General features: G+C 40.1%; 2 protein-coding genes across 2 annotated transcripts; both read right to left on the bottom strand.

Annotated features, from left to right (window-relative positions):
- Positions 1 to 14,130: 14,130 nt before the first annotated feature.
- LOC107806186 (metacaspase-1-like) lies at positions 14,131 to 23,454 on the bottom strand. The gene is made up of 7 exons (XM_016630301.2): positions 23,360 to 23,454; positions 18,819 to 18,870; positions 17,672 to 18,122; positions 15,643 to 15,973; positions 14,930 to 15,050; positions 14,615 to 14,821; positions 14,131 to 14,518 (listed from the first exon to the last, which is right to left on the bottom strand). The coding sequence occupies exons 1-7, from the start codon at positions 23,452 to 23,454 to the stop codon at positions 14,459 to 14,461; spliced, it is 1,317 nt and encodes a 438-aa protein (XP_016485787.2). The 3' UTR covers positions 14,131 to 14,458.
- Positions 23,455 to 46,844: 23,390 nt separating this feature from the next.
- On the bottom strand, positions 46,845 to 50,579 carry LOC107784495 (pectinesterase 1-like). Its single transcript, XM_016605639.2, has 5 exons — positions 50,299 to 50,579; positions 49,487 to 49,765; positions 48,880 to 49,086; positions 48,086 to 48,327; positions 46,845 to 47,241 (listed from the first exon to the last, which is right to left on the bottom strand). The coding sequence occupies exons 1-5, from the start codon at positions 50,512 to 50,514 to the stop codon at positions 47,082 to 47,084; spliced, it is 1,104 nt and encodes a 367-aa protein (XP_016461125.1). The 5' UTR covers positions 50,515 to 50,579; the 3' UTR covers positions 46,845 to 47,081.
- Positions 50,580 to 72,089: the final 21,510 nt, after the last annotated feature.

Consider the following 72,089-nt stretch of genomic DNA (forward strand, 5'->3'; position numbering starts at 1 on the left):
CATTTGGTATCAGTGATGCACCCGATAGCAGATACGATGGCGACAACATCGATATTAAAGTTGTATTCTGATAACCTCAGTGCTTTTTTAGGCTCGATGGACATGTCAAAGCCATTTTTGGTCATGAGCCCCTGGTTTCTTGGACATTGATCACTTCTACTTTCATTTCTTACGGGGTTCCGCCCCGACCCACTGTTCCTTCGATCTCCATTATAGGTCTGATATCGATCCCCGTTTGATCCCAATTCACGATCGATGTCCCTCTTGGTTCTATCGAGAGTTCTGACGGGATATATAGATTTTGAAGGTTCCCCGAGTTGTTCATCTTCTGTCACGACCCGAAATTCCCACCTTCGGACCGTGATGGCACCTAACATTTCACTTGCTAGGCAAGCCAATGTTAAAATAATATTAGCCATTTTTAAATAATTTTTAAATTTATTAATAACAAAGAAATAAATGTGGAAGTAAAGTATGAAATGTAGTGAATAATCCATAAAACAACGGTGTCTAAATACCATCCCAGAATTGGTGTCTCAAGTGCACGAGCTTCTAGAATAATACAAATAAGGGTCTGAATAAAATAAAGTTCTCTGGAAATAAACACACAGCTAAAGTAAAGTAGACGAGGACTTTAGATCTGCGGACGTCGTGCAGTTATACCTTAAGTCTCCTCTGGTGGCTGAAATTTGAGCAAGTCTATGGTACGCCGCTAGGACCAACTCCGAAATCTCCACAAGAAGTGCACAGTGTAGTATCAGTACAACCGACCCCATGTACTGGTAAATGCTGAGCCTAACCTCGACGAAGTAGTGACGAGGCTAAGGCGGGTCACTTATATTAACCTGTATGCAATATTAGTGACAACAACAAATAATAGAAATAAATCAGGTAACTCATTTATAATAATTGAAGCCAACTCAGCAGTCATAATCAATTATCATTTCCATCAATTTCTGTTGGAGCGTGCAACCCGCTCTCATAATTGTTTCATATTCAATTCTATTGCGGTGTGCAACCCGCTCCTCCAATATATTCTTTTTAATCAAGTCTGTTGCGGCGTGCAACTCGATCCCCCAATATATATATATATCGAGTTTTAAATAAATCTGTGGCGGCGTGCACCCCGATCCTCCAATATGGACTTTTAATAAGTCTGTTGCGGCGTGCAACCCGATCCTCCAATATGGACTTTTATTAAGTCTGTTGCGACGTGCAACCCGATCCTCCAATATGTTCTTTTAATAAGTCTCTTGCGCCATGCAACCCGATCCTCCAATATATGCATTTCAATCAATTTTGTTGCGGCGTGTAACCCGCTCCTCCAATATATTCATTTACCAATTCTTATAGAAGAAATTTCCCCAATAAATGCAATAATTAATATAAAATTATAAGACAACAAGCATACAATAATTATGTTTTAATTATGAAACAAACAATGACAAATAACAAATTATTATGGAAATCAGGGAGAAAATAGGCTGTTTAATATTTAATATACTAAATGTCAAATAACAATTAAGACACATAATTGAAATATCATGCAACAATTAATGCAGGAATTCAAGGATTAATATTTGACGAAGAATAGGAGAGAAATAATTATTATAGTAATTAATTCATGATTTAAAACAATCTATGATTTTTCAAGTAATTATGCAAACAATGAATTTGACGACGTATAGACACTCGTCACCTCGCCTATACGTCGTTCACATGTATTTCACATAACAAATAGTTTAAGGCTTATACTCTCTCAAGTCAAGGTTAACCACGACACTTACCTCGATTTGCAAATTCCAATCAATTAATTCCATATGAATTTACTAATTTTTCGGATAAAAATCCGAAATTTATTTAAATATTCGACAGTGGGACCCACGTCTCAAATCTCAGAAAAAATTATGAAATTCGAACACCCATTCCGATACGAGTCAAACCATAGAAAAATTATCCAATTCCAATATCAAATGGACCTTCAAATCTTAAATTTTCGTTTTTGGAAGGTTTTATAAAAATCTGATTTTCTTCCCTAAATTCACAGATTCATGATGTAAATGAGTATGGAATCATGAAATATAATCAATACGAGATAAGGAACATTTACCCGAATATTTTTTCGTGAAAATCGCCTTACCCGAGCTCAAAAATGGAAAAGCGTTGAAAATGGGACGAATCCCATTTTCCAGAACTTAAGTTCTGTTTCTGGAACTTTTACCCTTCGCGAACGCGGTCAGTGCCCCGCGTTCGCGAAGCACAAATTCCTGCTGACCAATTTTACTCTTCGCGAATGCGAGGGCTACTTCACAAACGCGAAGCTTACCTGACTTGGCCTTCGCGAATTCGAATGCAAGTTTCCTGGCCAGCCCCTTTCCCTTCGCGAACGCGAGGCTTCGATCACGAACGCGAAGCTTCGCACCTCAACCCTTCGCGAACACGTTCACTCTGTCGCGAACGCGAAGCCCAAAATGTGCTAGCCCCAATTTTCTCTTCGCGTTCGCGAGAGTACCTTCGTGAACGCGATGAAGAACACACCAGAAGCCTGAAGTCTGCAGAAAACTAGATTTCCTAAGTTCGAAATCATCCCGTAGCCTATCCGAAACTCACCCGAGCCCTCGGGGCTCCAAACCAAACATGCACCCAAGTCCTAAAACATCGTACGAACTTGCTCGCGTGATTAAATCGCCAAAATAATACCTAGAACTCCGAATCGAATACCAACTTAAAGGAAATTTTCAAGAAAACTTTAAAATTATATTTTCACAACCGTACGTCCGAATCACGTCAAATCAACTCCGTTTCTCACCAAATTCAGCGAAAAAATCATAAATATTATAGTGGACCTATACCAGGCTCCGGAACCAAAATATGGACCCGGTGTCAATAAGTCTAACATCAGTAATTTCTTAAAAATCATTAAGCTTTCAAGCTTTTAATGTTTCATAAAAATTCCATATCTTGGGTTAGGGACCTCAGAATTCGATTCCGGGCATACGCCTAAGTCCCAAATCACGATACGGACCTACCGGAACTGTTAAAATACTGATCCGAGTCTGTTTGCTCAAAATGTTGACCAAAATCTACTCAGTTAAGTTTTAAATCTCTATTTCACATTTTAATCCATTTTTCACATAAAAACTTTCCGAAAAATTGTGCGAACTGCGCATGCAAGTGGAGGAATGATAATTAGTGTTTTTGGAGGTCTTAGAACACATAATTACTTGTTAGATTTAAAGATGACATTTTAGGTCATCACATTCTCCACCTCTAAAACAAACGTTCGTCCTCGAACGGAGTTAGAAAAAAATACCTGAGCTGGAGAAAAAGGAGCGGATATTTACTCCGCATGTCCAACTCGGACTCCCAGGTAGATGCCTCTACCGGCTGACCTCTTCACTGCACTCAAACTGAAAGATAACTCTTAGACCTCAACTGTCGGACCTGTCGGGCTAGAATAGCCACCGACTCCTCCTCATAAGTCAAATATTTGTCCAATTAGACTAAGCTAAAATTTAACACATGGGACAAATCACCATGATATTTCCGGAGCATAGACACATGGAACACCGTATGAACCGATGATAAATTAGGTGGTAATGCAAACCTGTAGGCTACTTCACCCACCCTTTCAAGAATTTCAAAGGGTCCAATATATCTAGGGCTCAACTTGCCCTTCTTTCCAAACCTCATTACACATTCTATAGGTGAAACCCGGAGTAATATTCTTTCTCCAACCATGAATGCAATATCAAGAACTTTACGGCCGGCATAACGCTTTTGCCCTGACTGAGCTGCACGAAGTCGATCCTGAATAACTTTGACCTTATCCAAAGCATCCTGTACAAAATCTGTACCCAACAACCGAGCCTCTCCCAGTTCAAACTAGCCAACGAGCGAACGACATCGCCTTCCGTATAATGCCTCATATGGAGCCATCTGATTGCTCGACTGGTAGCTATTATTATAAGCAAATTCCGCAAGTGGAAAGAATTGATACCAAGAACCTCCAAAGTCTATAACACAAATGCGAAGCATATCTTCCAATATCTGAATAGTGCGCTCTGACTGTCTGTCTGTCTGTGGATGAAATGCTGTACTCAACTCAACCCGCGTGCCTAATTCACACTGTACAGCCCTCCAGAAGTGTGAGGTAAATTGCGTACCTTGATCTGAAATAATAGACACGGGCACACCGTGTAGGCGGACAATCTCACGAATATAAATTTTCGCTAACCTCTCTGAAGAATAGGTAATTGCCACTGGAATAAAATGTGCTAACTTAGTCATCCTGTCTACAATGACCCAAACTGCGTCAAATTTTCTCTGAGTCCGTGGGAGTCCAACAACAAAATCCCTAGTGATACGCTCCCATTTCCACTCAGGAATTTCTAACTTCTGAAGCAAACCACCAGGTCTCTGATGGTCGTACTTAAATTGCTGACAATTCAGACACCGAGCTACATATGAAACTATATCCTTTTTATTCTCCTCCACCAATAATGTTGCCGCAAATCTTGATACATTTTGGCGGTACCTGGATGAATAGAATACCTGGAACTGTGTGCCTCTTCAAGAATTAATTCACGAAGCCCGTCAATATTAGGCACACAAAATCAACCCTGCATTTGTAGAACTCCATCTTCCTCCACATCAACCTGTTTAGCATCACTGTGCCACACTGTGTCCTTAAGGACAAGTAAATGAGGATCATCATATTGCCTCTCTCTGATACACTCATATAAAGAAGACCGAGCGACTGTGCAAGCCAGAACCCGACTGGGTTCTGAAACATCTAACCTCACGAACTGATTAGCCAAAGTCTGAACATCTAAAGCTAACGGACTCTCACCAACCGGAATATACGCAAGACTGCCCATACTCACAACCTTTCTACTCAAAGCATCGGCCACCACATTGGCCTTTCCGGGGTGATACAAAATAGTGATATCATAGTCTTTCAACAACTCCAACCATATTCTCTGCCTCAAATTAAGATCCTTTTGTTTGAACAGATACTGAAGGCTACGATGATCAGTAAATACCTCACACGAGACACCGTAGAGGTAATGCCTCCAAATCTTCAGCGCATGAACAATGGCTGCCAATTCTAAGTCATGAACATGATAATTCTTCTCGTGAACTTTCAACTGCCGCAACGCATATGCAATCACCTTTCCATCTTGCGTTAATACTGCACCAAGCCCAATATTAGATGCATCACAATACACAGTATACGATCCTGAACCTGTGGGTTGTACCAACACTGGCGCCGTAGTCAAAGCGGTCTTGAGCTTCTAAAAACTCAACTCACACTCGTCTGACCATCTGAATGGGACACCTTTCTAGATTAGTCTGGTCAATGAACTTGCTATAGATGAAAACCCTTCTACGAACCGATGATAATAACGTGCCAAACCCAGAAAACTCCAAATCTCTGTAACTGAAGTAGGTCTAGGCCAATTCTGAACAACCTCAATCTTCTTAGGATACACCTTTATGCCTTCTGCCGACAACTGAGTCTAACCAAAACTCACATTTTGAAAATTTGGCATATAACTGATTATTCTTCAAAGTATGAATCACACTCCGAAGATATTGCTCATGCTCCTCTCGACTGATGGAGTAAATCAAGATATCATCAATGAATACAACCACAAAAGAATCCAAATAGGGCTTGAACACCCGATTCATCAAATCCATAAATGCTACTGGGGCATTTGTCAACCCAAATGACATCACTAGGAATTCGTAATGCCTATATCGAGTCCGAAAAGCTGTTTTAGGGACATCAGATGCCCTAATCTTCAACTGATGGTAACCAGACCTCAAATTGATCTTTTAAAATACCTTGTCACCCTCGAGTTGATCAAATAAGTCATCAATTCTTTGCAACAAATATTTGTTTTTGATAGTTGCATTATTCAACTGCCGATTAGCTATACACATTCGCATTGAACCATATTTCTTCTTTACAAATAATACTGGTGCACCCCAGGGCGAGACACTGGGTCTAATGAATTCCTGATCAAGCAAGTCCTGTAACTGCTCTTTTAATTATTTCAACCCTGGCGGGGCTATACGGTATAGTGAAATAGAAATGAGCTGAGTGCCCGGAGCCAAATCAATACAGAAGTCAATATCTTTGTCGGGTGGCATCCCCGGCAAATTTGCAGGAAATACTTCTGGAAATTCATGAGCAACTGGTACTGAGTCCATAGAAGGAACATCCGCACTAGGATCGCGAATATAAGCCAAATAGGCTAGACACACTTTCTCTACCATACGCCGAGCTTTCATATAATAAATAAATCTACTGGCAGAGTGACCAGGAGTTCCTTTCCATTCTAAGTGAGGTAACCCCAGCATAGCTAGGGTCACTGTCTTGGCATGCCAATCCAATATATCATGATAAGGGGACAACCAATCCATACCCAAGATGACATCAAAATCTGCCATATCAAGAAGTAAAAGATCCACACTAGTCTCAAGATTACCAATAGTAACCACACAACAACGATAGACATGATCTAATATAACAGAATCTCTCACCGGCGTATATACACTCACAGAAGTACTCAAAGAATCACAAGGCTCAACCAAATATGAAGAAAAATAGGAGGACACAAAGGAATAAGGATCTCTTGGATTAAATAGAACTGAAGCATCTCTTTGGAAAACTGAAATAATACCTGTGATCACAACACCAGATGACTCGGACTCAAGCCTAGCTGGAAAAACATAAAATTGGGGCTGAGCCCCACCACTCTGAACTGCGTCTCTAGGATGGCCTCTAACTGGCTGGCCTCCACCTTTAACAGTCTGACCTCTACCTCTAATGTCCTGACCTCCACCTCTAACCGCCTGACTCCTACCTCTAGCTGGCTGAGCAGGAGATGAAGCAACCGGTGCCAGTTTGATGGCACATGAATCCTGTCGAGATTTGTTACTCGCCAATGTAGGGCATTACCTCCTGATGTGACCAATGTTCCCACACTCATAACACCCATCCTGATGCCGTGGCTGCTGAAGCTGAAGCTAACCCAAATGGGATGGATAACCGCTGTAGTAACTCTGGAGTGCGGTGCACTGATAGGAGCTGGATGTGCACTGAATGTTGGCTGCCCATAGTAAGGCATAATAGGACCGTGACTCCCTGAAGCACCGTGAGATACATGAAGTGCTGAATGAAACGGTCTGGGAGGATGATCCCTACTAAAATTACCCCTGCCTCCAGAGGAGGCACCACTGAAACCACCGAACTAACGAGGCCTCTTATCAGACCTCTGCCCTCTCTCCTGTGTAAGAACCATCTCGATCCTCCTCACGACATTAGCAGCCACCTGAAAAGCAATCTCACTTCCGGTCTCCTTGGCCATCTGAAGCTTGATAGGGTGAGTGAGTCCCTCAATAAACCTCCTCCTCTCTCTCTCCCCCTCTGTAGGTAGTAAAAGGAGAGCATGACGGGCCAAATCCATAAAATGGAACTCATACTGAGTAATAATCTTACTGCCTTGCTGTAGACGCTCAAATTACTTGCGAAATTCCTCTCTTTGTGTGATAGGGAGGAACTTTTCCAGAAATAGTTGAGAGAACTGCTCCCAGGTAAGTGCAGGTGATCCAACTGGTCTGGTCAATTTATAATCTCTCCACCACCTCTTGGCGGAACCCGTCATCTGAAATATAGCAAAATCAACCCCATTGGTCTCAACTATACCCATGTTCCGCAGCACCTCGTGGCAGCGTTCAAGATAATCCTGTGGGTCCTCAGAAGGTGTGCCATTGAAGTGAACTGGAAAGAGCTTAGTAAACTTATCCAGTCTCAATAAAGCCTCGAAAGACATGGTAGGCCTATCACCGTTCTATGCCACAACAACTGGCTGAACTACCCCAACTGGCGGGGGCTGCTAGAGCCTGATTCTGGGGAGCTATCTGCTCAAGAGCGGAAGTAGTGGGAGTTTGTGCTCCTCCCCCAGCCTGTGAAACGGATGGTGCCATTGGAAATATACCATTCTGGGCCACACCATCCATAAGACTCACCAAACGGACTAGAGCGTCCTGAAGCACTGGAGTAGCTATGAATCCTTCCTGGACCTGAACTGGTCTAACTGGTACATCCTGAACTGGAACCTCCTCCCGAAGGTCCACCTGAGGTCCTACAACAGGTGCAACTGCTCGAGCTATGGATTGAACTCTACCTCGACCTCTGCCTCGACCTCTACCCTTGGCCATAGTTACCACCGGGGGTTCTGGTCCTTGTCCATCGGTAGATGTATTACGTGTTCTCACCATCTGCGAGAGAATAAAAGTAGAATGGTTCAATCATCGATGATAGAATAAATTCGTACGATAAAATAAGAAAGAAGTGATGTTGTTCCTAAACTTCAAAGCCTCTGAGAGATAAGTACAGACGTTTCTGTATCGATCCTTCAGACTCTACTAAGCTTGCTCGTGACTCATGAAACCTATGTAACCTAGTGCTCTGATACCAACTGTTACGACCCGAAATTCCCACCTACGGACCGTGATGGCGTCTAACATTTCATTTGCTAGGCAAGCCAACGTTAAAATAATATTAGCCATTTTAAAATAATTTTTAAATTTATTAATAACAAAGAAATAAATGTGGAAGTAAAGTTTGAAATGTAGTGAATAATCCATAAAATAACGGTGTCTAAATACCATCCCAGAATAGGTGTCACAAGTGCACGAGCTTCTAGAATAATACAAATAAGGGTCTGAATAAAATAAATCTGTCTGGAAATAAACACACAACTAAAGTAAAGTAGACGAGGACTTCAGAACTGCGGACGCCGTGCAGTTATACCTCAAGTCTCCTCTGAGTAGCTGAAATCTGAGCAAGTCTATGGTACGCCGCTGGGACCAACTCCGAAATCTGCACAAGAAGTGCAGAGTGTAGTATCAGTACAACCATCCCATGTACTGGTAAGTGCTGAGCCTAACCTCGATGAAGTAGTGATGAGGCTAAGGCGGTTCACTTACATTAACCTGTATGCAATAATAGTAACAACAACAAATAATAGAAATAATCAGGTAACTCATTTATAATAATTGAAGTCAACTCAACAGTCATAACCAATTATCATTTCCATCAATTTCCGTTGCAGCGTGCAACCCGCTCTCACAATATTTGCATATTCAATTCTATTGCGGCGCGCAACCCGCTCCTCCAATATATTTATTTTAATCAAGTCTGTTGCGCCGTGCAACCCGATCCCACAATATATATATATATATATATATATATATATATATCGACTTTTAAATAAGTTTGTTGCGGCGTGCACCCCAATCCTCCAATATGGACTTTTAATAAGTCTATTGCGGCATGCAACCCGATCCTCCAATATGGGCTTTTAATAAGTCTATTGCGGCGTGCAACGCGATCCTCCAATATGAACTTTTAATAAGTCTGTTGCGGCGTGCAACCCGATCCGCCAATATGAACTTTTATTAAATCTGTTGCGACGTGCAACCCGATCCTTCAATATGTTCTTTTAATAAGTCTGTTGCGGCGTGTAACCCGATCCTCCAATATATCCATTTCAATCAATTCTGTTGCGGCATGCAACCCGCTCCTCCAATATATTCATTTACCAATTCTTATAGAAGAAATTTCCTTAATAAATGCAACAATTAATATAAAATTATAAGACAACAAGCATACAATAATTATGAAACAAACAATGACAAATAGCAAATTATTATGAAAATCAGGGAGAAAATAGGATGTTTAATATTTAATATACTAAATGTCAAATAACAATTAAGACACATAATTCAAATAGCATGTAACAATTAATGCAGAAATTCAAGGATTAGTATTTGACAAAGAATATGAGAGAAATAATTATTATAGTAATTAATTCATGATTTAAAATGATCTATGATTTTTCAAGTAATTATGCAAACAATTAATTTGACGACGTATAGACACTCGTCACCTCTCCTATACGTCGTTCACATGCATTTCACATAACAAATAGTTTAAGGGTTCTATTCCCTCAAGTCAAGGTTAACCACGACACTTACCTCGCTTTGCAAATTCCAATCAATTACTCGACTACAACTTTTACTTTTAAATTTGTCTCCAAAATCTTCAAATCTATTCACAAACAATTCGATATACTCAATACGAATCATAGGAATTAATTTCATATGAATTTACTAATGTTTCGAATAAAAATCCGAAATTTATTTAAATATTCGACAGTGAGACCCATGTCTCAAATCTCAGAAATACTTACGAAATCCGAACACCCATTCCGATACGAGTCCAACCATACAAAAATTATCCAATTCCGATATCAAACGGACCTTCAAATCTTAAATTTTCATTTTTGGAAGATTTTATAAACATCTGATTTTTCTTCCCTAAATTCACGGATTCATGATGTAAATGAGTATGGAATCATGAAATATAATCAATACAAGATATAGAACACTTACCCCAATGTTTTCACATAAAAATCGCCAATAAATCGCCTTACCCGAGCTCAAAAATGGAAAAGGGTTGAAAATGGGACGAATCCCATTTTTCAGAACTTAAGTTCTGTTTCTGGAACTTTTACCCTTCCCGAACGCAGTCAATGCCTAGCGTTCGCGAAGCACAAATTCCTGCTGACTAATTTTACTCTTCGCGAATGCAAGGGCTACTTCGCGAATGCGAAGCTTGCCTGGCTTGGCCTTCGCGAACGCGAGATGCCCTTCGTGAATGCGAAGGTAATTTTCCTGGCCAGCCCCTTTTCCTTCGCTAACGCAAGGCTTCGTTCGCAAAGCTTCACACCTCAACCCTTCGCGAACGCATTCACTATGTCGCGAACGCGAAGCCTAAAATGTGCCAGCCCCAATTTGCTCTTCGCGTTCACGAGAGAGCCTTCGCGAACACGATGAAGAACACACCAAAAGCCTGAAGTCTACAGAAAACCAGATTTCCTAAGTCCGAAATCAACCCGTAGTCTATCCGAAACTCACCCGAGCCCTCGTGGCTCCAAACCAAAGATGCACCCAAGTCCTAAAACATCATACGAACTTGCTCGCGCTATCAAATTGCAAAATAACACCTAGAACTACGAATCAAATACCAACTCAAAGGAAATTTACAAGAAAACTTTAAAATTATATTTTCACAACTGGACGTCCGAATCACGTCAAATCAACTCCGTTTCATACCAAATTCAGCATGCAAGTCATAAATATTATATCGGACATATACAGGGCTCCGAAACCAAAATACGGACCTAGTGTCAATAAGTCCAACATCAGTAATTTCTTAAAATTCATTAAGTTTTCAAGCTTTTATTTTTTCATAAAAATTGCATATCTCAAGTTAGGAACCTCGGAATTCGATTCCGGGCATACGCCCAAGTCCCAAATCATGATATGGACGTAGCAGAACTGTCAAAACAATGATACGAGTCCGTTTGCTTAAAATGTTGACCAAAGTCAACTCAGTTGAGTTTTAAAGTTCTATTTCACATTTTAATTTTCCAAAATATTATGCGGACTACGCACGCAAGTCGAGGAATAATAATTAGTGCTTTTAGAGGTCTTAGAATATAGAATTATTTATTAGATTTAAAGATGACATTTTGGATCATCACATCTTCGACTCTGATTTTTGATTGATACCGATTATGTACATCGGTCCAGGTAACGACATGGTATTCTATCAGGCTTTGCTTTAACTGTTGCGAAGCCACCAAGATTCGAATGTTGAGTCCTTGGGTGAAATCCTGAACAACCCAATCATCAGCGACTATCGGCAGATCCATTCGTTCCATTTAAAAACCGGACACTAACTCCCTGAGCATCTCGTTCTCCTTTTGTTTGGCTTTGAAAAGGTCTGATTTCCAGGTTACGACCTTGATGGAACTGTCACGTGCTTTTAGAAAGAGTCTGCAAGCATATAAAATGAGTCAATAAAATTAGCAGGTAAGTTGTGATACCATATTATGGCTCTCTTCGACAGGGTCTCCCCAAACTTTTCAGCAAAATAGACTCGGTTTCGTCGTCTTCCAAGTAGTTCCCTTTGATGGCACATGTATAAGAGGTTACATATTCGTTTGGATCGGTATTTCGGGCATACAAAATTTCTTGGGGATTGGTTTTGGGGCCGAGCTTGGAGGAAAAGATTTTTGCACAAACTTCTTGGAATCCAGTCCCTTCAATATCGGTGGTGCTCCTGGGATTTGATCTACCCTAAAATTATAGGTTTCAACCTTTTTATCGTTCGCTTGATCTTCTTTTCCCCTGACTCTATCCGCTTTGTCAACTCTTTGAGCATTTTTATAATTTCGGGGTTAATCCCCGACTCTTGTTCATTTGAACTTACCACGACCGGTTCTATTCTACGAGTGACTTCTTGGGGGGGGGGGGGGGGGGGGAAGGGGATCAGGTTCAACCCTACTCGGTGCTTGGGTTTGGCTCTGCAACTGCACTATCACTACCTGTTGAGAGCTTGCAGCATTTCGAAGACCATGCACAGGCTAATCCCGTCTTCTTTAGTGTTTTGTGTGTTTCAAGCTGCAGATCGGGCTCCACCACAGACTTGTTTTCAAGGTCGTTACGCAAGTTCGCTTCGATGGCCACATGTGAAGTTACATCAATTGGATCCATAGTCTGAATTCCAACGATATTAGCGTGTGGCCCCGCATTAGCGGGCACGTTATTGTTATTCTCGCCTTGATGACCGGTTTCGTTGTCGATATGTAGTGGTGCTAATGGAGAGTTTGTCATGTTTTGGCCTGAAATCAAAGATACTTCAAAGAAAAAGTGTAAAGTAGTGTGTGTTATGAAGATTTGTATCAAATAACCACTGTTATCCTTATCCCCATGGTGGACGTCAAATTATTTACCCAAAAAATCGGATAACAATTGAATTTATACGCGGTTATAAGGATACATGATCTAGTTTGATACAAAGTGAGAAATCAAGTTTAATATGAAATAATAAATAAATAAAAAATACAAACCATGCAGATTGAATAACTTAATTCTCGTAGGATTAACTTCCTTCGAATTTAGGAGAGATATTATTGGGGCCGTAATATTATTGAAGCTAAAACAATATGAACAAAGCTGAAAAAGATAGTATGTTGTTCTTTGAAGTATGTTACAATGTCCCTAATGAATTACTCCATTTCCTTTACATATACGGGGAGATGAAACCTTTAAGACATTATTTTATAAGAAATTATGTAGACCGTTGCCTCCCTTTTTGACTTAATCCCGTAATCTCCGCCATAATGATTGGTCAATGGTGAGAATCACAGATACTTGTCGTGTGAGTTGGCAAAGCTTTTCTTCGAGGTCGTTAGAAGCGGGGTCGGTCATGCCCCCGATAAACTCGATGGCAAATCTGATGGTCTTGTTTGAACTTCGACCCTCGATATCGAGCTCAGTTACATCTGTAACTTCGATCTCTTACGTAGGTGTCGAGACTTGACCTATTGTTCCAGATGTCTCGATCAAGCATAGAGCTCGGTTCTACCCGTACACACTGTTACATAGATAAGCATAAATAAAATCTTTCTAACTAATTTGACTGCTGTAGATATGCCATCATCTTCAGCCTTTTGTATAAACTGATCTGAGACATATATTATCTTGTTTAAGCGTATGTTCAAAGGCAGAGCCATGATTTGAAGTTTGTGAATTCTGAAACTGCCACCGAACTCATAGCTCGTTTGGTTACTGGGTTCACAATAAAATATTTATACATATTTAATTGATTTTTAAAATAAAACAGGGTCTTAGCAAAGTTACCGGGTTCGTCCAAAACCATAAACAATACGCTACCTCCGCCCCTGTGTATGTCAACCTATTTTGAGTCACTACTTTGAATAAATGTTGCGTTAAGCTTCTTGCATATCTTGTTTGCTGTCATATCAGCTGGATGCTAAACTGCAGTAATGAGAAATAGGTTTTCCGGTTTATAGTTAAAGTAGGTTTTGCAATACTGCAGTGGATACTTCTGTTTGATTCAAGAGTCCATTAAATTGAGAAGAGTCAATACAGTAGCTTTAGATGCCTTCATACAATTATTTTCTTGTATTACTAACTTTCCACTTACAAGAAACAAAGGTTATTCTCCAGGAGGTTATACCAAGAAAATTTATATACCTGATTATGTGGGAAACTGGACAAAGAAAACAACAAAGGTAATAAGATCAAGGAAATTTAGCAATACAGATGTTAAACCTGAAAATGCAAAGAGATACTTTTTATTTATACGCCATTCAGTATCTGTGCACCCAAACTATGTGAAAACGAGAATTAACAACAACAACATATCCGGTATAATCCCACATAGTGGGATCTAGGGAGGACAGTATATACACAGACTTTATCCCTACTTTGTGAAAATAGAGAGGTTGTTTCAATAGACACTCAGTTGAGGAATGAAAAACTAAAACCAGAGTTGCTTAAGATATTACTATAACGAAAACGGCTTGGTGTACACATCAAATGGCTCATTCGCAGTTAACTGGGGCTCCTGCAACCAAAAGGTAAAAGTATAAATTTTCTAGCAATCGATTAATTTTAATCTTCATCCTCTTTACACTTGAAAGAACAAATTCAATTTCTTTACCTGTCTTTCCCCACTGCCAAGGCTTCCTCCATTTATTAGCATTGTGAGAAGAGTTGTAACAATTTTTCCTCCTAAATCACTATCAGATCTGCGGATTGAAGTTCTCATTGCATTTAGAATACTTCCATATGTTGTTCCTTGTCCGCGTTCAATTGCTTGTATGAAAGAAAAAGTCATTGCACCAGTTGAAGTAACCTTGGACAAATTCTGTTTATCAATTATAAGTCATTTAATTAGCTTTGCTTAGGTTGATTAACTCTATTTATTTGAAAGAAAGATCAAAACATTAGATGAAAAAAAAAAGAAGAATTTTACTTCTGTTTCTTTAGAGTTTTGATGATCATCGCAACCACTGAAGGATATAACCTCTCCTCCATTTGTTCCTTTCCATGCTCCTGATAGAGGACGATGATCTTCCCATACATATCGTCCAGTTCTGCATCCATAAAATTCTCTTATATCAACTAACCGAAGGTAGAGTTAAATATGTTAGGATCGAAATAATCATGTGTCATGTGGAAGGTAGCAAATCATACCTTGAACGACATTAAATCAGACAACAAAAGAGAAATATACCAAAAGAGATAAATATTTAATGTGGTTCGGTCAATTGACCTACGTCCACAGGCGGACATGAACAATCCATATAAAAGAGAGTACAAAATATCGAGAGAATAGCCTCACAAAGATGCAAACACAAGTGACAGTATAACACTTGTCTCACAAATTCTCTCCCTAAACAAGAGTCTCAAAACCTTTTGGGACTACATTATGGATGTTGCTGAATGAAAAAAGGAAGGATCCTCAATTTATAGAAGTCCAAACCTTTTCCTCCAAGAAAAAAGACTAGCCAAATTTGAGAGATTTATAATTTCCTTCTAGGAAAAGAAAAACCCTATTATAGTAAACATGTTGCCCTTTTAGGTTCTTCCTAAGATATGAAAATCAAATATGATAAGAAAATCAGCACAAATAACTAACAAAATACTACAAGACATTTGAGCATTAAGTTTCGTAGTTTTACAAACCTGCCCGTCCTACAAAGGAACGGCAAATCAAGCATAGTGCCACTGTGACAAGCATCTATTATGGCATGAAGCTTCGCACCAGGAGGAAGAGGTTTGACGAGTATTGCATTTAGTTCATCATCAACAATCTCTCCTTGTTTTTCATAATCCAATGGGCAAAGTGTTTCGTCGTAACCATCAATTTCATCTCCAGTGTCATTCTCTTGCTGTGAACCATGACCAGAAAAATGAAATACCAGAGAATCCCCTGCTTTAACTCCTTGCATAAGCCAGGACATTGCCTTTATTATATTATGTTTAGTTGGCATCCTCTTTTTATCTCTTTCTTCTTCTGTAAATATACTTCCAAGAAATGGAGATTTGAAGTTAGGACTGGTCATTTAGATACCAAAAATAACAAAGCTTAGAGAATAAAAACTTATATTCCAAAATATACTTTCTTATTGAAACTTAAAAGCATCTAAATTTCAATAACTTAGAAACACAACAGCGTGCCATCGCAATTAAGTGATAGAAGTTTATGTGAAAACACATATCACGCGTATAAGATTTGGCATAAATTGTTGGAAATAATCCTATATGTGGACTTAACATTAACTTTATTATTAGTTTTGTAAAACGGGCTAAACAAATATAGTTGGTGTATATGATTTAGGCCGCTTAACTAGTGAAAATAGCACGGATTACCCAGTTTTCAGACTGATAATTGAAAAATAGCCAACATTTACAAAATCATTGAAAAATAACCATTATTTTGCTGCAACACGGAAAGTTCCAACATAATATACTAGAGATTTGAGCATCTTTGTATAGATTTTCCTGCTGGACCAGTATATTATGCTGAAACTCTAGTATATTATATTGGAACTCTAGTATATTATGCTAGAACTCCAGTATATTATGCTGGAAGTTCACATGTAAAAAATTCGAACTCCTGTATATTATGCTGGAATATTTTCCGGATTTTGAATAGTATTTTCGTTCAATTTATTTTCACATGAAAAGTGGCTAAATTTCGATTACTTTTAAAACTGTGGCTATTTTTCAAATACCACTTGTAAATCTGGATATTTTTGAATTTCACCTGCTTAACTATTGGATTCCTTGTTGGGCCTGAATCACTTCTTATACGTAAAAATAGCACGGGCTAGCCAGTTTTCAGACTGGTCATTCAAAAATAGCCAGCGTTTGCAAAGTCATTGAAAAATAGCCACTATTTTGGTACAACATGGAAAGTTCCAGCATAATATACTGGAGTTCGGTGCACCTGTGTATGAACTTCCAGCATATTATGTTGGAACTCCAATACGGGAAAGTTTCAGCATAATATACTGGAGGTTGGAGCATCTGTGTATGAACTTCCAGCATATTATGCTGGAACTCCAACACGGGAAAAGTTTCAGCATAATATACTGGAGGTTGGAGCACCTGTGTATGAACTTCCAGCATATTATGCTGGACCGATATATTATACTGAAATTCCAGTATATTATGTTGGAGTATTTTTCGGATTTGGAACAGTGTTTTCGTTCAGATTTATCTTTACATGAAAAATGGCTAAATTTCGATTAATTTTAAAACTATAACTATTTTTGAATGACCACTTATAAATCTGACTATTTTTTAATTTCAGCCTACTTATACTAACGTGGGATTGACATTAGTGTATGCTTTGTTGTGGGCCCATGAGCCCATGATGGGAGGGCCCATTAAGTCAAGGTTTTAAGCCTATAAATATATGGCTAGGTCCCGAGGAAAGAGGAAGATCTAGCCTGTTCGTTCTCACAAAATTGGACCATGACAAAAACATGTACGCCTCTAAACTTCTTATTATGGTGTTTTTAGTCTATGCAATATTCTTGGAATGTTGTGAAATTCACTTACATAAACATCCGATGAAGGTACAATTTAAAATACATAAAATAGATTACATTCAAAGGAAAACTCATTTGACTTTTGAGATCTGAACTTCATCGAACAAATTGGGACGAAAGGAGTACTTAATAAGTAGAGAGAAAGAATATTTTACCAGTGAGCATGAGAATGGAGTCTTGAGGGAAATTGAATCGATTGACAAGCAAGTACTTCATACATTTGGCATCATTGATACAACCCACGAGCTCATCGTCAGTATTTTTATACGCAATACCAATAACCACAGCTCTCTTTCGGCCAAAAGGCGAAAGGAGTTGAGGATAATGGTACTTGTTGGCTAGTAGCTGTAGCCGGCTGCCAATGCGACTAACTGCATGGCAGACGGCACAGCGAATGGATTGAGCACCATTTGGGATTTGTAAGGTTGTATGGCAGTTAGTACAGTCCATTTTTAACGAAAAGAAGAATGAAATTTGATAAATATAGTTTAATAATATAGTCCTATGGTTTAATTTCTTGAAGATTGTAAGGAGTAAAGTAATAAGGAGTGAGTGTTGGTAGGAAGGACTTAGGAGATGATTGACTACTCTGTTCTCTGGTTTAGCCTATTGTGGAGTAGCCTCTATTTATAGTAATTTCTAAAACAAGCACCTCAAAGACAAGTGAATACAAATTTTACATTAAGTTATTGACAACTGCATGCCCACCCAAAAGCAAATTTTACATTAAGTTATTCAAGCCGAACACTCGGGCTATACTGACCTGTGGTAATATAGGGTTTAGCGGGACCTTATCAGACTATAGAATAACCTAGAAGAATATACAGAAGAGGAAATAAACCTTAGTCTCGAAAATTACACGTAAAATGAATGAAACGACATGTTGACGGAAGGATAAGAAAATGTAAAAAAAAATAAAAAAAATTCTGAAGATAATCTTCTATTATTATTATGGACTCGTTTGTCCATACAGAATTTTCCTTTTTTAGTTTTTTTTTTAATTTTATCAAAACTTGTTTGGTTATATGTTAGAATGAATTTTTGATTTTTTAAAGGTGATTTCCAAGTTTGAAAAAGTGGTAAAAGCCACTTTTTGATTTATTTCTCCTTACAAAATTGTATTTTTTTTCCCCGAGTGAAATACACGTTCAAACACAATTTCAAACCCCTACTATAAATGAAATGACCCTTCTTAGTCTTGATTCTGAACTGAACATATCCCTTTTGGTCATTTTTCAATGAAGCTTTAGCCTTCCTTGGTAAAGCTATAATTTGTGTGAAAAACCTCTCTAGTTTACTCACAATTCTAATGTTAGCAACAGTGTCAGCAGCAAAGTTGACTTCCCACAGTTCCCTGTAACAGTTTAAAAATTAAAGACAACAAATTAAAAACAAATCAAATGGAAAAGATTCTCCACAAAGTTTTATGAGGATAAATTGATAGTAAAATATAAATCCAAGGGAAAGCTTAGTTATACAATGAGTATGAGTCATTTTCCAACGAGAATCAAGTAAAGTTGCTTGCTTTTCCCTAATAAGCACACATTAATATTTTAAAGTTACTCTTTGTAACAAAATTCTTGTCTAGAAAAGAATAGAAGAAACTTGTTCTAAAGTGCGTTTTTTTTTCTTTGAGTTTCTTTTTCATGGTGGTAATTAGTCTAGATTTTGCCATAAATTGCCCCCTAGAACCCACTATAATATATAAGCTTTTAATAACTGGCTAGAACAGGATTCCATTTTAGACACGACCACAAATATGCTCCCCCTATCTAAGGCTAATTTTATAGTAAATGATTAGAGTTGAGGCACACCGCACAAGACCTTTCTTTTAGTAAACATTTATTCGCACCAATGTAATTTTATAAATGCACCCCATCAATAGAAGCATGATATGTGCTTGCCTATAAATTTCTTTCACCAAACCATGGTTAAATGTTACATATTTTTACCTCGTTAAATTACTTAATCGTGGTAAGTTAATATGGTTTGATCTTAATGCGGATAAATTGTTACCCTTTTTTATATGAACATTGGTGGTAGATGCGTTTAAATTTCATCTATCGCCCAATATTTGTGCGAGTTAAACAGAATATGATATTTATTCTATGGCCTAAATAGCATTTGTTGAAATCTGAAAAAAAGAGACCATAGAGCACAAAGAAAATCCTCCTACAATAATAAAAAAAAAAAAAAACCTATTATGTGACAGAATTTTTATGATAGACATGTCTGTCACAAAATTCTGATAGATTTGTGACGGTTTTATTTTTTAATCAATTTGTGACGATTTTATGATGGTGTTATTCTTCTGTCACAATTTTTTTATGACCCTCAAATTTGAGATGAAATTATAACGAAATATCCTTCATAAATATTGTCTTTAAATTTTTCTTTCTCAAATTTCAATGAATGATTTCCCTAAGCGCTTGCTTTAGAAGTACAAAGGCGTCTTTGTGATTCGGGATTCAAATTTTATGGGTTCATGTCTACTATTTATAGTAATTTTAATAAAGTTTTACATATAAATTTATACTTTGCATCAAAAGTTATAGATTTAATTGAATCTGTACCTAAAACGGTACATCCGCACTTTCATATGAACAAGAAAAATTAGAAAGAAAGATAGGAAAAATAAACATGTGCATATACATACAAACATATTCGTGACAATTCCGAAAGTCTTATTGTATACGGGCAAACTCGGTGTCAGCACACACTCCAAGTTCTCGGTGAGTCAAACGAAATAAGAAGTATGAAGGGATGATATAGAGACTGAATTTGAGAATTCTTCGAATCGAGGTTGGAATGGGGGTGCTCGCCACCGATCCTGACAAGACAACACCCCAAACCCGGAACGACCTCCAAGATAACGGAAAGCACTACAAATGATTACACACGACTAACGGAAGGCCGTAATATCGGCGCCCAACCGGATATCACGGCGCGGATCTCGCCCGATGTCAGTAGCGTATCAATGATTGATGTACAAGGAGGATTTTTATCTTTTTAGAATCGTACTAGGGGTAAAACTCCCCTACTATATAAATGGGAGATTTCTTATTCAATAGGGATATTGTAACACGCATATCAAGGCTATACAAATTTATTTCTCTGCTTTTTAGTTATTGAAAGGTTCTTATTTTAATCATAAATTCTTCATCTATATTTGGTTTTGAGTCGATGGTCCGGTCGAGGATAAAACTATTGTTAAGCTAAAATTCGAGCCCGGACTCAATGTCATAACTGGTTTGGTTATTTATTTCTTCTTTAATTCATTTATCTAACATTTTTTATTATTTGTATTGAATCAATCCACATATCCTTAAAATCGCGTACAAATTTAATTGTTATCCGTTTCAGGAGTTAACAATTTGGCGCCCACCGTGGGACTAAGGATAATAGTGGTAGTTTGATACAAATCTCCATAACAAACTCTATTTTACACTTGTTCTTTAAGGTCTCAATTTCAGGTCAGTTTAAAAATGTCAAATTCTTAGTCTGCTCACTTGAACGTTGAGGCGGAGTCTGGCCATCCTGTTGAAAACAACAATCTGGTGCCTAGCAATAAGGTGCCCCCTGGTGATCCCAACGGAGTCCCAGTCAATGCTAACACGCAGGTAGCCATCAACGCCAACCTGCATACCGACCCCGACAACAGTGTTCGCGGAGGAGCCCGACCAACTGCTCAAGAGAGCCCAAAGGCGAAGGCGACGGGGTCAGTCTACGGTTGATCTTCGAAATGTTGCAGGCTCAACATGCGGCGATAGCGCATCTGAAAAATCAAAACCGGCCCCAGTAGAGTTGAGCCCGAACCATCCCCGGAAAACACTCGAAGAAATGAGCAGATCACCGAAAGGCCAGGTGAAACTGAGTCCGGTGTCAGCCCCGAAGTAATGAAAATGCTTGAAGCAATAACGAAACGGGTGGAATCAAGTGAAAATAAAATTGAGTCAAGCGACAAAAAGGTGGAGACATATAATTCCCGGGTCGATCAAATCCAAGGAGCGCCCCCCCATATTAAAAGGCCGAGACTCCAAAACATTTGTTCAAAAGCATTTTCCTCCGACCGCGGCACTGAATCCAATCCCGAAGAGGTTTCGTATGCCTGATATTCCAAAATATAATGGAACCATGGATCCGAAGGAGCATGTGACCTCCTACACACGCACCATCAAAGGAAACGACTTGAAAGACGGTGAAATCGAGTCAGTGTTATTAAAGAAGTTCGGGGAAACTCTGTCAAATGGAGCGATGATATGGTACCACAACTTGCCCCCAAATTCCATTGATTCGTTCGCTATGCTCGTGGATGCTTTTGTAAAGCCTCATGCCGGGGCTATCAAGGTCGAGACCAGGAAATCAGATCTTTTCAAGGTTAAGTAGAGGGACAACGAGATACTGAGGGAGTTCGTGTTAAGAATTCAAATGGATAGAAACTAAGAGTCCACCAAACTGTATAGAGAACCAGGTTCTCTATCAGTTCCCACAGTAAGTAACAGACTATAAAACCAAACAGTATAGGGAACCAGGTTCTCTATCTGTACCCATAGTAAATCGGTAGTAAATAAAGAACACGCGATATTTACGTGAAAAACTCCTTGCTCAAGGGATAAAAAACCACGACCTACCCTAGTAGGATTTCAACTCCACTAAACCGAGCAAACTTCAGATTAAAACCTATGCAACCTAGAAATTAACCTCTTAATCCCTCACTAACTTGTAATACTTTATTACAAGCCACTTTGTAATAACTTTATTACAAAGACTTTGGTATCCCTCTCTAACTTGTAACACACCTATTACAAGCCACTTTGTAATACCCTCTGAAGAGTTGAGTTATATCCCACGCTGGATCCCAACCTGGAACTTTGTGATCTTAAAGTCTTGTAAATGTGTAACAGGTTCCTTATCTGGTTCTGGATGGTAAGTTTGTTAGATCATCAAAATAAAAAGTAAAGTACTTATGACCAAAGTACTTGTAACCTATCAATTTTCCCCTTTTTGATGATGACAAACTTAGAATTAATATTCCCCTGAGAATCAGATCTCCATATTGTTCCCCCTACGAATCAGCCATATTCCCCATGAGAACCAGACCAAAGGAACTGATCACAACTGGTTCCTCAAGATTGTTTGGCAAATCATCAAAACACAAAATAATATAACTTATCAATTTCCCCCTTTTTGATGATGACAAACCCAAAATTAATGTCCCCCTTGAGAAACAGATTCCTCATATGTTTCCCTGCGGATCAGACCTATAATCAACATGTTAGCAGCAATGTTCCCCCTGCGAAGAAGAGCTATCTTTCATGTACAATACAACATATCAATTCGATTATGTTCCCCTTGCTAACTTCCCCCTTTTGGCATCATTGAAAAGAATAACAGAAGAAACACAACAAAAAAGAAGTTCAGCAACATTAACTCATGCCACTTAGGCAACACAACATAAACAATAACAAGAACAACAAGTGAATATCATTGCACAAAATAGAGTGATTACCCATAGTAGAGTAATTATAATAAAAGCGCAGTAGTTTCAACAATACATAATATGACAATTTAAACAACTAAAGTACCAATGTCATCAAACATAAGGATCAAAAGAAGATAGGAATTCAAGGGAATTTGGAAGGAGTGAAAGACATGGATCACTGGGCAGGAGGAAAAGTAAGGGGCTAAGGCCTTGATGAGCTTGTCCATTCGTTCATTCACAATCCTTTGATCAATAATCATTTGCTCTCTTAGGTCCTCCACCTATTTCCTCAATCTTTCATTCCCACCCTTCAACTTAGCATTCTATTCTGCCAAGGGTCCACGGGGACCTGGTTCTCTACCTATCTGAGCAGGCTAAACCATTAACTAGATCACCAAGAATCTCCCCAAGCTTCTCCTCATCAAGAGCAAACTCAGTTCCATGCACATATAGCATCAGGGTATCATATACAACATAGAAGTTTTTATTTTTTCTTCATAAACGTTGGGACTTGGAGGAACAAATAGGTGATTCTATGTTTTGGAACTCAACAATGTCAAGAAGTTTCTCCATTTTTCAGCAATATTAGAGTCAACACTCTCCCTAACAGCACTTTCTGAGACTTCAGAGTCTTCTACCTCTCCAAAACCGATAAGTTAACTTTTTGCTTATGTAAGGAACCATGTTCCTCACTCACACTACCCTTTCCTTCCCTGAGCGGCCATATCTCCCTCTTCTTCTTCTCAATCTATTCACCCTTATCATCTGCTGCATCTTTCTCAGCCAACTTTCTTTCTCCATTTGTTTTTTCACAAGTGAAAATTTTTCCACTTCATTCTGTCTTCCACAATCACCACATCAACAAGTCACATCAATCGGCCTACTTTTCATCAATCCTTTTCACTGGATCGGAAGTTCATTTAAACACAGAACTCAAAAAGAAAAAGATCATCATTAGAATTAACATCCTGAGAAGGACTTGAGGGATCAGTTCCCTCATTCAGTTTTTCCTTTTTTAGCACATTCACCAATTTCTCCATCCTTCAAGATTTCTACAAACCCAGCAACAATTTCAGCCTCACACTCTAGAATATTAGCTCTACCCTGTTCCCTTTAAGTTAAACTCCCATCAAAATTTACCAAAGATTCTTGGGGTTTTGATTCAGATGGAGTTAGGATTTTGGAAAGTGACAGAGTTGGGTTCACTTCTGGCATATTTGGAGAGAAGGATTCTTTTTGAGACAAGGTTGATTTTGGTTTTGAAGAAAAGAATCGGTTTTGGTTGGGTGTAACAGAAGGAAGTGATTTTTTGGGGCAACGAGTCAGTTTAGAAAAAGTTTAATATTTTGGACTTCAAAAATTAGGAGAGAGGCCGGGAATAAATTAATGACATGACACTTCAGCAGATTAAAAAGGCATATAAGTATTGAATAGACTACTAACATGAGTCACGGGAACCGGGTTCCTTGACGATTTTTGAAAATTTTGAGCAAAAACTCCTATAAATACAATATCACTCATATTTGTTTTCTCCTGAAACTGCTATGTGTGTATACCTTTAATGGTATGGAATTGAGTTAGATGCCACCAGAAAAACACTTTTCAGCAATGTACCTTTCTTTCTTTACATAGCCAATCATCAAGGGACCAGGTCCTTAGTTGAGCTTGATCAACCCCAACTCTAGACGACCTCTTTCAAAGTGTTCTCTGCTCAGTTATTTGGTGAAGATATAGGTTACCTGATCCTCCTTCTTGCAAACCTTCATACAAATAGCCCTTTAAATGGTAATATCGCACATCAATGTGATTTGTCTCCTTGTGTTGTACTGGGTTCTTTGCAATGTTTAGAGCATTTGTATTATCACACAACAATGGCATACAATCTGTAGACACACCCAAATCTTCTAGTTATTGCTTGATCTACAGTAGTTGAGCACAACAAGAGGCAACATCCACATATTCAGCTTCAATAGTAGAAAGATCCACATGGTTTTGTTTCTTTGTACCTTATGAGATCAAGCATGACCTCAGAAAATATGGTATTTCAGATGTTCTCTTTTGCTTCACCAGATATCCAACATGATTGCATCAGCATATCGAACCAAGTCAAAATTATCTCCTGAAGGATAGAAAAGGACCAGGTCCTACATTCCCTTAGGATACCTCAAACTTATTTTGGTAGCCTTCAAGTGAGATTCTTTTGGGCTTGATTGGAAACACAGAACACAACCCAACACTAAAAATAATATCAGGTTTGCTATCAGTCAAGTACAGAAGAAATCCAATGATACCCCTATACATAGTTTCAATGACAGGAGAAGCAGGTTCGTCCATGTCTAAACGAGTAGTAGTGGCAATAGGTGTATCAATGGTCTTAGCATTCTCCATCTCGAATCTTTTCATCATCTCCTTGAAGTACTTAATCTTCAGAATTTGAAGAACCAGGTTCCTCCATATTTGAAACATCATTGACATCAACAGAATTATGACTTCCACTTCTTTGTTCTGTATTAGGAGTGCCTGATGCAACATCAGAAACCCTATGTTCAGTTACAGTCGAGGTGATAGATGGACCAGGTTCCTCTGTGCCTTTTGTAGATTCTGCTGCATCTCTTTCATCGCTCTGCTTTACTTGACACATCAAATCAGTCTTTCAATTTGCAATATCTATAGCTTCACCAGGAGCATTTGTAAATTCTCCATCTTCATCTTCTTTGTTATGTGACCCTTTATCGCTATTGTCGAGAACAAAACATTTTGCATCCAAAGGCTCTCAGGTAAGTCAACTTGGGTTTTATCCCATTGATCAGTTCATTGAGAGACTTCTCGAGAAGGGACTTGATCATGTAGTTGTTAATCAAGTAGCAGTCAGTGTGAACAGCTTCAGCCTAGAGAAGACTTCCTTTATTACTAAATTCGACACCTATTATTATAACGTAATGCCATTTGGGTTAAAGAACGCCAACTCCACCTGTCAACGCCTAGTAAACCGGATCTTCGAAGAACATATAGGAAAATCAATGGAAGTTTATGTTTAGTACATGTTAGTCAAGTCCCTGCGAGCAGAGGACCATTTGAAACATTTGCAGGAAAACTTTGACATATTGAAGAAATACAATATGAAGCTGGACCCAGAAAAGTCCGCATTCGGGGTCGGATCCGGAAAAGTTCGCATGCGGGGTCGGATCCAAAAAATTCCTCGGGTTATGGTATCCAATCGAGGGACCTAGATCAATCCCAATAAAATCAAAGCCATAGAAAACATCACCGTAGTGGATAACGTCAAGGTTGTTCAGAGGCTAACCGGGTGTATTGCCGCCCTGGGACGGTTCATATTGAGGTCCTCAGACGAAAGCCATAAGTTCTTCTCACTATTGAAGAAGAATAACTTTTCCTAAACCCCGGAATTCCAACAAGATTTAGAAGAACTCAAACAGTTACTTTCGAGTCCTCCCTTGCTCCACACTCTGAAGGCGGACGAGCGGTTATACCTTTACTTGGCGATATCCGAGGTGGCGGTAAGTGGAGTCTTATAACTCTAGGCGAGGCCGAAACAAGATTCCCTCACCTGGAAAAATTGGCGTTCGCTCTAATAAATGCCTCCTAAAAATTAAAACCGTACTTTCAATGTCACCCCATATGTATCGTGACATCTTACCCATTGAGGAACATCATGCACAAATCAGAGCTCTCGGGCTGGTTGGACAAATGGGTCGTCGAAATCAGCGGGTACGATATCGAGTATTGACCCTGAAATGCTATCAAATCTCAAATTTTGGCAGACTTCGTGGCCGACGTTACGTCGACTTTAATACCCGATGTCAAAAGGGTGTTATTGTTAACCTCAGGGACTCCCTTAAGAATCTGGACCCTTTTTACGGACGGTGCATTGAACGCAAAGGAGTTCGAACTCGGTATCATATTGAAACCACCTATGGGGAGTGTAATTAGGCAATCTATTAGAACTGTGAAATTAATTAACAATAAGATTGAGTATGAGGCCAAGATTGCAGGTCTCGAATTGGCTAAACGCCTTGGGGTCACCGAGGCGGTCGAAACTAAGTGTGATTTCCTCATCGTGGTAAATCAAGTCAATGAGACGTTCCAAGTGAAAAAGGAACAAATGCAAAGGTATTTAGACAAGTTATAGGTAACGTTGTAAAAATTCAAGGAATGGACCCTACAACACGTGTCCCGAAATCAAAATAACGAGGCTGATGCTCTGGCTAACTTGGGGTCATCAGTTGGTGACGATGAATTCAGTTTGGGAACAGCCGTACAACTCATGAAGTCGGTGGTCGAAGAAGGCCACGTCGAAGTAAACTCAATGAGTTTAACTTGGGATTGGAGGAACAAGTACATAGATTACTTGAAAACTAGGAGACTGCCTTCAGATCCTAAAGAATCGAGGGCCTTGCGTACCAAGGCTGCCAGATTCAGCTTGGTCGAAGGGACATTGTTTAGAAGAACATTCAACGGCCTGTTATCTAGATACTTGGGGCCGGGAGATACCGAGTACGCCTTAAGAGAAGTTCACGAAGGCACTTGCGAAAACCATTCGTGGGTAGAATCTCTGGTTCGGAAATTAATCAGGGCCGACTATTATTGGACCGAAATAGAGAAGGATGCGAAGGACATTGTACGAAAATGCGACGACTGCCAGAGGCACACACCGATGATCCATCAACCGGGAGAGATACTCCACTCGGTCTTGTACCCAAGGCCCTTTACGAAATAGGGAATGGACATCGTCGGTCCCCTACCATGGGCACCCGGTAAAGCTCAATTTATACTATTCATGACTGATTATTTTTCCAAATAGGTCGAGGATCAAGCATTCGAAGAAGTCCGAGAGAAAGAAGTCATTGACTTCAATTGGGACCACATAATATGTCGATTTGGGATACAGGTTGAAGTCATGTGCGATAATTGGAAGCAATTCATCGGCAGCAAGGTAAATAATTTTTTCGAATATCACAAGAATAATAAGATACTATCAACACCTTACCACCCTAGTGGGAACGGACAGATGGAATCAACAAAAAAGACCTTACTTCAAAACCTAAAAAAGATATTGACCGATGCCAAGGGGAAATGGAAGGAAATCTTGCCCGAAGTCCTATGGGCATATCATACAACCTCAAAGTCTAGTACCGGGGCCACTCTGTTTCTGTTGGTCTACGAGGCCGAAGCCTTGATACTAGCCGAGGTGGGAGAGTCGAGCCTCAGATTCCAATATGTGACCAAAGAGTCAAACGACAAGTCCATGGTCACGAACCTAGAACTATTGGATGAAAGGCGTGAGGCAGCTTTAGTCTGGTTGGCCACCCAGAAACAACAGATAGAAAGATACTACAACCGAAGAGCCAACCTTCGACATTTCAAGATCGGAGACTTGGTGTTGAGAAAAGTAATATTACACACCCAGAATACAAACGAGGGAAAGTTGGGACCGAATTGGGAAGGACCATATCGAATCGTCGGAATTACCGGAAAAGGTTTGTACAAACTCGAAGCAAGAAATAATGTGCAACTACCGAACAACTGGAACGTGGCACACTTAAAGTGGTACTACTGCTAAGGTACGAACTTAGTCACTTTTTAATCATGTTACAAAACGGACTATTATTTGCAGGTAAACTACCAAGGATGGATATGGATGTTAGGTTTGAAAGCACGCGTTGTACTCTTTTTTCCTTGAATCACTTTTTTTTCGAAACGGGTTTTCCGGCAAGATGTTTAACGAGACAACAGTAAAACATGCTAACTTAGATTTGAAGGCCGGTCTCAAACCGGAGTCAGTGGGCATACATTTCGCATCAACAGTATCCGATCCCTCTCAATATTGACCTCGACTACTGGAGTCCATTACCCTCGGATTAAGGCCATTTTTAGCGAGGAAATATTTAGCAAGGAAAAAAGGAAACCTTGTATGCGAGAAGCTAAAGATCGGTGGTTAGGATTCATTGTAAGGGACAAACGGTCGTGTAAATATTGCCCACGTAGTCCACTTTAGCCATGATAAAATCTTTTACGCGTTTTCGATCTTGTACTTTACACATAGAAATGAAAGAAAATTCCGCCTTGCTATTACACATTTTCTTGCCTCTTAAATTCTGGATCCTAAGAGCCTACGAGCTACTCCTTCGAGGGCTATCGAGCCCAAGGGCTATCCCTATTTGGGAACTATTGAGCCCAAGGGCTACCCCTACTCAGGGACTGTCGTCCGAAAAACGTTCAGACAAATCGGGCTACTTAATCCTGGAAACACCAAACCTATTAGGCGATGCCAAAATATAAAAGGCTATGGCCACCCTAAAAACGGCTCGGAGACGTCCGAAGCTTGTAATCAGAAAGTAAGGCCTTTATAAAAACTCGAAACCTACTAAAAGGTTACACTCGACAAAAGCATCATCTAAAACCACTTAAGAATATTGAAAAACCTTCCGGTCACACCGAGTTTTCGAAGCCTTTAGCAAACAAAGTTGTATCGAAGTCAGGATCCGTTCGTACCTCTAAAAATCGAATGCCCTATAACTACTTTTGATTCTATGCTAAGGCATTAGAAACATCACAAGAGTAGAAATTATGAAAAGATGAAGAAAAAGTAAAGACACGAAATTGCCAGAAAGGAATATATATATATATATATATATATATATATATATATATATATATATATATATATATATATATATATATATACACACACACACACACACACACACACACACACACACAAATAAACAAAAAACAAATTATATACATGAGACCAAAACCAAAAAAAGTACTAAGGTATCTACACCTAATATTCACCGCGACCCCACTCCTTGCTAGAACCGTCGGAGCCTTCGGATCCCTCGGAACCCTCGAAGTCTTCGGCGTCTTCGGGCCCGTAAAGCTACTTCGCCTCTGCCTCGAGCTTTTTTGCTTCCTCGATCTCAACCGACATGTCAAAACATCGGTGTGGATCTCTTCGAGGGTCTCTATTCGGGATAACCACTTTATATATCGGCCTTTGCCTTCAGGAGAGTCTAGACTGCCTCTACATAGGCCTTGTATTGGGCACCATATATTTGTCATCGGCAGAGGTTGTGTCCAATTTGGACTTTACAACCTCATATTCTCTACTGAGGACATTGATGTTTGGCATATTTCGATATGTGTTGATGTTACTTTACCCATGTTTTAACCACTTCTTGATGTTATTTAATCTTTAAAACTCCCAACATGGTGTAATTATTGGTTTGATGACTAATTAAGTTATGTGTGACGATTTAAGGTGTTCGGAGTGCAAAATATGAAGAAAAGGTGGTTTAGCCAGAGGAAGAAGGGTTGGATGCGTCGCATCCAACCTAGGAAAACATCATCCTGCGTGCAACCTTAGCAGTGAAGTTAGGCCATAGCGTTCGCCATCGCGTGCGAAACTGGGAAGTAGAAGAGAAGGCTGGATGCGTCGCGTCTACCCTCACATGCAAAGTTAAGAAATGGAGGACGAGGTGGATGCGTCGCATCCGCCTTAGCATCAACCCCTGAAGCCGATTTGGACTAGAGTTAGGAGAACTCTAGATTACAACTTTTGGACGCAATATATAAGCTTTAAAACGCCTCTTGTAGAGGGAAGACGGGGGAAGAGAAGAAAAAGGCTATAACCAAGTTCAAAGACCACGGAATTCGTCTGGAGTTTTATCCTTTCTTTCTTTTATTGATTTTTATGCAATCTTATGAAATTTGGGATGATTGCCTGAATATGAGTGGCTAAGAACCCTATTATTCTAGGGTCATGGGTATACATGAATGTTGATGTTTGAAGTTTAATTTGACGACGTTGGGTTTATCATATTGGGTTGTTTATTTAATTCTGTTTCTAATTATTTTGCTGAGTAATTAACAGTGAAATACTATCTACGAATCTAGAGTTGAACTCGAAAGTGGGAACCCTAGATTGCATATAGAAGTAAATAGAGTAAGTTTTCAAAACCCGGGCATCGGGGAAAGGATTCGCGATTAGGATAGACATATACCTAATTGCCTTACTCGGTTAAAATACAGGAATTGTAAATGAGTTCTTGTTAAACTTAATTCCATAGACATATAGGTATTAAGTTAACTTGAGCATGCGAGTAAGAACTCGACAGATTCTTACGAGTGAAATTAACCCTGTGAATCAACAATTCAGATAAATCAATTAGCTATTTTAAAATACGAATGCAACATGAATGTTAGATGACCCGTGACCCTGGAATATTATATCCTATTGATTGTTGAACAAAACTATTTAAGTGTTGTGTTGAATTCTTAGCGATTCATTATTTGATCGTCCGTAGGTAGTAAGTTAGAAAATTATATATTTTGTTAGAAATATCTTGAATCAATAAGCTATTCGAGTTTGAATTAGTCAAAGTTAATCATAAGTCTTCGTGGGAACGATACTTTATTCACTACTTTATTACTTGACGACCACGTATACTTGCGTGAGTGTGTTTGGCCGTAACAAGTTTTTGGCGCCGTTGCCGGGGACTTAGAAATTAGCTACGTGACTAAGTTAAGCTTTTATTAGATATTTGTTTTCAAGTTTTAATTTTCAGTTTGCCTGGTTTGTGTCAACGCAGGGTCTTCTCTCGAATGCAGAGGAGTAGAAGTGCAAACAACCTCATTCCTCTTGATCCAGAAATCGAACGAACACTACATAGAGTGAGAAGGGAACACAAAGCTAGAACGAGAATAGAAAGAGAGTTGGGCATCGCAGTCCAACCACAGCCAATAGATATGGCAGGCAACGAAGAGCGTCCGGTAATTGAAGCCGCAAGGCCCAATCTTGCGAATATGACTCAGGCTATTGTGAAGCCTGATATCACTGGGCATTTTGAACTCAAACAGTACATGGTACAGCTGATTCAGTCCACAGGACAATATGTGGGTCTATCTCATGAGGACCCGCAGAGGCATATTCAGAACTTCTTGGAAATCACGGACACTTACAATTATCCGAACGTCTCCAAGGACTATGTCAGGCTGACACTATTCCCTTTTTCACTGTTGGGGGAAGCTAAAGAATGGTTGCAAAAGGAGCCCGCGAACTCTATCCACACTTGGGATGATCTAGCAAGAAAATTCCTGATCAAGTTTTTCCCAACTAAGAAGACAAAGTCGCTGAGGAGCCAAATTCTTGGGTTCCAACAACGGGATGGCGAGACACTTCGTCAACCTTGGGAAAGATACAAGAAGCTACTCAGAGACTGCCCGCATCATTGTCAAACTGATGAGGTATTGGGTCACACTTTTGTTGATGGGTTAGATGAAGCATCAAAGATGAATCTTGACTCAGCTTGTGGGGGTAGTTGCATGGCAAGACCGTATAGTGAAATACAACTCTTGCTAAATAATTTCACTGCTAATGACCATAATTGGCAAGGAGAGGGGGATTCACGAAGGGGAATTAAACAGAAGGCCGCCGGTTTGATTGAGCTTGATGACTTTTCCGCCATGAGAGCCGATATAGCAAAATTGGCAAATCAGATGAATAGAATGACAACACAACAAATGCAACATGTACAACAGATGTCTATTTGTTGCGAACTATGCGGAGACAGTCATATGATTGACATGTGCCCCACGAATCCTGAATCTATATACTATGTGGGGCAACAAAACAGAGGTCCTATGAATCAACATGCGCAATATGGGAACACTTACAACCCAAACTGGAGGAATCATCCTAACTTCTCATGGGGCGGAAGTCAACGGAATCAGTATAGGCCTCAGGGGAATTTTACTCAACCTCAGAAGCCACCCCAACAAATGGAAGAAAGTACGAATGACTTGCTGAAAAAGTTGTTGCTAGACAATCAACAACTCAGGACCGATTTCAGAAATCTTGAGAGGCAAATGGGGCAGTTAGCAGCAAACCAAAATACTAGACCTACAGGCTCACTTCCCAGTGATACAGAGAAGAACCCTCAAGTTAATGCAGTTACACTTAGAAACGGGAGGGAACTAGAGGAAGTGCCAAGGAAGATAAAAGAAAAACCTATACCTGGGGGGAGTTGACACCTAAGGCAACACAAGAGTCAAAGGAAGATGATGCAAGTTCAGAGCGAATGGAGGTTACAAGGCCACCACCACCTTTCCCCCAAAGATTGCAGAAAAGGAATGATGATCGCATGTTCAACAAATTTCTCTCCATGTTGAGTCAGGTTCAATTAAATATTCCATTAGTGGATGTACTTCGTGAAATTCCAAAGTACGCTAAGTACATAAAAGACATAGTGGCTCATAAGAGGAAATTGACTGAGTTCGAGACGGTTGCACTTACTGAGGAGTGCACATCAAGGGTCCAAAACAAGCTTCCCCAAAAGCTTAAGGATCCTGGCAGCTTCACCATTCCAGTACAAATCAGTAATATTGACGTGGGACGTGCTCTGTGTGATTTGGGTGCAAGCATAAATCTGATGCCTTTATCCTTGTTTAAGCAATTAGGTCTGGGAGCTCCGAGACCAACCACCGTGATGTTGCAATTAGCTGATAGGTCCATAGCCTACCCCGAAGGAGTGATTGAAGATGTGCTGCTGCAAATTGGAAAATTCATCTTCCCAGCTGACTTCATTATTCTAGACTTCGAGGCTGATGAACAAGTTCCAATCATATTAGGACGACCTCTCTTGGCTACTGGCGATGCAATAATTAAAGTGAGAGAAGGGAAAATGATTATGAGAGTGGACAACGAGGAAGCAGTCTTCAATGTCTACAAAGCAATCCAACTTCCCCGCCACTATGAGGAGCTCTCTATGATATCTGTGGTGGAGGTGGATGAGAAACTTCTTGACACGAGTGTATATCTAGACGACTGTTTAGAAAAAGCAATCATGATGTTTGATAGCTTGGAGATGGATGATGAGGTTGAGGAGATGATGCATATCCTAGATACATCATGTGGTTACATGCAAGGAATAATCCCGTTTGAGCCCCTGAATAGGCCAAGTGGCCCCCCACCAAAGCCGTCAATTGAAAAAGCTCCAAATTTGGAACTTAAACCCCTACCCCTCACCTTCAATATGCTTATTTGGGAAGTTCTGACACTTTACCTGTTATTATTTCTGCTCACTTGTCTAAATTACAGGAAGAAAAGCTATTAAGGGTGCTACGTGAGCACAAGCGAGCAATTGGGTGGACAATGTCTAACATTAAAGGCATTAGTCCAGCTTTCTGCATGCACAAAATCCTCATGGAGGACGGACACAAGCCAAGTGTAGAACACCAACGCCGACTAAATCCAATCATGAAAGAAGTGGTCAGAAAAGAAGTGATTAAGTGGCTTGATGCAGGTATTGTATTTCCAATCTCTGATAGTAAATGGGTAAGCCCCGTTCAATGTGTGCCGAAGAAAGGGGGGATAACCGTAGTAGTTAATGAAAATAATGACTTAATTCCTACAAGAACTGTCACTGGATGGAGAATTTGCATAGATTACAGAAAACTGAACAATGCCACCCGGAAAGACCACTTTCCCCTTCCTTTTATTGACCAAATGCTTGATAGATTAGCTGGCCAGGAATACTACTATTTCCTGGACGGTTATTCGGGGTATAATCAGATTGCTATAGCCCCAGAAGACCAAGAGAAAACTACATTTACATGTCCTTATGGCACGTATGCGTTCAAGAGAATGCCCTTCGGTCTTTGTAATGCACCTGCGACTTTTCAAAGGTGTATGATGGCTATTTTCACTGACATGGTTGAAAGATTTGTAGAAGTATTCATGGACGATTTTTCTGTGTTTGGATGTTCTTTTGATAGTTGTTTGATGAACCTTGATAAAGTGCTAGCTAGGTGTGAAGAGACGAACTTGGTGCTAAACTGGGAAAAGTGCCATTTCATGGTACGTGAAGGTATAGTTTTGGGGCACAAGGTTTCAAAAGATGGTCTACAGGTGGATAAAGCAAAGGTGGAGACGATTGAAAAATTGCCCCCGCCGACATCCATCAAAGGCATTCGCAGTTTCTTGGGTCATGCAGGTTTTTATCGTCGTTTCATTAAAGATTTTTCGAAAATTTCTTCCCCTTTGTGCAGGCTTCTAGAGAAAGATGTTACCTTCAAGTTTGATGATGCATGTCTGAAAGCATTTGAGGAGCTAAAGGGAAGATTGGTGACTGCACCAATTATCATTGGCCCCGATTGGGCACAACCATTTGAGTTGATGTGCGATGCAAGTGACATAGAAATTGGAGCGGTGTTGGGGCAAAGGAGGGATAAAATCTTTCACTCCATTTATTATGCAAGCAAAACTATGAATTCAGCTCAGATGAATTATACAGTGACTGAAAAGGAGTTGCTTGCAGTGGTGTGGGCGTTTGACAAGTTCAGATCCTATCTAGTGGGAACCAAAGTCATCGTCTACACAGATCATTCAGCTATCAGATACCTATTTGAAAAGAAAGACGCCAAGCCGAGGCTGATTCGTTGGGTCCTCCTCTTGCAAGAATTTGACTTAGAGATCCGAGATCGAAAAGGGACAGAAAATCAAGTGGCCGATCATTTGTCCAGATTAGAAAGTCGGGACCATGTAGCTGAAGGAGGGTCAATTAAAGAAACATTTCCGGATGAGCAAATATTAGCAGTCACCTCAGGTGAAGCCCCATGGTATGCAGATTATGTGAATTTTATCGCAAGTGGGGTGACGCCACTAGAATGGACAGCTGACAATAGAAGAAGATTCCTACATGATGTAAGGTTCTACGTGTGGGATGAGCCATTCCTATATAGGCAGTGTGCAGATCAGTTGGTGAGAAGGTGTGTTCCTGAGGAAGAGATGAAGGCTATACTACATGACTGCCATGCGTCACCATATGGAGGTCATCACGGCGGGGATAGAACCGCCCAAAAAGTGCTACAATCAGGTTTTTATTGGCCAAAATTGTTTAAGGATGCACATGCCTTCGTTAAAAATTGTGATAGATGCCAAAGAACTGGAACTATCACGAGGAAGCACGAGATACCCTTGTAAAATATTCTGGCTGTAGAACTTTTTGATGTTTGGGGGATTGATTTTATGGGACCATTCCCATATTCTAACGGGCACAGATACATCTTGGTGGCGGTCGACTATGTTTCTAAGTGGGTAGAGGCCATTGCTCTTCCTACTAACGACGCAAAGGTTGTGGTAGGCTTTGTAAAGAAGCACATCTTCACACGTTTTGGGACCCCAAGAGTGTTGATAAGCGACGGGGGAACTCACTTTTGTAACAAACTGCTGAATAATATTCTTGCAAAATACGGAGTCAAGCACAAAGTTTCCACTGCTTATCATCCCCAAACGAGTGGTCAAGTAGAAGTTTCCAACAGAGAGGTCAAGCAGATTTTGAAAAAGACAGTAAGTATGAATAGAAAGGACTGGGCCGGGAAGCTGGATGACGCATTATGGGCATATCGCACTGCGTACAAGACCCCAATAGGCACTTCTCCGTACAGGTTGGTTTATGGGAAGGCCTGCCATCTGCCCGTCGAGCTTGAACACAAAGCATATTGGGCGATTAAAAAGCTAAATATGGAGATGGACTTGGCCGGTGAGAAGAGATTGCTACAACTCAACGAGCTTGATGAGTTTCGATTGCATGCGTATGAAAATGCCAAATTGTATAAAGAGAAGACCAAAAGATGGCATGATAAGCATATCCAACATCGTGAGTTTGAACCAGGTCAAGAAATTCTACTGTTTAATTCAAGGCTAAAGCTTTTTCCAGGAAAGCTTAAATCTCGATGGTCGGGTCCGTTTGAAGTGGTTAGTGTGAAACCTCATGGTGCGATAGAATTGTGTGATAAGGGGTCCAATACGACATTCTTGGTAAATGGCCAAAGAGTAAAACACTATTGGGGTGGTGACATTGCACGTCACAAGACCACAATGGATTAAGTGGAGGCATGAAGAACATGTTGCGTCGTGCCGCGACGTTAAATCAGGCGCTTCTTGGGAGGCCACCCAAGTTAGTTAGTTTATTTTTATTTTATTATTATTTTTTTTTTGTAGGACGTAAAAAAAAAAAAAAAGTTCCCCGGATATGGGAAAACGAGGCGGATGCGTCGCATCCCCCTCAGCAAAAAAAAAAAAAAAATTTTTTTGACGGGCCAATTGCTCAAGGCAGTGAAGTCTGCCTATCGCGTCCGTGTCGCGTCCGAAATTTTTTTTGAAGGAAGACAAGGGGATGCGTCGCGTCAAAGCTCGCACGCACAGGTAAGTACTATATATTTTAACACATCTTAAGATAACGAATTCGTTAAAAACTCTTCTTGCGACGCATCCACTCGTCTCTTTTTGCGACACCTACGAACGCAGAACGGATTTCTTTAATCGAAATTGCAACGCATACAAATGCGACAGGTACGCATCATCCTCTTCGTTCTTCCGTTGGCTTCTCTCCTAATTCTTCTCTCTTCCCTCCCTCAATGGTAGCAACAAGTAGGTTTTGCAATTTCAAAATTTTTTAGGGCTGTCGTTCTTGGTCGTTGTAATGGTTGCGAGATGATAAACTATAATTCCCTTCATCTCGTCAAACTTTGGGAGGGTAGTTGCATTGCTCAACTGATAGAATGAACTAGGCACACTTGTTGCATACCACATGTTCGACGAATTGTCCCTGAGGAAAATTTAGGAGTCGGTGAAGTCTGAGTAACCGAGCAACATTGGTGTATGCTTGAGAATAAGTGTGGGGTCGAGTGAGGGGCTATGTGAAATTGAATTTTTGAAGAGAGTTATCACATACTTGCTGAAAGTCATGAGCTACGATTCCATGAAGTAGTGAATGACATGACTTTACGAATAATTGGAAGGGCAAGCTGTTGCAATTGCTTTCAAGCTGAACTTCGCTGTTTCATCTGCTAATTGTTGAATTCTTTGCATTGCAGGTACTTAGATTCGTAAAATGACAGCAGTGAGTAAACCATCCAAGCAACAAGACAAAGATGGTGACAAGCAACCGCCCAAAAAGCCTACCAGAAGGGCAGCGGGCGGTCCAAATCCACAGAAAAAAGGAAGCGAACGGAGAAGGAAATGGAACTGCTGCCTAGGCAGTTAAGTGATGATTCAGAGCAAGAGGAGGAGGAAACATTAGTCAGGAGGACAGTGAAGAAGGGTATTACACCAAGCAAAGGAATAGAGATAAGAGAGCCTGTGACATACCAAAGAAAAGCTTCGAAAATGAGTGATCCGACTGATAAAGGGAAGGAGAAGATTACTACAGAATCTGAATCCGATTCCGATTCGGACAATGACCACCTACATGTCAACATGAGTGATGAAGACGAGGGTGAACCCATAGACCGAGTTGATTGGGAGAAATACTTTGTTAATGAGAAGGCATTCCGAGCCTATAAGAAGATACTGGTTTCAAAGAAGTATATTCCGGAAAAGCCGATAAACATCGGCCCACTTAAGACAAAGTACTCAGAGTTTCTAAAGTCAATTCGAGAGGTGCAAAAATGGGGACCCATCTTGAAAGGTCACGGCAAAGCCAACCTCACCATTGTTAGAGAGCTCTACGCCAATTGGCGTCACGCCAGGGGAAACATTGTGCGAGTAAGAGGGGTAGATATTAATGTGTCAGCTGAAGCTCTGAATAACTTCTTAAGGGTGCCACACACACTTACAGATAGGTTTGACTCCATATGCAAAACACCAGATTATGCACACATTAAGTCTGTCCTATGCCCTACCAGGAAGGATGCAGAATGGAAGCATGGGAGTATGGAGTACCACTCTATAGCCAAGGAATTCATGAGTACGTTAGCACGTGTGGCTCTAAATTTCATATGTAACCGCCTGATGCCATGCCAACATAAAACTGATGTCCCTCGTTACCGCGCACTCGTATTATATGCTTTATTAGAGGGGATACCACTCAACTTCGGAGCTATCATGCATGATCAAATGCAGCGAACCAGGATGAATTACAAGTGGAGGCTGTTCTTTGCTAATACCCTAACGGCTTTTTTAACAGAGATGGGAGTACTATGGGACAAGGAGAATGACTACATTGAGGCTAAAGCTCCAGGACCATATAATGTCACTCATGTTCTAGAGCCGAACAAGGGAAGGTCTTCTAAGCTCACCATTCAACAATTATTTGAGCAGATGCAAGCAGATATGCAAGAGAACAGGGCTGAGCTGATAGCGACTCGTGTCGAGTTGAGTGCCACCAGGGATGAGTTGAGACAGACTCGTGCGGATCTAAGCCGAGTTCAGACCGAGCAGGCCACGATGATGAAGGAGATATCATTACTCCTCAGAGCTCTGGTTCAATGTGCAGGTACAGACATCTCCCAGCTGATTGCATCATCCACTGCCGGACCATCCACTCCTGTTCCTCCCATAGTCACTGAGGCTCCACTCAACAGGCCTACTGAGGTCGCTGTAACACCTGATACAGAATCAGCACCAGTTGTTGATGATAGGAATGCTATGGATGCAGATGCTCCTCCACAGACTGCGGATGAGCCCTCCACCTTGACTTGAGGGAGTTCTTCTCACCCTACTTTACCTTGTTTGTGTGCGTTGGGGACAACGCACAGTCCTAAGTGTGGGGTGGGGGGGTGATTCATGTTTTGATGTATGGATGAATGTACTAAAATATTCACTGGATTAATGGCATAAAATAGCAGTAAATTCATCTATATGGAGTAACTATCAGTTTATCATTATATATATAAAAATATAAATATATATATATATATAAAAAAATATATATATATATATAGTATCTTTGTAGATAGTAATAATCCCCTGTGGTTTTTCTTTGTGCCTCGGTTCTTTTCCATGGGATGTAGTTTGAACCGGGTAATTTTGTTTTCTTTTTAGAGTAGAGTAGGAATGTAGGGAATAAAAGGAGGAAGAATGATGAACCTAGGTGACCTTGACTTGGTTGATAATGGCATATTTAGGCTTTTACATATGTAATATCTTCCCTTCTCACTCTGAAATTATTGATGATGCCTTGTTAAAATGGATAGCATGTTTTGTGGCGCCTATTTCTCATTTTCTTGACTTGTGTTCACTTTGCGCTTAATGCTTAATATCTCGTTGCTCCGTGAATACTTGCATTGTTTGAGAGTCGGAATGTGACCGTCCTTAATGAGTCATGTGCCATGTGTGATAAGGTTTTTGTGTAGTCCATGTAGTGTACTTGTGTCTAGAACTTGCCCGGTATGTGAGTTGAAGCGAAATTTTAGGTGATGCTCGGTTTGAAAAATGATTTTAGGCTTTCTTTGATCTTTTTGAGCTTATTGCTTATCACAAATAAAATCTATCCCTAGTTAACCCTTTTGAGCCTGTAGACCTTTTATTTGGTACCCACATTACAAGCCTATACCCTTTTTATTCTTAATTGATAGTATTTTGATCTTTTTACCTCTTAAAGCACTTTAATTGTTAGATGAGCGCTAAAAGAAGTAAGAAGGGACTAAGTGTGGGGTGACTTTTGAGTGGAACCAATGAAAGAAAGAAGGGTGCACTTATTTTGTAAAATAATACACCACTAGCGGAAAGTGAAAAAAAAAAAAGAAAAAAAAAAAAAGAAAAAAGAAAAATATAAATGAATAAATTATTGTATTGTTCTTGCTAGTGGGTATGAATTAAAGTAGTGCTTAAAGAAAGAGGAAATATTGTTTGGAGTGATATTATTGGTGAAATTGAAAGGGTGTTGAAGAATTCGCGCTTAAGTTATTTGATAATGTGTTAAAGTGCTTAGGAGGGTAAGTCACTATTCCTTAAATATATCCTACCCGTCCCTTAGCCCACATTACAACCATGAAAAAGTCCTAATTGATTTTAGATCGAGTGAGCTTACATCAGTAGAGATTTACATTAAGGGCAAGCCTATGGTACCAATTACATGCATGTGACTTCTTTTGTGAGAGTGAGCAATTTTCTTTGTGAGCATGAGATTCGAATGTGTGGATTGATTTTACTCTCTCTGCTTTTGTTGTGAGGGCACATGGTTTCACGAGGGATAGGTAACGTTATTAGACTTCTCTATGATGTTGGTTGTTCAAGCCATGAGTGCATTGTGACATTGAGTCGGTTTTTGAGGTTAGGATTGTTGTGAGCATGTTGTCTTTGTTCGAATATGTTTAAAGAAGGGCATAAGAAAAGGGAAGTGTGTTGATGCATAGTCTAGAGCCTAATTGTAGCAAATAACCATGGTCATAGATGTAGTGTGCTTTGAATGATAAGAGCTTAATTTTATTTTGTTTACTATAGTGATGGTTTGTTCGAGGACGAACAAAGGTTTAAGTGTGGGGTAGTGATGTTTGGCATATTTCGATATGTGTTGATGTTACTTTACCCATGTTTTAACCACTTCTTGATGTTATTTAATCTTTAAAACTCCCAACATGGTGTAATTATTGGTTTGATGACTAATTAAGTTATGTGTGACGATTTAAGGTGTTCGGAGTGCAAAATATGAAGAAAAGGTGGTTTAGCCAGAGGAAGAAGGGTTGGATGCGTCGCATCCAACCTAGGAAAACATCATCCTGCGTGCAACCTTAGCAGTGAAGTTGGGCCATAGCGTTCGCCATCGCGTGCGAAACTGGGAAGTAGAAGAGAAGGCTGGATGCGTCGCATCTACCCTCACATGCAAAGTTGAGAAATGGAGGACGAGGTGGATGCGTCGCATCCGCCTTAGCATCAACCCCTGAAGCCGATTTGGACTAGAGTTAGGAGAACTCTAGATTACAACTTTTGGACGCAATATATAAGCTTAAAACGCCTCTTGTAGAGGGAAGACGGGGGGAAGAGAAGAAAAAAGTCTATAACCAAGTTCAAAGACCACGGGATTCGTCTGGAGTTTTATCCTTTCTTTCTTTTATTGATTTTTATGCAATCTTATGAAATTTGGGATGATTGCCTGAATATGAGTGGCTAAGAACCCTATTATTCTAGGGTCATGGGTATACATGAATGTTGATGTTTGAAGTTTAATTTGACGACGTTGGGTTTATCATATTGGGTTGTTTATTTAATTCTGTTTCTAATTATTTTGCTGAGTAATTAACAGTGAAATACTATCTACGAATCTAGAGTTGAACTCGAAAGTGGGAACCCTAGATTGCATATAGAAGTAAATAGAGTAAGTTTTCAAAACCCGGGCATCGGGGAAAGGATTCGCGATTAGGATAGACATATACCTAATTGCCTTACTCGGTTAAAATACAGGAATTGTAAATAAGTTCTTGTTAAACTTAATTCCATAGACATATAGGTATTAAGTTAACTTGAGCATGCGAGTAAGAACTCGACAGATTCTTACGAGTGAAATTAACCCTGTGAATCAACAATTCAGATAAATCAATTAGCTATTTTAAAATACGAATGCAACATGAATGTTAGATGACCCGTGACCCTGGAATATTATATCCTATTGATTGTTGAACAAAACTATTTAAGTGTTGTGTTGAATTCTTAGCGATTCATTATTTGATCGTCCGTAGGTAGTAAGTTAGAAAATTATATATTTTGTTAGAAATATCTTGAATCAATAAGCTATTCGAGTTTGAATTAGTCAAAGTTAATCATAAGTCTTCGTGGGAACGATACTTTATTCACTACTTTATTACTTGACGACCACGTATACTTGCGTGAGTGTGTTTGGCCGTAACAGACATCACGTTCAGTGATGACCAAGCTCAACTGTACTCGGAGATCGTCATTCAGTTGAGACCACTTGTCAGCTTTGTCTTTCACCACCCGGAGTTGGTTCTCAACTGATGCCAGCTGGTGCATTTTGCTTTTACACCCTTGGGTCATGTCCTGAACCTCGTTCATCTAGGCTCTGAGCTGGTTAATCTGGTCGATCTTCTGTTGGACCTGCGAAGTTATGTTATTAGCCACCACGACTAGCTCCTCGTTTTTAGCTTCAAAGACCTTTACCTTTTCAACTAGGTCAGCATGTTCCCGTTTCAGGGTTGAAGCCTCATTTTGAGCTTTTTCCAGTTCGACATGGAGATCTTTAAGGGACTCGTTCTGTTGCTCGCTGAGAAGCCTATACATGTCTTTCTTCCGGACCTGCTCTTTGAGTTTGAACTAAAGTTGGGTGATTTCCAAGCGGTACCGGAGGAAGCTCTCATGATAGAGTACTGAGGCCTGTGAAATAACGAAAGTGGTAGGAGAGATTTAGACTTAAGTGGAATTCATGAAGGAAGTATGAAAGTGTTAGAATCTTACCCGGTTCAGCGCTTGCTGCGCCTCATTAAAAAGACTCGACGTGCCTACCTCGTTCATCTTTGCCTGGTCCTCATCGGTCACCAGGCATCGAAGGTAGCTAGCTACCCCTACAGGAGCAAACAGGATCCGAGCATCCTCCGGGATTGTGAGAACAACCGTCCTCTTTCCCCTAGGATCTATGCTCGATGCAGGGAATTGCTTCACAAATCATGGGCTCGTACTAGACCCGATAGTTCCCGAAGGGACATCCTTCTTTTGTATCTTTAGGTGACCCAGCCCGGAGAAATCTTCCATCGTGTACATGTCCATGACATTGAAGAAGCAGTGGAGAGGATCCTCTGCACCCTGAGCCCCTTCACTTGATTTTTCCTTGCCCGTTTGGGCCTTTTCGAGCATGGACTCGGTATAGGAGGGTGTCTCGATTATGTCTATCACCCCGATCTCCTCTTTCGGAACAGAAACAACTTCTCGGTAGGTCTCAACCCCCGTCTCCATCTCGGCCTTTCGAGTCAGAAGAGGATCAGCCTCATGGCTCGTTTCCTCGGTTGCCGCCAGCTCCCCGGCAGGGGCCGATCCGCTAGCAACAAATATGTCATCTTCTTCGGATTCATCCCTGATCCAGTGAAGCGAGTTAGAATCTGGTACCCGGGAGTTGGTGTTCTTCTTGGGATTACGAGCCCGGGAAGCTGACTTCTTGTTTGGTTTCACCTCGGGACCCGACGAGACCGAAGACTTTCTTTTTGTCTTCTTTTTCTCCCCCACAGCAGCCCCGGGCTACCCCGTAACAAGGGAATCAACGGATAAGGGTGCACCTTAGTCCCCTTCCAGCGGCCTAAGTTTGGTGGTCTTAGGCAAACCTGCGAAGGAAAAAAGAATAGGTCAGCGTTATGTAAGTTTGGGGAGTAATAGTAACTATTCTCGGAAGAGCCTTACCATAAGATTGGGCCTCCCTTTGGCCCTTCGAAAGCTTGCACCACGAGCACTCAAAGTATGACATCTTCTTGTAGATGCCTTCGATCCACTCCTTGAGCCGGGGTATTGCATTGAGAACCCGAGCAACAACTGCACGAGCGCAAATACCGATAGCGAGAAATAAAACAAAAGAATACTTTCCACTCAAGAAAATACTACACTTACGAGATGTATTTCACTTCTCAGGAAATGGTAGGAATTCGGGAGGGATCAAATCTTCAGTGTTTACCCAATTGAAGCGCCCCTGCCAGCCTCGATCCTCATTGATGCTTGAAAAGAAAGCCTTGTTGGCCCGGCGAGTGAGATTGATTAAGTAGGTGGTCGAGGGTGAACCGAGGATATTCGGTGTTGTTCACAAAATAACATAGGAGGATCACGATCCTCCAAAGAGACGGGTGGATTTGCCCAAGGCACACCTCTTACCTCTTGCAGAAAGCCAAAACTACTGGGTCTACCGGGCCCAGCGTGAAGGGGTAAGTGTAAATACTTAAATATCCCTCCATGCGAGTTGTCATATCGTCCTCAAGCCCGGGGACTACCACGTCCTTACCTCCCCATTTATAGTCCTCTCAGACTATATGAAGGGTATCTTCAGTAATATAGCATATATATCTCGATGCCCCTTCACCTCGATCTTGTTTGGATACAGCCTTTTTGACTTCGAAGTCGTTTACAATTGAACAGCCCTCGGGAATAAAGCTTTTCATGGGGGGCTCTGGGGCCGATTCGGTAGCAGCCACTTCGGGAACGACCGCCTCGGTACCTGTGACCGGGTGGAAAGATGAAGTGGCAACCTGTTGAGGAACTGATTTGGAAGTCTTGACCATCATGATATGGAAAATAAGAAGATTTGAAGGGAAAATATGAAGATTTGAAGGGGAGATATGAAGGTTTGAAGGAAAAGGTATGGAGGTTTGAAGGTAGGATAAAGATCTAGGTAGAAATCTAAGAACAGTTACGAAGATTTGAAGATCAGAGATAAAGAGATGAAGGGTTGAAAGAGTTGATAGCCACTAGAGAGTTCGAAGATAAAAGTTAGGATCGGAAAGTGGAAGAAGTATAAAAGGTCGAAGGTTTTATAGGAGAAAATGTAATCAATACGCGACATTTCGCATTCGGAGGCGACCATCCGACGATTCACACGTGTTCGAAGTCAGAACGACACGACTGATGGGACATTTCAGCTTATTCGTAGTTTCGGTTGTAACGTACGAAGGAAGGAACCGAGGCTCATACATCATTTTCCATCGTTTCGGCGAACCTACTCTCTGAGAAACGAGGGAACTATATGTATACGAGTAAACTCGGGGTCAGCACACACTCTGAGTTCTCGTTGATCCAAACGAAGTAAGAAATATGAATGAATGATATAGAGACCGAATCTGAGAACTCTTTGAATCGAGGTTAAAACGAGATGCTCGCCACCGGGCCTGACAAGATAACATCCCCCGAACCTGGAATGAGCTCCAAGACCTCGGAAAGCACTACAAATAGTTGCACACAACTAACAGAAGGCCGTAATATCCGCGCCCAACTGGATATCACGGAGCAGATCTCTTCTGATGCCGGTAGCGTATAAGTGATTGCTGTACAAAGAGTATTTTTACCTTTTTCGAATTTTACTAGGGGTAAAATTCCCATACTATATAAAGGGGAATACGGGGTTCTTATTCAATAGGGATATTGTAACATGCATATCAAAGCAATACAAACTTATTTCTCTGCTTTCTAGTTATTGAAAGGTTCTCATTTTAATCATAAGTTCTTCATATACATTTGGCTTCGAGTCGAGGGTTCGGTTGAGGGCAAAACTACTGTTAAGCTCAAATTCGAGCCCGGATTCAACATCACAACTGCTTTGATTATTTATTTCATCTTTAATTCGTTTATCTAACATTTTTGATTACTTGTGTTGAATTAATCTACATATCCTTAAAATTGCGTACGAATTTATCCGTTTCGGGGTAAACACTTATACCTAAAAATCAGCCAATTATCCGATTATTTAGAATTAAACATGTGGTCAAAAAGATATTATGCTCATGTTAAAAAAAGGTTTATTCCTTGCAATTTTATATGAATCAGCAGTAAGAATAAGAATTTTCTTTTCTCTTCTTGTTTTGTTAAAGGCAAGAATGTCCTATTCAAATGCTATGATTCTGGAAACTTTATTCTCTATATCCCTGAAATGACACTTGCCTTCCCACTACCAGCTTTCATTTGATTCTTGATATATTGAATTAGCCATTTTAAAAAGAGACAAGCATTGAAATGCAGCTTGGAATATGCTCCTATTTGAGAGGTTTGACTTTATCCGATGGAAATTATTTTAAAAATAAATAAACAAACAGATTGCTATTGCTATAACTTTGCACATAAATGTTATCTAATTTTCTAGGATAAGTTGTTAAAAAATTACTCCTCTTTTTATCAATAACACCATACCATGGTACTCAGAGGCGGAGCCCAAATTTAAAATTTGCAGATTCATTATTTTAGTTCGTTTATGTTATTGAGTTCTAAATTAATAATTTATATATATTTAATAAAATTTTCAAAACAAATACAAAATTTAAATTAAAATTACTAGATTCGGCTGAATCACAAATCTTATGCTAGCTCCGCCGCTAATGATACCCGACTAATACAACGAGAAGAACGATTAATTGTGAAACATCTACACTTTATCTTTATTTCTAAACCTTGACTGTCCAAGTGGGAACAACAATTAAATTTCAATCTCAAACTAGTTGAAATCGGCTACCCAAAATTGAAAACAACAACAATGCCTCAATCCCATATTAGTTGGGATGGGCTACATTCAAAAGTGAGAAATTAAGGAAATAAAAACAAAAGTCAAAATTGCTAGGACCATTCTGTCCTTTTTCGCCCCTATTACCTACAGTGCCACAGGAGGAAGCAGCCATTTGGAGCCTTCAATATAGCCAAGTGTGATAAAAGGCTTTGCTTCTGCATCAGTTAATTTCCTCACATATCCCACCCTACGTTCCATAGTTGCACCTGCTCCTTTGCAGTTGTATTCTCCATAAAACACCGACCTGAAAAATACGAGAAGGCGAGATGACCGTGCTATTTTCAAATCGATTAATAGATAGTCTGATATGTTCTGATCGAATCTCGGGAAAATCTCATAGTGTGAGTACATAACAATGAAAATGAAAGAAACAAATAGATAATAGAGGAGAAAGATGGAAAATGAAAACATATGAGTTCACTGTAACTAATAACGTTTGCTCAAATCTAATATATACATTCAGAAGCCCCGTTAAATATTAATATATATTTTGACTTAAAGTCCTTGTAGAACTCAATTATTATTAATAAATAAACTTCAAATCTTGAATTTCACTTCTCATTGTATATGTTTACTTGATATTTTATGCACCAACTCTATCATTAGGAGTGGATCGAGAGCATTATGTACAGTCCACCGAACCCAATAACTTTTGCTTATATATATATATATATATATTAAGAAATTCATTTAATATCTATAAATATTAGACTATGAACCTAAGTGTTATTATATATTAACCTAAAATCATTATAGAAACTAATAAACTTTAAATTCTAAATATGCAATGTATTGATTAGTCATAGGCCATAAAGTTCCAGTATGGAACCGATCACATGATAAAAAAGAGTGCTATATTTACAGCCTTTTTTTGTACGGGACCAAATCACATGATAAAAGAGCAAGTTAAATTTATGACTATTGAAATTATTACTTCCTCCTTTTCAAATTAGATGATTTAGTTTGACTCGTCACGAAATTTAAGAGAAAAAAAAAGAAAGTTTTGAAACTTGTGGTCTTAAAAAAATAGTAAAAACTTTATGGGATCATAACATTTGTGTGGTTATAAAAGCTTATCGCCGACTAACCTGTCATAATCACTTTTGCCGTTATCAGACCAACCTTCAGGGTGAACAACGTCACTCATATCAGTGTAAGAGTAAACAACCTTAGCAAAAGGCTTCCATGCTCTTCCCAAAAATGCTGTATTTCCTGTTCCAGTTATTATACAATGAACAAATGAATATCCACTGTCAACATTGCCTGCTCCCCTTGCATGTGCTGTGATCATTGCCATTGGATCCCCTGGAATTACATGCATCTCTGTGTTCTTTTTTTCAAAAAAATAATAAAATTCATTAGCATTACGAGTGAATAGAGGCGGAGTAGAATTTGAAGTTTATGGTTTCTGAACTTGTCGTCGAACCCATAACTCGTTTTAGTTAGTGCATTCACAATTAAATAGTTATATTTTTAATGTTTTGTTTTTATAAATATAGAGTCCCGGGGCGGATTTAGGCTGTTTTTACAGTGCATGTGAACTCATGGTCTTTTCGCCAAACTAGGTATTTTATGTATATATTTCGAAAAATTGATTTAATATTATATATTGGCCCATGCTCCAAAAATATTAAATGGTGCACCTGGTTGAATGTTGAATTATTTATTCAAAAGAACATTGATCGATTCTCACTTAGTACTTCTTTTTTCTCGCTTTTCCGTGGTGTACTCATGTTCTAGAAATTTTAGATCCGCCTATAATAGAGTCTAAGTACAAGCTATCGAGTTTATCCAAACCCATAGCTAATATTGTGAATTTGCCCTACGAGTGATCAGATGAGAAGATTATGAATAAAAATTTAAAAGAAATGAAATTATTTACCAGATATAAGGATTTTCCATTGCCAAAGATGAAATCAACAGTGCCTTCAATGTAGCAATCTTTAAAGAAATGCTTCCCACTGTCATCACAAAAGGTGTCTTGAAATCCATACATTTTACAGTTATATAATGAAGCTTTATCTCCTCCTGTCCTTAATGCTGCTGCTTGAGCTAATTCCCTTTTCCCATCTGGTCTTGGTGCAGAATTCTAATCATAATTGTCAAAACAACAAAATATATTACACACTAATATTATATGAAACTAAAGAAAGATAGAAAGAAACAACAATATATAACAATAACAACCTCAGCGAAATTCTATAAGTGAGGTCTGGGAGGGTAGTGTGTACGCTGACCTTACCCCGGGAGGATGTAGAGTAGCGACACCGGGTTCACCTGAACCCATAACTTTCGACACGAAATATAAATTTATATGTAAAAATTCATTAAAATTGAAAAGAATGGTATGTCTGAACCCATAAGTTAAAAATATAATGGGTTCTATGATAAGAGTCTTAAAGGTTGAACCCATAAAATTTAAATTTTGGATCCGCCGCTGCTTAGCACCTTGTGAAGATAGAGAGACTGTCATGAATTATAATACGTACCACAAAGTTGATATTAACAGCGGTGAAGTATTCAGATTCAACGACGACGGTGGCACTATCAACTGTACCATAATCTTTTGCTGTTCCATTAAAGATTATATTTGGTACATTCTTAGGGTCTCCATATAATGTAATGAAAGGCTTATACCTCTCAATCTTAACTTTCTCTGTGTAATTTCCACCTCCAATCGAAATAATAACTCGTCTTTTATTCCCTTGAGGAATGCTGTTTATGGCATCCGTCAGAGTCTTGAATTCACCACTTCCATCTGCCCTTACCTTCGGTAACGTATTCAAAATTTAGAGTCAGAATTCAACTAAAGTTGATGACAACAAAAAAAAATTATCAATGCAGATTTTAAATATATATAAAAGATGCATGAATAAACTAACAAATATATTTATGAATCTAAGAGGAAAAGAAATACTCCATTCGTTTAAAAAAGAATGAACATTTACTGTTTAAGAAGTCAACCAAGATTTTTTTGACCATATTTTTTGCAAATGTTTTTTTTAATATTTTGAGCTGTTAATTATTGTGACTTATAGTACTTTTTATGTAGTTTTTAAATATGTAAATTTTATTTCAAAAAACTTCAAGATTATATGTTCGAATTCATATCGAAAATTATTTGACCCGAAAAGGTTCAAACAAATTGAAACGGAAGGAGTAGTTTTTTTTTGGTTTTCCATCCAGTATCCGATTCCCGCATTGGTCTGATTAAATCCAGATTCACGCTACAAAGTCCCACACTGGGATTAACTAGAACCCGAGACTTCTGGTTAAGGATGAAATAGTAAAAAAAAGTCACCTTAATGGTAGTTTTATTAGCCTCGGCAGCTACAAGGGCAGGGTCCAAAGTGTCTTTTCTTGCATCTAAAGGCTTAACATTGGTTTCAAACCAACTATTTATTTGTGATTTATCAGCTGGTATAGGAACAGAATCATCTGAAAAGACTCTAGGGATGAAAAGGACAATAGTTATAACAATTGCTTCCACAGCAAATATGGTGTTTTTTCCGGCCATTTTGTTTGTTATTTTGTTTTTTTGGTTTTTTAAATTTCTTGAATGGAAATGGATTTTTGGTTTTGGTTTTCTATACAAACTTAGTAAGTGGTGGTATTTATAGAAAGAATAGAAAGAGCAGAGTTTAACAAGACAAACTAGAGGTAGAGATTTTTGCATGGTTTGTTATGTTAGTAGGTAAGCATTGTAAGGCAGTACGAGTAGTCCGTTTAACAAATGGTTTGTATTGTGGTTGTTAATTATAACAATTTGGTGAGTCATATAATTTTGAGTAAGCTAGTGTTTCTACGGAGAGTGAATTTTTCAATAGCTAATAACCAGAAATTAGATAAAATTTGTTGGACGTAAAATTTGGATTAAGTTCGAAATCCAAAACACATCGACTTAAATCAAGATTCTTTAAGTCCAATTAAATGGGTGTACGTAAAATACTTGTTACGTCATTTCAAAGCTTTAGCACATGAAAGTGATTTGTGGTATGTACTATCAAGGTGAATCAATTCATGTCTAATAAGGTTTTATTGTCAAAATCCGATGAAAATAGGTCTAGCGATTCCTGATCAAAGTGAGCTAATTATTTCTTTAATTCTTGTTTAATTAGGTTTTGCTTTTAAAATCCAATGAAAATAAATAGGTATCCGAATCAAAGTGAATTGATTTCGTCAATCATGTCCAGTTATAGTAATTCGACCAACAACATCATAGGAATCACAATACATATTCCCACGAGTAGCCTCCACAATGTGTCATGCGGAGCAGTAGCCTAGAATAAAGCTCACCACTCCCTTAAATCCTTACACCATATGATAAAATTCTCTATACCATGTAGTTACTTGGCGTATGAAGTCAAGTCTATTCCTCAACTGTGTAACAACATTCCTCCAGGCACAATACTGATGCCATCTAGTAAATGGATTATCCATTTACTAGATGGATAAAATGATCAGCAGCAACATACACATAATTTAAGATATTCCTAATAGCAGCATCACGCTTCAAATTTATAATGTGACCTCCAGGTTGATGGTAGGCTATAATTGTGTGTTTTAGTTGTTTATTGCACTCTAATTTGCTGTACTTTAATTGAGTTTGAGCGTTAATCGCTAGTGTTTTGCACTAATTGTGTGTTTTATACCTTGTAGGAGTAATTCCGAGCTATGTAGATGTATGGCATGAATTCAAGCTATTCTGTAGTTTTGAAGTCTGAGTAAAAGCTCAAGGATTAAGTTGTGATCGTGTTCGGGGATCAACGGACAATCATGCACGCAACGAAAGAAACGGAGAATTGAGTAGGACGCCACCCAGGTGCGCGAGCACGCACTGGGAGCGCATGTCAGACAGAATACCTTCCAAAGTGCGCGGCCATATGTGCGAGCACACTCCCAGATGCGCGGCCGCGCACGTCCTATTCTGGAAAGAGTCCAATTTCGCGTAAGAGAAGATGTGTTCGTTTGGGCCTGACCTTACTTGGTATATATACATGGAAAACAGTATTTTGGGACTTTTGACACATCTAAAACCTAAGGAGGCTAAGAAGAAGTAGGAGAAGCAAGAGCACAAGGATTTCATCATTCAATCCTTACTCAAGACAAGAGTTTGGATCGTTTACGCTTTCCTTTAACTTAAAGTTATTTGTGATGAATTACTCCATATCCATGGAGTAGTTCTTTTTAGGGATTGAAAGATTTGGTGTATTGATATTTGTTTGTGGATTATTAACTCTAATTTGTATGTATTGAATCGTTTTGGGTGTTTTAATTATTGCAACTATTTTCACATGTTCATGTAATCGAAAGAGGCATAACTTGTGATGTTTTTGCATTATCTTGTTAGTTGAATTCATTGATTCTTCTTAATAATCGAAAGAGGCTAGTTGAATTATTGTTTAGACCTAGTTAGGGGGATAATCGAAAGAGGTTCTGCTAAAGACCAATCCACTACGAATTCTTGCATATCTTCACCGAGCATAAATTGGTTCATATTGTGAGGTTGAGACGTAATCGAGAGAGGAGTTTCTACTGAACGTTTGAACTAATAATTGAGTGAATTCAAGAGACTCACTTGAACCGTGAGAGTGAATTAGCTAAAGTTAAATCCCAGACAAATATCTTGCACCTATCCAATCAACCCCTATTTTTCCCATTGATATCTTCCTTACTCATTTCTTCGATTGTCATTAGTCAATAGTTTAGACTTTTAGTTAATTTTCATTTTAATCACACAAATCTAATTGTCGATCATCTTGGATAACAATTAAACTAGAAGCTACGAAAATACTGTTTAAATCTAATCCATGTGGATACAAAATTTTTCTATACTATATTCGACTAGCGAGCATATTTAAGTGTGTATTTTGCGCTCGTCAATTTTGACGCTGTTGCCAGGGATTGACAATTAATAGTGTTTGAAATAGTTTGTGGTGCTAATTCAGGAATTATTTTTTCTTTTTATTTTATTTTTCTCTTTTTACGTTTGGTGTTACTTGATTGTGCACAGGATACATGTTAGATTGGTTCATGATTCGATCCTCTGGGGAGGAAGTGCCCCCATACGAACCAGAAATTGAGAAATACCTGCGACAGTTGAGGAAGAAAAGAAATCTCCTCGAGAATACAAAGAAGGTTGGGCAATCCTCAACCAAGGAAATTATGGCGGAAGATGACGATAATGTTGATTTGGCTGCAAGAGAGGCATCCCAGCAAAGAGAAAAAGCTGCACGAGATGCTGAGGAGACAGCTCTTCGAAATGCACAACTTGTCTATGAGGAGGAAAGGGCTCGGAGAGTTGTTCAAAATCAACCTTTGGGTGAAGACCAATTCATAAATATAGATCCCGGTGCTGGGAGACGGTCACGACCCAAAATCCTAACCTGTCGTGATGGCGCCTATCAATGGTACTAGGCAAGCCTATTCTCAAAACTACTTCCAATGTTTCACAAAAGATAAGTCAAAAGCTTTTACATGACAGCGCTTTCGTAATAACAGGAGTTAAACTCAAAATACAGTGCGGAAAAATAGCTCCAAACATCGGGTGTCACCAAGTCATGTCTACAAGAGTCTGTGTCAAAATACCAATACAGAAAAGAAAAGATAACAAGGAAGGAGAGACAAGGACTGCGAACGCCGGCAGCTACCTCGTGAATCTTCGATACTCAACCACGCACGAGATCAACGTCCTCCATTACCAGAAGCACCTGGATCTGCACACGAAGTGCAGGGTGTAGCGTGAGTACAACCAACTCAGTAAGTAGCAATAATAATTAAGGAACTGAAAGGTAGTGACAAGCTATACAAATACAGTTCATTTCAGTAATTTCAGCAATGAAAGTAGACAAGTTTCAATTCCAGAAATTTAAGTCAAGTCAGTTATACATTACCAAGTTCAAGTAAAACTGGATACAATATTTTCCAGAAGTTTTAGAACAATGACATAAATCATTTAAGTGCAGCAACGAATGAAACAAGTGCAACCTCTCAGGGCAACAGTCCCTCAGGCTCTCTCAGTAGCTCAACACTCGGCTCACAGCCCTTAATACTCACACTCAATATGTACATGCACTCACTGGAGGTGTACAGACTCCGGAAGGTCTCCTACAACCCAAGTGCTATAATCCGCACGGACAACTCACGTGCTGCACGGACAACTCACGTGCTACACTGACAACTCACGTGCTATAGTATCAATATGTGGATCCGCACAGACAACTCACATGCTGCACGGACAACTCACGTGCTATAGTATCAATACCTCACAGACAGGACCCTCGGCCTTACTCAGTCATCAACCTCTCTAGTCTCACGGCCCTTAGTAATAAAGGGGAATCAGCCCAAAACAAAATGATATAATGTTTCAATAAGGGATAACAAAGACTGAGGTATAATATGCAAGTAATACTACGACTGAGTACAAGTAACAATAAGCAAGAAGGTTCAACATGTATCACGACCTCTGGGGTCTTTACAGCACCAACACATAGCCTAAGCATGATTTCTAGCATAATTCACTGTCTAATTTCTATAGCACAGAAAGGGCACATAGCTAACAACAACCTTATTCAACTTTCTAGTTTCACGGAATGGACCAAGTCCCAATTCCCATGGTGCACGCCCACACGCCCATCACTTAGCATGTGCGTCAGCTCCAAAATACTCACATAATACAATAATCCGGGATTTCATACAAATATCTACTCCAAAGTGTCTTTGCCTCGTGAATCGGCCTCTAAATGTCTCGAATCTAGTCACAAGCAGTACAATACAATCAATACGGACTAAAGGAATCAACTCCATAAAACAAATACGAAATTATAAGCCAAAATACAAAATTGGTCAAAAGCCGGCCCCGGGCCCACGTCTCGAAATCCGACAAAAATTACAAAACTCCAAAGCCCCTTCACTCACGAGTCTAACCATACCAAATTTATCAAAATCCGACATCAAATGGCCATTCAATTCCCCAAATTTAACTCTTCAAATCCCTAGCCTCAAACCCCCAATTTCTCCACAACACCACACAATCTAAGTGGGAACAACAATGTGGAACACGATTATTGATACAAAACGAGTACAAGAAGCTTAGCTCAAAAAACCCCTCGAAAATCCTCTCCAAAATCACTCAAATCCGAGTTCAAAATGTTGAAATGAGACTAAAATCGCGAACCCGTGTTTTTAAACATTCTGCCCAGGCTTTACGCACCTGCGGCCACTTATCCGCACCTGCGGGATCGCTTCTGCAGTTATTACTCCGCTTCTGTAGAAACCACTTAAGTCACTGGGCTCGCACCTGCGCTCTAGGTTTTGCACATGCGGAGGCGCTTTTGCGGCCCTTTGTCCGCTTCTGCGGAAACAACCAAACCTTCAAGCTTCGCACCTGCGCCCTTCTCACCGCATCTGCGTCCTCGCAGGTGCGGAAGGAACATCGCACCTGCGACCACCGCCTTCTCCACCTAGCCTGCTTCTGCGTCTCTCTTCCCGCTTCTGCGGGCTCTTACTTGCAGTGTCCACTCCGCAGGTGCGGTTACACCAGTTGCAGCAATACTTCAACTGCTTCACCAACGCGAAACCAAGTTCGTTGACCACCCGAAATCAACCCAAGGCCCTCGGGACCTCAATCAAACATACCAACAAGTCCTAAATCACGATACGAACTTAGTCGAATCCTCAATTCACCTCAAACAACATCAAAAACACAAATTACACACAGATTCAAGCCTAATGAACTTCGAAATTTCCAAATTCTACAAACGACGCCGAAACCTATAAAATCACGTCCGATTGACCTCAAATTTTGCATACAAGTCACAAAAGACCCCACAAACCTACTGCAACTTCTGGAATCAGAATCCGATCTCGATATAAAAAGTCAACCCCCGGTCAAACTTCCCAAAAATTTGACTTTCGCCATTTCAAGCCTAATTCTACTCCCAACCTCTAAATCACAATCTGGACACGCTCCTAAGTCCAGAATCACCCAACGGAGCTAACAGAACCATCAAAATTCCAATCCGAGGTCGTTTACACATAAGTCAACATCCGGTCGACTTCTCCAGCTTAAGATTTCAATTAAGAGACTAAGTGTCTCAATTCACTCTGAAATCTCCCCGGACCCAAACCAACTAACCCGGTAAGTCATAAAACAACAATGAAGCACAAAAATGAGCAGAAAATGGGAACGGGGCTACAACTCTTGAAATGACCGGTGGGTCGTTACATCCTCCCTCTCTTAAACAAACGTTCGTCCTCGAACGAGTATACGGACATGCCTGAAGTGGTGCAAAGATGAGGATAACTACTGCACATATCTTGCTCGGTCTCCCAAGTCTCCTCCTCGACCGGCTGACCCCTCCACTGAACCTTCACAGAAGCAATATTCTTCGACCTCAGCTTTCGAACCTGCCTATCCAAGATCGCCACCGGCTCCTCAACATAAGATAAATCCTTGTCCAACTGGACTGAGCTAAAATCCAACACGTGAGACGGATCGTTGTGATACTTTCGGAGCATAGAAATATGGAATACTGGATGAACTCCTCTTAGACTGGGAGGCAAGGCAAGCTCATAGGTAACCTCCCCAACACATCGTAACACCTCGAATGGGCCGATAAACCTCAGGCTCAGCTTGCCCTTCTTTTCGAACCTCATAACACCCTTCATGGGTGACACCTTAAGTAGGACCCACCCTCCAATCATGAGTGCAACATCGCGAACCCTCCGATCCACATAACTCTTCTGTCTTGACTAGGCTGTGCACAGTCTATCCTGAATCACCTTAACCTTCTCCAGAGCATCCTGAACCAAGTCTGTACCTAATAATCTAGCCTCGCTCAGCTCGATCCAACCCGTTGGAGACCTATACCGCCTACCATACAGAGCCTCATATGGTGCCATCTAGATGTTCGACTGATAACTGTTATTGTAGGCAAACTCAGCTAGTGGCAAGAACTGATCCCACGAACCCCCAAACTCCATCACACACGCACTGAGCATATCCTTTAATATCTGAATAGTGCACTCGGACTGTCCGTCCGTCTGAGGGTGAAATGTTATGCTCAACGCCACTCGAGTACCCAACTCATGCTGCACGACCCTCTAGAACCGTGATATAAACTGCGTACCTCGGTCGGAGATGATAGATACCGGTACGCCATGAAGCGTGACAATCTCGCAGATATAAATTTGAGCCAGCTGCTCGAAAGAATAGGTAGTCATCACAGGAATGAAATGAGTTGGCTTGGTCAGCCTATCCACAATCACCCAAACTGCATCAAACTTTCGCTGAGTCCGTCAAATCCCAACAATGAAATCCATAGTGATCCGCTCCCATTTCCACTCCGGAATCTCTAACTTCTAAAGCAACCCACCTGGCCTCTGATGCTAATACTTCAACTGCTGGCAATTTAGACACCAAGCTACATACTCCACTATGTCTTTCTTCATCCTCCTCCGCCAGTAATGCTTCCGCAAGTCCTGATACGTCTTCACGGCACCCGGATGAATGGAATACCGCGAGCTATAAGCCTCCTGAAGAATCAACTCTCGCAAACCATCTATATTGGGTACACATATCCTGCCCTGCATCCTCAATGCACCATCATCCCCAACAATGACCTCCTTAGCATCACCGTACTGGACCGTGTCCTTAAGGAAAAACAGATGGGGGTTATCATACTGACGCTCCCTGATACGATAATAAAGAGAAGACCGAGAGACCACACACGCTAATACATGACTTGGCTCAGAAACATCCAACCTAACAAACTGGCTGGCTAAGGCCTGAACATTCAATGCCAATGCCCTCTCTACTGCTGGAAGATATGCTAAGCTCCCCAAAATCTCCGCCCAGCGACTCAAGGCATCGGCCACCATATTGGCCTTCTGGGATGGTACAAAATAGTGATATCATAGTCTTTAAGAAGCTCCAACCACCTCTGCTGACGCAATTTAAGATCTTTCTATTTGAACAGATGCTGCAAACTCCGGTGATTTGTGTAAATCTCACAATAGATACCGTACAAATAGTGATGCCAGATCTTCAAGGCATGAACAATAGCTGCTAACTCAAGGTCATGGACATGATAGTTCTTTTCATGGGGCTTCAACTAGCGCGAAGCATAAGCAATCACTCTGCCCTCCTACATCAGAACACACCCAATACCGATCTGAGAAGCATCACAATACATTGTGTAAGAACCAAAAGCTGATGGTAGAACTAGAACTGGAGCCGTGGTCAATGCAGTCTTGAGCTTCTGAAAGCTGTCCTCGCACTCATCCGACCACCTGAAGGGAGCACCCTCTTGGGTCAATTTGGTCAAGGGTGATGCAATATATGAGAAACCCTCTACAAAATGACGGTAATAACCAGCCAAACCAAGAAAACTTTGAATCTCCGTGGCTGAGGACGGTCTGGGCCAACTCCGAACTGCCTCTATCTTCTTTGAATCTACCTAAATACCCTGACTGGACACCACGTGCCCCAAGAACACCACTGAACTAAGCCAAAACTCACACTTGGAGATCTTTGCATAAAGCTTCTCCTCCCTCAATTGCTGCAATACGATCTGCAAATGCTGGGCTTGCTCTTCCTGGCTACAAGAGTATACCAGGATATCATCAATAAATACAATAATGAACGAGTCAAGATAAGGCTGAAACACACTGTTCATCAGATGCATGAATGCTGCTGGGGAGTTGGTCAGATCAAAAGACATCACAAGGAACTCATAATGACCATAACGGGTCCTGAAAGCTGTCTTAAGAATATCTGAGTCCCGAATCTTCAACTGGTGATATCCTGACCTCAAGTCACTCTTAGAGAACACCCTCGCTCCCTAAAGCTGGTCAAATAGATCATAAATATGCAGCAAATGATACTTGTTCTTGATTGTGACTTTGTTCAACTGCCTATAATCAATGCACATCCTCATAGTACCATCATTCTTCTTCACAAATAGAACTGGTGCACCCCAAGGTGACACGCTAGGCTGAATAAACCCCTTATTAAAAAGTTCCTGAAGCTGCTCCTTCAATTCTACCGGTGCCATACGATACGGTGGAATAGAAATGGGCTGAGTGCTCAGCACCAAATCAATATCGAAGCCAATATCCCTGTCAGGTGGCATATCCGGCAGGTCTACAAGAAACACATCCGAAAAATCTCGCACCACCGGAATAGAATCAATAACAGGGGTCTCTGCACTAACATCCCTCACCAAGGCCAGATAAGATAGACAACCCTTCTCAACCATCTGCTGAGCCTTCAAGTATGAAATCACTTTACTAGGAACATAGTCTATAGAGCCGCTCTACTCAACCCTCTACAACTCCGTCATCGCCAATGTCACGGTCTTCACGTGACAATCTAGAATTGCACGACATGGAGACAACCAATCGATACCCAAAATCACGTCTAAATCGACCATACTAAGTAACAAGAGATTCACTCTAGTCTCCAGACTCCCAATAGTTACCACACATGACCGATATACACGGTCCACAATAACAGTATTGTCCACTGGCGTAGACACATGGACAGGTGAAACTAGAGACTCACGGGGCATATCCAGATAATGTGAAAACTACGAGGACACATATGAATAAGTGGAACCAGGGTCAAATAATACAGAGGCATCTTTGTGGAAACTAAGACAATACCTGTGATCACAACATCCGAAGCAATGGCATCTCATCTGGCTGGGAGAGCATAGAAATTGGCCTGGCACCCCCTAATCGGGCTCCCCCTCTAGGGCGACCCCTAGCTGACTGAGCACCACACCGAGCTGGCTGGGCGGGTGGTGAAGCTATTGGTTCTGGTGCCATCGGCCGAGAACTCTGATGTGGATTCCCACCCAACAACCTAGGGCAATCTCTCTTAATATGACCAAAATCTCCGCACTCGAAACAACCCCTCCTCTGATGGAACTGTTGCTCCTGATACCCCGAGGAACTTCCCGTAGACACCTGAGCTGACGAGGAAGGGTGAGAACTCTGCACTGGTAGTGCACTGAATCAAGACTGGCCCTGCTGATAGCTGTGTGGACCATGGGCAAATGATGCACCAAGTGAACTGGGCGAGCCATCTGAGCATGTCTGAAAGGACGACCCCTACCATGGTGGAACTGACCCCCAGAAGGAACACCACAGAATCCACCCTGTCCACGAGGCCTCTTGGCCTCGTTCTCAACCCACTCCTGGCTGCGAACCATCTCAATCTGACAAGAAATGTCGACATCCTCATCAAAAGTAGCACCAAACACTCTCTCTCTAGTCATAAGTAATCGCATCTGAAAAGTGCGGCCATCTATGAACCTCCTGATCCTCTCCCTGTCTATGAGAACCAATCAGATAGCATGACGGGCCAACTCCGAAAATCTTATCTCATACTGCGTCATAGACATATCACCCAGACGAAGCTTCTTTCTGCGGGACTGTGGCACAAACTTCTCCAGAAAGAGAACGGAGAACTGCTGCCAGGTAAGGGGTGCTGCGCCGACCGGCCTACGCCTCTCGTAAGCCTCCCACCAACTGAAGGCAGTCCCAGAGAACTGAAAGGTAGTGAACGAGACCCCACTGGTCTCTAGAATACCTGCTGTATGGAGTATCCTCTGGCACTTATCCAAGAAGCCCTGTGCATCCTCTCCCTCTGTACCACTGAAAGATGGAGGCTGGAGTCTCCCAAACCTCACCAATCTACGCTGCTCATCATCAGGTATGATAGGAACCACATAGTCCTGAGCGGCTGCAACATGATGGGCTGGTGGTACCCCCGGTGTCTGGAGTCCCTGTACCACCTGATCTGGTGTGCGGGCGGTGGTAGTCTGATTATCTCCCCCGGCCTAAGAAGTGGCTGCTGCGGCCAGAACAGAGACCGCCTGAGCAAGACTGGTGCACACTGTCAGAATCTGAGCTAAGGCCTCCTGAAGGCCTGGAATTACAATGGGCACGGGTGGTGCCTGGGCTGGTCCCATAGGCTCATCCACAACTGGAACCTGCTCTTGAACCGGGGCAACTGGTGGATCCGCAGGTGCTGCCCTAGTTGCTGTGCGAGCTGCACCTATGCCCCTACCGTGACCACTACCGCGAACTCGGCCTCTCGCGGCCCTGACTGTTGGTACTGGTGGTTGTTCATCCTGCCCCGTAGTATGCGTCCTCACCATCTTTGAGAGAATTAGAACAGCAGAAATTTAGTTACCAGAATCAAAAGATTCGCACGACAAGAATTCAAGAATGTGAAGTTTCCTAAGGGTTTGACAGCCACTTGAAGATAAGTACAGATGTCTCCGTACCGATCCGCAAGACTCTACGAAACCTGCTCATGACTCATGAGACCTATGTAACCTAGGCTCTGATACAAACTTGTCATGACCCAAAATCCTAACTTGTCGTGATGGCGCCTATCGATGGTACTAGGCAAGCCGATTCTCAAAAAGACTTCTAATGTTTCACAAAAGATAAGTCAAAAGCTTTTACATGACAGAGTTTTTGTAATAACAAGAGTTAAACTCAAAATACAATGTGGAAAAATAGCCCCAAACATCGGGTGTCACCAAGTCATTAGCATCTAAACAACCAGCCTAAGAAACAATGTCTACAAGAGTATGTGTCAAAATACCAATGCAGAAAAGAAAAGATAACAAGGAAGGAGACACAAGTACTGCGAACGCCGGCAACTACCTCGTGAATCTCCGATACTCAACCACATACGAGATCAACGTCCTCCGTGACCACAAATACCTGGATCTGCACACGAAGTGCAAGGTGTAGCGTGAGTACAACCAACTCAGTAATTAGCAATAATAATTAAGGAACTGAAAGGTAGTGACGAGCTATACAAATACAGTTCATTTCAGTAATTTCAGCAATGAAAGTAGACCTGTTTCAATTCCGGCAATTTAAGTCAAGTCAGTTACACATTACCAAGTTTAGGTAAAACCGGATACAATATTTTCCAGAAGTTTCAGAACAATGACATAAATCATTTAAGTGCAGCAACGAATGAACAAGTGCAACCTCTTAGGGCAACAGTCCCTCAAGCTCTCTCAATAGCTCAACACTCTGCTCACAAGCCCTCAATACTCACTCTCAATGGGTACCCGCGCTCACTGGGGGTGTACAGACTCCAGAGGGGCTCCTACAGCCCAAGCACTATAATCTGCACGGACAACTCACGTGCTGTACGAACAACTCACGTGCTATAGTATCAATTTGTGGATCTGCACGAACAACTCACGTGCTACAGTATCAATACCTCACAAAAAGGCCCTCAGCCTCACTCAGTCATCAACCTCTCTAGTCTCACGACCCTCAGTAATAAAGGGGAATCTGCCCAAAATAAAATGATATAATGTATCAACAGGGGATACCAGAGACTGAGGTATAATATGCAAGCAATACTACGACTGAGTACAAGTAACAATAAGTAGGAAGGTTCAACAAGAGCGACCTCTGGGGTCTTTACAGCACCGACACATAGCCTAAGCATGATTTCTAGCATAATTCACTATCAATTTTCCATAGCACAGAAATGGGACATAGCTAACAATAAGCTTATTCAACTTTCTAGTTTCATGGAATGGACCAAGTCCTAATTCCCACGGTGCACGCCCACACGCCCGTCACCTAGCATGTGTGTCACCTCCAAAATACTCACATAATACAATAATCCAGAGTTTCATACCCTCAGGACCAAATTTAAAACTGTTACTTACCTCAAACCGTGCAAATCTGTACTCCAAAGTGCCTTTGCCTCGCGAATCGGCCTCCAAATATCTCGAATCTAGCCACACGCAGTACAATATAATCAATACGGACTAAAGGAATTAACTCCATAAGAAAAATATGAAATTATAAGCCAAAATCCGAAATTGGTCAAAAGTCGGCCCTGGGCCCACGTCTCAAAATCCAACAAAAGTCACAAAACCCGAACGACCCTTCACTCACGAGTTTAACCATACCAAATTTATCAAAATCCGACATCAAATGGCCATTCAATTCTCCAAAATTAACTCTCCAAATCCCTAGTCTCAAACCCCCAATTTCACCTCAACACCACACAATCTAAGTGGGAACAACAATGGGGAACAAGATTATTGATAAAAAAACAAGTACAAGAAGCTTACCTCAAAACCCCCCTCGAAAATCCTCTCCAAAATCGCTCAAGTCCGAGTTCAAAATGTTGAAATTAGACTAAAATTTTGAATCCTTGTTTCCAAACATTCTGCCCAGGCTTTTCGCACCTGCTGCCACTTATCCCCTGCGGGACCGCTTCTACGGTTATTACTCCGATTTTACGGAAACCACTTAAGTCACTGGGCTCGCACCTGCGCTACAGGTTTCGCACCTGCGGAAGCACTTCTGTGGCCCTTTGTCCGCTTTTGCGGAAACAACTAAACCTTCAAGCTTCGCAACTGCGCCCTTCTCGCCGCATCTGCGTCCTCGCAGGTGCGATGTTCCTGCTTCTGCGACCACTACCTTCTCCACCTGGCCTGCTTCTGTGTCACTCTTTCTCGCACCTGCGGTGCCCACTCTGCAGGTGCGGTTACACCAGTTGCAGCAATACTTCAACTACTTCACCAACTTGAAGCCAAGTCCGTTGACCACCCGAAATCAACCCGAGGCCCTCGGGACCTCAACCAAACATACCAACAAGTCCTAAATCACGATACGAACTTAGTCGAATCCTCAATTTATCTCAAACAACATCAAAAACACGTATTATACACAGATTCAAGCCTAATGAACTTTGAAATTTCCAAATTCCACAAACGACACCGAAACCTATTAAATCACATCTGATTGACCTCAAATTTTACACACAAGTCAAAAATGACCCCACGAACCTAGTGCAACTTCTGAAATTGGAATCCGACCCCAATATTAAAAAGTCAACCCCTCAGTTAAACTTCCCGAAAATTCGACTTTTGCCATTTCAAGCCTAATTCTACTTCCGACCTCCAAATCATAATCCAGACACGCTCCTAAATGAGCAGAAAAGGGTAACGAGGCTACAACTCTCAAAATGACCGGCCGGATTGTTACAGAGACCATTTGGTGATTATGCTAGACCGATGTACAACCAAGGCTTATCAAGTATGAGACCACCTCCAGTTGCGGCTAACAATTTTGAGGTGAAGCAGGGGTTGCTCCAAACTCTTCAAAACAGCTGTGTCTTCAGAGGAAAGATGAATGAGGATGAAAATAACCATCTAATGGACTTCGAGGATATTATGAACCCTTTTTAATACAATGGTGTGTCACAAGAGGCAGTCTACTTAAGGGTATTCCCCTTCACACTCAAAGATGATGCAAAGCACTATCTTCGAAGCTTGCCTAATAGATCGAATAGAACATGGGATGAGATGACCAGAAAATTTCTTGACAAATATTTCTCATCAGCTAAGATGGGCAAGTTTAGAAGAGAAATCCATAACTTCTGCCAGAACAAGATTGAAACTGTGTTTGAAGCTTGGGAGAGGTTTAAGGAGATAGTGCGAAAGTGTCAACATAGCGGAATTGAACTCTGGATGCAACTCCAGGACTTTTGGGATGGATTGACACCCCCCGCTCGCAGAACATTGAGCAATGCAGCTGGGGGCCCATTGATGAAAAAGACTCTAGAGGAGATAGTCACAATTTAGATGAGTTATCTGAGGATGGAAATCATTGGCTCTCTGAAATTGCTGAAAGAAGAAGATCAACTGGTGTTCACCAAGTTGACGCTAACACATCTGTGCAGGTACAACTGGATGCTATGGACAAGGAAATAAGGAAGATGATCTTAGCCTCGATACACAATGAGCCCTATGCAGCATGTGATATATGTGGAAGAGGGCACCCTACTCATGAGTGTCAAGCCTCAATCGAGGAAGTTTATGCTGTCGGGAATTATAACTTCAATGCAATGGGTCAGAAGCACCCCGGTGTTTCATGGAGTTCACCTGGGGGTACTTCAAATGCATGGCAACAAAACAATCCTAGATTTCAAGGACAAGGAGCTCCTGGTTTTGCGAATCAGCTGAGGCCGTAGTTCCAGCCTCAACATTCCACTCAGCCTAGGCTAGTAGATATAATGAAGTCCTTCATTGTCAAGATAGATGAGAGATTAGATGCTCATGGTTCAGCTATCAAAGAACTTGGCACTGGTTTGCGAAACTTGGAGAAGCAACTGGGACAAATTGCAACTGTATTGTCTGAGAGAATCCCAGGTACTTTACTAGCTGACACCGAGAGAAATCCTAAGGAAACGGTGAATGCTCTGACCTTGAGAAGCGGGCAAGTGTTGAAAGATCCCGCCCCTGTCCAACAAGAGAGTGTACCTGAAAAAGAAGTTGAGGAGTAGCTGAAAAATGAAGTTGATAAAAAGAAGAAAGGTGAAAAAGGAGCTGAGAAAAAGAAGAAGAAGGAAACTTCAAGAAGGGAAGAATCTAATGAGAGCGAGCATATGCCTGCTTTACCCTTTCCCAAAAGTTATATAGAGAAAAGCTGGACAAGCAGTTTGAGAGATTTCTAGATATGCTGAGACAGGTTAATGTAAATTTGCCATTCACAAAAGTTCTCTCACAAATGCCAGCTTATGCCAAATTCTTGAAGGAGATCCTTACAAAGAAGAGGAAGATAGAAGAGACCTTAGTGGTCAAGATCATAGAGCATTACAACACAATCTTGCAAAACAAACTCCCACAAAAGTGTGGATATCCAGGGGGTTTTACTATACCTTGCTCGTTAGGCACTCTTAATTTTGATAAGTCTTTATGTGATTCTGGTGCCTCAATTAATTTAATGCCTTTGTCTATTTATAGGAAATTGGAGAATAAGCTTGGAGAGATAAGGTCTGCGCTAATATTTTTGCAGTTGGTAGACCAAAAAACTATAATACCCGAGGGGATAGTGGAAGATGTCTTAGTTCGGGTAGATAAGTTTGTATTTCCTGTAGATTTTATTGTGGTGAAGATGGAGGAGAACAAAGAGGTCCCCCTTATCTTAGGAAGAACATTCTTAGCGACGAGCAGAGCAATATTAGACATACATGATAGAAAGCTCATGCTTAGAGTGGGTGAGGAGACAGTGACTTTCGAGATGAATCTGGAGATGGGGGTGAGAAAGGAGAAGCCAGCTGCAAGTGTAGAGTGGAGAGTGAAAATATCGAAAGAGAAGGTCCTAGTGATTGAGAAAGATTAGTGTGAGGTGCACCCCAAGAAGGCTGAGAAGAAGCTATCCGCGTGGATGTGTGCACTAGTTCGGGCACGAAGAATGGAGTCCGACTTTGATTCAGACCCCAACTAGAGATTCAGGGAAGTTCCTCTACATTATGCTTTTTAATTGTGTGTCATGGGGACATGCCACAACTTAAAGTGTGGGGTGGGGGATATACTTATATGTATATTGTATGTATATTAATTTGGTTGGTTTCTTTTGGTTAGTTGTATGTATATTAATTTGGTTAGTTTCTTTTGGTTAGTTGTAATAGTTTGCTAGAAATATTTGTGGAAAACCATAAAAATTTTAAAATTTTCGATTTTTCCCGACGATATATATCATTCGATGGGTTTCTTGAGGGATTAAAGTCGAAAGAAAAAGACAAAAAGATTTTCTCTTGTTAGGTAGTGTATTAATTCCCCCTTGTTTTTTCTTTGTGCTGTGATTCTTTGTTTTTTTAGCAAATATACTATTAGGTTATTCACCTAGTAGGTGTTATTTGTTATTAATCCCAAATTGGGTCAAAGTTACACACCGTTCAATTGAAACACAAACAATACGACAAAGAAATTCAAAGGCTAATGCTACCAAATACAAAGTAGCAGCAGTAAAATGAAAGATGAGAAGTACAAAACTAGAAATTTGAAACGTCCAATTGTTGCTGACGACAATGAATTCACACACCAATTGCAAACAGTTTGTTGTAGCACCTACAAAGCTCTGACCATGCGCCATTTGTTGCAATCCAAAGGAGTAGGTATTTATAAATTCACTAGTTGTAAAACAAAGTTTGGACATCTTCACTTTGGGGACGAAGAACTGAAATTCCAGCTTTAATGTTTGTGGATAGTACAAGAGTATGAGGTTATTTTGATTAGATCCCTGAACATGCCACGCAGTTCCTTTCCAATAATCTGGGAAGTTCCAGTGAAAGGATATGTCTCAACGTTTTGCAACTGTTGTATTCCTGAAGCTGCCTTGTTGAAGTGCTGTTGTAAGTTGTTGTACAACCCCCAAAATGAGCATGGTAACGTGCTAATACCACTGGGAAGTTAAACCGGATGTAGTTAATTTTTTTTTTGTTAGGAGTAGGTACCTTGAGCTCTGATTTGAATGGAAGGCAACATCTATTGACTCTTTTATGCCTGGAGAATAGTGGGTACTTTAGTTGTGACGTTTAGGCTTAGTTTGTGACTCTTGTATAAGTACCTTAAACTGTATGATCTTAACTTTACTTAACTTCTTTGACTAAAGTGTCTTGATAATCCAATCTTGAGTTAGTTATATGCCATGTGTGTGTGAGGTTTTGTGTTATTCTGTGCATTGCATTTGATGTCTAGAACTTTCCCCGTGTGTTTACGAAACGAAATAGTAATTTTATTCAGTCTTGGAAGTGATATAGACATTTCTTTGTTGAGCCAATGTTATGCGCTTACCCACTAAATTTTTATATATCGTAGTTAACCTCGTTGATCCTGTCATCATGTTTCTTTGGTAACCACATTACCAGCCTTACCCATTTGTTTGAATTAACCATCGAGTTGAACTATTTACCTCCCGTGAGCACTTGAAATTGTATGAACTTTGTAAATGTTGAAGTGTTGGGTGATTGGGTTGGTTTTTTGAGTGGAGCTAATTAAATAAGGAGAAAGGTGCACTGTTTTGAAAAAGTAAGAGCCACTTAAATTGAAAAAGAAAACAAATATACATAGTGTATTGTTGTGAAAATTATTCATTGATAAATGGTAAATCTTTATGTGTTTGTGCTTAAAGAAGTTGGGAGTTAATGTAAATTAATGTGAAGGTGGAGTATTGGTTTGACATAAGTGTGGGGTTTTAACAATGAGATGTATGTATTAAAGTGCTTAGGGAGGTGTAGTCACTCTTATATCTAAATGTATCCTACTCGTCCCACAACTTACATTACAACCAATTAAAGTCCAACTTGATCCTTGACTGAATGAGCTCAATTAGTAGAGCAGTACACTACGGGCAAGCCTATGGTTCATCGTTTGTGGCATATGAATGTTATTTCTAAGAGTTAGTGAATTCTGTCTATCTTGAGTTCCGAGTTGTTCTTAATGTTTATTGTGTGTGGAACTACTCTCTTTTGTTGTGAGAGCACTTGATTCATAAAGGAAAGGTAATGCTTGACCTCTATGTTGGAGAAAGTGAGCAGGTTATAAATAATGCATAGTGATTTTGTGTCAAATCTTGAGTCTAGGATGTTACACTATTGAGCATAATCGATTTTAAATATTCTTGGTGTGAGGAGATATGTGAGTTGTTTAAAAAAGGTCGTGTCATTATAAAGTGTAGTTTGATTGCTCGAGGACGAGCAATGGTTTAAGCGTGAGGTGTTGATGCTAGGCGATAATTGCATGTTTTAGTTACTTATTGCACTCTAATTTACTGCACTTTAATTGAGTTTGAGCGTTAATCGATAGTGTTTTGCACTAATTGTGTGTTTTATGCCTTCTACGAGTGATCCCGAGCTATGTAGATGTTATGTCATGAATTCAAGCTATTCCGGAGCTTTGAAGTCTGAGTAAAAGCTCAAGGATTAAGTTGGGATCGTGTTCGGGGATCAACGGACAATCATGCACATAACGAAACAAACGGAGAATCGAGCAGGACGCCACCCAGGTGCGCGAGCGCGCACTGGGCGTGCATGTGAGGTAGAATACCTTCCAAAGTGCGCGGCCATATGCGCAAGCACACTCCTAGGTGTGCGGCCGCGCACACCCTATTCCGGAAAGAGTCCTATTTTGCGTAGGTGAAGGTGTGTTCGTTTGGGTCCGACCTTACTTGGTATATATACATAGAAAAATGGTATTTTTGGGACTTTTGACACATCTAAGACCTAAAGAGGCCAAGAAGAAGCGGGAGAAGCAAGAGCACAAGGATTTCATCATTCAATCCTCACTCAAGTCAAGAGTTTGGATCGTATATGCTTTCCTTTAACTTAAAGTTATTTGTGATGAATTACTCCATATTCATGGTGTAGTTCTCTTTAGGGATTGATGGATTTGGTGTATTGATATTTGCTTATGGATTATTAACTCTAGTTTGTATGTATTGAATCATTTTGGGTATTTTAATTGTTGCATCTATTTTCACATGTTCATGTAATCGAAAGAGGCATAACTTGTGATGTTTTTGCATTATTTTATTGTTTGAATTCATTGATTCTTCTTAGTAATCGAAAGAGGCTAGTTGAATTATTGTTTAGACCTAGTTATGAGGATAATCGAAAGAGGTTCTCCTAAAGACAAATCCACTACGAATTCTTTCATGTCTTCACCGAGCATAAATTGGTTCATATTGTGAGGTTGAGACGTAATCGAGAGAGGTGTTTCTACTGAACGTTTGAACTAATAATTGAGTGCATTCGAGAGACTCACTTGAACCTTCGGAGTGAATTAGCTAAAGTTAAATCCCAGACAAATATCTTGCACCTATCCAATCAACCCCTATTTTATCCCATTGATATCTTCCTTATTCATTGCTGCGATTGTCATTAGTCAATAGTTTAGACTTTTAGTTAATTTTAGTTTTAATCACACAAATCTCATTGTCGATCATCTTGGATAGCAATTAAATTAGAAGCTACGAAAACACTGTTTAAATCTGTCACGACCCGAAATTTCCACCTTTGGGACCGTGATGGCGCCTAACATTTCACTTGCTAGGCAAGCCAACGTTAGAATAAATTTAATCATTTTTAACAATTCACCTTACTTAAATAGTAAATAAACCAACAACCAGAATAATATCTGAATTTAAATAAACAAACCAAAATAATAACGATGTCTAGATACCATCCCAGAACTAGAGTCACAAGTGCACGAGCTTCTAAAATAATACAAACAAGGGTCTGAATAAAAATAAAATTGTCTGAAAGAAATCACACAGCTAAGATAAAGTAGAAGGGGACTTCAGAGCTGCTAACGTCATGCAGCTATACCGCAAGTCTCCTTTGATAGCTGAATCCGAGCAAAATCTACAGTACGCTGCTGGGACCAACTCCGATATCTGCACAAGAAGTGCAGAGTGTAGTATGAGTACAACCGACTCCATGTACTCTGTAAGTGCCGAGCCTAACCTCGACGAAGTAGTGACGAGTCTAAGGAAGGTCACTTAGATTAACTTGTACAAAATAATAATAATAATAAAAGGAATAGAGGTAAGACATGTAAATCGTATCAATAATTGAAGTCAATTCAGCAGTCATAACCAATTATTTCTTTTATCGTTCTGTTGCGGCGTGCAACCCGTTCCCCTCAATATAATCCTTCATTTAATTTCCGTTGCGGCGTACAACCCGCTCCAACAATATAAACTTAAAATATAATCCGTTGCGGAGTACAACCCTATCCAATAATATACTCTTTCAAATAAATTTCGTTTGCGGCGTGCAACCCACTCCAACAATATAATTTAACAACACTCATGTAACACTGCTTCAATAAATACCACAATTAATAAAAAATTATTAGGCAACAAGGTATACAATACTTATGATTTATTTAGGAGACAAATAAAGACAAGTAGCAATTAATTATAGAAATCAGGGAGAAAATAGGTAATTTAATATTTAATATGCTAAATGTCAAGTAGAATTTAAGACACGTACGTCAAATAAGCATGTAGCAATTATATCATGAATTCAAGACATAATATTGGACAAGGAATATGAGAGAAATAATTATTATCATAATTAATTCATGATTTAAAATAATTTATGATGTTCAAATAACGTCTCAATAACATAATACGGACTTACTCGGCGTCTCAAATCACGTCAAATAACGTCGAAATTATAATTCATACATCGATTCAGACTTATGAGTTTATGAAATTTTAAATTCTATAACTCGCGCCGAAACGTGTCAAATAAATCCGGAATGATTTCAAATTTGGTGTACAAGTCATAAATAACGTAACAGAGCTATTCCAACTCTCGGAATCTCACTCCGAGTCCGATATCGATAAAGTCAAATTCGTGGTCAAACTTTGAAGTCTTTAAGCTTTCAAACTTCTAATTTTCAATAAATGACGATAACTCAAGTTAGGGACCTCCAAATTAAATTTTGGGCTTACGGCCAAATTTCAAATTATGATACAGACCTACTGGAACCGTAAAAATACTGATCTAGGTCCGTTTGCTTAAAACGTTGACCGAATTCAACTCAAATGAGTTTTTGAAGCCCCATTTCATATTTTAATCAATTTTCACATAAAAAATCTCCGAAAAAATTTACGGACTTCGCACGCAAGTCGTGGAATGCTGAAAGATGCTATTCGAGATCTCAGAACACAGAAATGAATGTTTAAAATTAAAGATGACATATTGGGTCATCACAAAATCCAATCCTTGTGGATACGATATTTTTCTATACTATATTCGACCAACGAGCATATTTAAGTGTGTGTTTTGCGCTCGTCATAGGTTCATCAACATCATATTATCTAACTATACGAGTTTTCAATTTCAGAGATCAAAACCGATTACGAGGGAAAATATAGTTTTTTTAATTATCTAATATCACTATTTCTTATCAATATTACTACATATGAAAAACACTATTTCAAGAATCAAGATCAAGAAGTTTCCACTTTTGGTGCAACTTTTTTTTAATATTAAAAAAGGAATGAAATATCAAATACATAGCAAAATATATGATTACTTACAAATACACATATATAATATAATTATACAAATAATAATAATAATTTAATAAATTTTAATATAAAAGTTAAGCTATAAAATACAAACTAACGGCTTGATAAATTAGTGTCTTAAAGTAAAAAATGTAATAAATGATTTGAATTTTTACAATACAATTAATATATGTTTTTTTTTTCCTGAACTTGTTTACAACG

Source organism: Nicotiana tabacum, chromosome 13 (genome assembly GCF_000715075.1).
Source record: "Nicotiana tabacum cultivar K326 chromosome 13, ASM71507v2, whole genome shotgun sequence".
NCBI classification, from domain to species: Eukaryota; Viridiplantae; Streptophyta; class Magnoliopsida; order Solanales; family Solanaceae; genus Nicotiana; species Nicotiana tabacum.

Excerpts from the sequence above, each read along its gene's own strand:
- LOC107806186 (XM_016630301.2), bottom strand. The coding sequence starts at position 23,454 with ATGCTATATGTGCATGGAACTGAGTTTGCTCTTGATGAGGAGAAGCTT. Across the intron at positions 15,974-17,671 it reads CTCCATTCTCATGCTCACTG|AAGAAGAAAGAGATAAAAAG; the intron begins GTAAAATATTCT and ends GTATATTTACAG. Across the intron at positions 14,519-14,614 it reads TTGGCAGTGGGGAAAGACAG|GAGCCCCAGTTAACTGCGAA; the intron begins GTAAAGAAATTG and ends TTTTGGTTGCAG.
- LOC107784495 (XM_016605639.2), bottom strand. The coding sequence starts at position 50,514 with ATGGCCGGAAAAAACACCATATTTGCTGTGGAAGCAATTGTTATAACT. Across the intron at positions 49,087-49,486 it reads CTGTTAATATCAACTTTGTG|AATTCTGCACCAAGACCAGA; the intron begins GTACGTATTATA and ends AATTATGATTAG. Across the intron at positions 47,242-48,085 it reads GGCAAAAGTGATTATGACAG|GTCGGTGTTTTATGGAGAAT; the intron begins GTTAGTCGGCGA and ends CGTATTTTTCAG.